The sequence below is a fragment of the Drosophila teissieri genome, chromosome 3L (assembly GCF_016746235.2).
Source record: "Drosophila teissieri strain GT53w chromosome 3L, Prin_Dtei_1.1, whole genome shotgun sequence".
Taxonomy (NCBI): Eukaryota; Metazoa; Arthropoda; class Insecta; order Diptera; family Drosophilidae; genus Drosophila; species Drosophila teissieri.
In genome coordinates, this window is record NC_053031.1 from 684,442 (window position 1) to 752,138 (window position 67,697).

At 45.9% G+C, this 67,697-nt stretch overlaps 11 protein-coding genes across 12 annotated transcripts; 1 reads left to right on the top strand and 10 right to left on the bottom strand.

Moving 5' to 3' along the window:
• Positions 1–12,609: 12,609 nt before the first annotated feature.
• On the bottom strand, positions 12,610–15,658 carry LOC122616646 (pollen-specific leucine-rich repeat extensin-like protein 1). Of its 2 annotated transcripts, none has more exons than XM_043792181.1 (3): positions 15,540–15,658; positions 15,154–15,460; positions 12,610–15,099 (listed from the first exon to the last, which is right to left on the bottom strand). In XM_043792181.1, exons 2-3 carry the CDS (start codon positions 15,189–15,191, stop codon positions 12,831–12,833), a joined length of 2,307 nt encoding a protein of 768 aa, XP_043648116.1. In that variant the 5' UTR covers positions 15,192–15,460; positions 15,540–15,658; the 3' UTR covers positions 12,610–12,830. The 2 variants fall into 2 exon arrangements, with proteins under 2 accessions (XP_043648116.1, XP_043648115.1); XM_043792180.1 differs by having other exon boundaries at positions 15,517–15,651.
• A 304-nt stretch (positions 15,659–15,962) lies between these two features.
• LOC122617163 lies at positions 15,963–17,697 on the bottom strand. Its single transcript, XM_043792890.1, has 3 exons — positions 17,231–17,697; positions 16,760–17,173; positions 15,963–16,696 (listed from the first exon to the last, which is right to left on the bottom strand). Exons 2-3 carry the CDS (start codon positions 17,171–17,173, stop codon positions 16,244–16,246), a joined length of 867 nt encoding a protein of 288 aa, XP_043648825.1. The 5' UTR covers positions 17,231–17,697; the 3' UTR covers positions 15,963–16,243.
• Positions 17,698–18,380: 683 nt separating this feature from the next.
• LOC122616483 lies at positions 18,381–21,234 on the bottom strand. The gene is made up of 2 exons (XM_043791945.1): positions 20,586–21,234; positions 18,381–20,213 (listed from the first exon to the last, which is right to left on the bottom strand). Exons 1-2 carry the CDS (start codon positions 20,703–20,705, stop codon positions 18,567–18,569), a joined length of 1,767 nt encoding a protein of 588 aa, XP_043647880.1. The 5' UTR covers positions 20,706–21,234; the 3' UTR covers positions 18,381–18,566.
• A 315-nt stretch (positions 21,235–21,549) lies between these two features.
• Positions 21,550–23,672, bottom strand: LOC122616962 (retinoid-inducible serine carboxypeptidase). Its single transcript, XM_043792561.1, has 4 exons — positions 23,520–23,672; positions 22,197–22,988; positions 21,947–22,132; positions 21,550–21,891 (listed from the first exon to the last, which is right to left on the bottom strand). Exons 1-4 carry the CDS (start codon positions 23,584–23,586, stop codon positions 21,596–21,598), a joined length of 1,341 nt encoding a protein of 446 aa, XP_043648496.1. The 5' UTR covers positions 23,587–23,672; the 3' UTR covers positions 21,550–21,595.
• A 637-nt stretch (positions 23,673–24,309) lies between these two features.
• Positions 24,310–25,943, bottom strand: LOC122617197 (retinoid-inducible serine carboxypeptidase). Its single transcript, XM_043792935.1, has 4 exons — positions 25,822–25,943; positions 24,961–25,746; positions 24,717–24,902; positions 24,310–24,661 (listed from the first exon to the last, which is right to left on the bottom strand). The coding sequence occupies exons 1-4, from the start codon at positions 25,871–25,873 to the stop codon at positions 24,366–24,368; spliced, it is 1,320 nt and encodes a 439-aa protein (XP_043648870.1). The 5' UTR covers positions 25,874–25,943; the 3' UTR covers positions 24,310–24,365.
• Positions 25,944–26,326: 383 nt separating this feature from the next.
• Positions 26,327–27,817, top strand: LOC122616571 (ras-related protein Rab-14). The gene is made up of 2 exons (XM_043792068.1): positions 26,327–26,609; positions 26,784–27,817. The coding sequence occupies exons 1-2, from the start codon at positions 26,430–26,432 to the stop codon at positions 27,243–27,245; spliced, it is 642 nt and encodes a 213-aa protein (XP_043648003.1). The 5' UTR covers positions 26,327–26,429; the 3' UTR covers positions 27,246–27,817.
• On the bottom strand, positions 27,312–28,758 carry LOC122616570 (vesicle transport through interaction with t-SNAREs homolog 1A). Its single transcript, XM_043792067.1, has 2 exons — positions 28,549–28,758; positions 27,312–28,484 (listed from the first exon to the last, which is right to left on the bottom strand). Exons 1-2 carry the CDS (start codon positions 28,640–28,642, stop codon positions 27,886–27,888), a joined length of 693 nt encoding a protein of 230 aa, XP_043648002.1. The 5' UTR covers positions 28,643–28,758; the 3' UTR covers positions 27,312–27,885.
• A 300-nt stretch (positions 28,759–29,058) lies between these two features.
• On the bottom strand, positions 29,059–35,130 carry LOC122617664 (DNA N6-methyl adenine demethylase). The gene is made up of 2 exons (XM_043793592.1): positions 35,000–35,130; positions 29,059–30,875 (listed from the first exon to the last, which is right to left on the bottom strand). Exon 2 carries the CDS (start codon positions 30,750–30,752, stop codon positions 29,181–29,183), a length of 1,572 nt encoding a protein of 523 aa, XP_043649527.1. The 5' UTR covers positions 30,753–30,875; positions 35,000–35,130; the 3' UTR covers positions 29,059–29,180.
• Positions 35,131–42,256: 7,126 nt separating this feature from the next.
• On the bottom strand, positions 42,257–44,843 carry LOC122616790. The gene is made up of 3 exons (XM_043792352.1): positions 44,523–44,843; positions 44,343–44,442; positions 42,257–43,993 (listed from the first exon to the last, which is right to left on the bottom strand). The coding sequence occupies exons 1-3, from the start codon at positions 44,585–44,587 to the stop codon at positions 42,509–42,511; spliced, it is 1,650 nt and encodes a 549-aa protein (XP_043648287.1). The 5' UTR covers positions 44,588–44,843; the 3' UTR covers positions 42,257–42,508.
• Positions 44,844–44,947: 104 nt separating this feature from the next.
• LOC122617198 lies at positions 44,948–46,880 on the bottom strand. Its single transcript, XM_043792936.1, has 7 exons — positions 46,252–46,880; positions 46,023–46,079; positions 45,804–45,965; positions 45,661–45,756; positions 45,528–45,602; positions 45,412–45,471; positions 44,948–45,349 (listed from the first exon to the last, which is right to left on the bottom strand). Exons 1-7 carry the CDS (start codon positions 46,828–46,830, stop codon positions 45,131–45,133), a joined length of 1,248 nt encoding a protein of 415 aa, XP_043648871.1. The 5' UTR covers positions 46,831–46,880; the 3' UTR covers positions 44,948–45,130.
• A 533-nt stretch (positions 46,881–47,413) lies between these two features.
• Positions 47,414–48,431, bottom strand: LOC122617461. Its single transcript, XM_043793324.1, has 2 exons — positions 48,302–48,431; positions 47,414–48,244 (listed from the first exon to the last, which is right to left on the bottom strand). The coding sequence occupies exons 1-2, from the start codon at positions 48,312–48,314 to the stop codon at positions 47,499–47,501; spliced, it is 759 nt and encodes a 252-aa protein (XP_043649259.1). The 5' UTR covers positions 48,315–48,431; the 3' UTR covers positions 47,414–47,498.
• Between the last annotated feature and the right edge of the window lie 19,266 nt (positions 48,432–67,697).

Sequence of the window (67,697 nt, forward strand, 5' to 3'; positions counted from 1 at the left end):
CGCGTCTTCTACTAGAGATGGTTGCAAGTGACTAAAGCGGTGACTGAAAAGGTTACTTTTGTAGAATACTTTAGCTATTGAGATACAATTGTTTCCCTGTTTATCAATTAAATTCATGGACACTCATCTATATGGATGATTGGTTCGTTGCAACAAATGACTCTCTATTCCTAAGTATTAAGATATATATGAAACATAGTAAGATTAACGATTTTTGCTGAACTTCTTCTAAGACACCCAACATCGCAGCGAAGAAAATGTAGCTACATCAACTCCGAAAGTGGAGGAGTGCAGCTGGACCGCCACATGGATGCATGGAGCCCGCGCAGACAAGGGGAAGTGGGTGGGGACTGTCGGCGCGTTTGCCTTAAAAAGGCGAGTCTGCCGAGGATCACAGATGTCGCCAGTGGGACCTGGAGGATCGACTTGGGAATGGGGATCCAGACTGGCGACCCTTTTGGAGGCAGCTGCGTCTGCGGTCGCGACTGAGGCTGAGACTGAGGCTGGAGTGAATATGGAGCCTGGCCCACGCACTTGTCTAGCAGGCTGGCAAACAAAGGCGCCCAGTGCAAACTCAATTTGGCGAGAGGAGTGGAAGTGGAGTTGGCGGCGGGACGTGGGAGGCCAAGTCACGACTTGGTCAATCACCGGGCGGCGGCTCGCAACCCGATCCCCAGCACATATTTGCAAGAGTTGGTCTTTTAAGGAGTTGCTCGCATAATTCGAACGGCTTTTGAGCGATAAGTGCAAGCCGGAGTTTCTGTATGATGTAAACAGGAAAAAAAGGCTATTTACTCTCGATATTTACCTTTTAAAAAGTGAAGCATAAATCATAAATCATTAATAGTGAATCAGAAAAATCTACAGAATATATATTTTTTTGGCCACATAAACGCATTTGAAGGTGATTTGATATCCTGGCCAATCATCTTGATTTTTGCTGAGTGGAATCTGAGTGGAATGCTGGAGGATCCTCCATGCTGAGCACCCCAGAACAGAGCCTGCTGGCTCATTAAAACATACACCGATTTTGGGTCGATGGTCTGGGGTGCTATCTTATCATAAAAAACGCAGTTGCCTCAACACCTGCAAGCCGCATCAAACACGCATTAGCACTCTGATGGAATTTCGCCTTATTTCGCGTTTTTTGTGGCTTTTCGGCGGTGCCGCATAAATTTCAATCGTTAAATTTCCAGCCTTAATAAACTGTAAATATTTTATCCGTTTTTGCGCGGGGCGCATATAAAATGCTGAACATGAAATTAAAATGAGAAGAGCGAGCGAAAGAACGAACGATCGGCCAAGAATTGAGATGCAATCGATTTTAGCAGAATTTTAAAATATAATTTTAATCACGAGCAGGCAGAAAGTTCTTGCGCTTTTCCATTTATTTTTATGTGCACTGTTCACTGCTGCCTGGGCCACATAAAACCCACTTTAAGTGACCATAAAAATCATCCAATAATTTTGTTCGAATTTCGCTCTGCGCTGAAATTTATGTGCCTGCCAGTCAGTGGGACTTCAGGAGTCCTCGCAAGTCATTGTGATTTCAATTTGAGACCCCGGGGCCTCCATTCCTGTGGCCAAGCGCAGACGAAGGACCGTCTGAGTGCGTTTGCGTGTTCCTCATCATTTGTTTGCAATGAAAATAACACCAGCATAAACAACCAGTCCCAGACAGACCAATCCGAGCTCCAATCCCTGACTTCCCCCCCCGGAATCGATAGCGATATCGATGCCACCGTCGTCGGCGGCATTAAAATGCACAAGCAAGCTGCGCTTGCCTCCTCCGATCTGCCATCCGATGGCCATGTTCCGAGTCCATGTCCTTTATAGGCGCCACACCCTGCTGGGGTCCCATGCCAGGTCCCGATCCCCATCCCGATCCCCATCCCGATCCCGATCCCAATCCCGATCCCGAATTTCGAGTGGGAGCCAGCCGCATCTAAGTTATGTCAAAGCCCCCAGAACGACAGATCCTTAATTGAATTTCTTACCTTGCGTGTCCCGCTTTAATTTCTGATTTCTGGATGCTAAACTCGGGGCCTCGGAAATACTTGCACTCATCATTTGTCTGCTCGCCTCTGCCACATGAAGATGTAACTCCGTTGGCAGAAATTGATGAGCTGAAATTGGGGAAATAAATAACGTTATTTTGGGTTTGGCCCAAAAGAAAGATGAGTTTTTGGGCAAGGATTTCGGTGAGTGATTAGTTGCGGTTGGGTAAAGACGAACAAAATTAAGATAAAATGGCTTGGCTTCGAAGAAAAGTATCAAGATGGAACTTGAAAAACATGCTGAAAGCAACCCAAATTCGGTCGCTAAATTAAAATACGATCTGGGACTCCTAGTAAATCAGCTAAAAGTAACTCTTGAAATCAAGTTAAGAGCGTGCCACTTGTAATTCGAGTGGCCTCGATTTTCGGCTACCGTTTCCGATGGCAGCTTCTGTTCTTTGTGTATTTTGCCATGAATTTACGGCCAGGAATGGAGACATTAATGATGCAGCTGACACGAATCGGTTGCCAAGTGCGAATTGGAGCTTAGATGGAGGCGTCTCGGATTACGGGCACATGACGGTCAACTGATGGCTCAATTCCGACTCGAATTACCAGTTATCCCCGTAGTCTATTCCCGAATGGACATTTGCCCGAGCCTCCGATCGAAGCGGCCAATTAAAAAGTCATTAGGCAGGGGGCTCCCAAGGGGATACCCACTCCCCGGTCGAGATGGAAGGTGAGGCGAAAGGAGCCTTAATTGCCGGTTCGCCATGACCAAAATGTCCGGCGGGCAAGCAGAGGAAATCACTTTCAGCACGTGGAAAGGCCCGAAATGATGGGCACTTGCATTAAACGAAATCGTTTAGCCGCTCAGCGGCTCAAGGGGCCAACTTCTGCAGAGAGCTCCGGGTTCGATGGCAATTAAAGCACCCATCGGCAGGCAGACCAACCCAAACCCAATCCCAATCCCAATCCCAGTTCCACTTCCATTTCAAGTCCCAGTGCAAGATGCGAGTTCCAAGTCCATGTCCTAAATGTGTTCAATTTAAATTAACGATCGCAAACGGAGAGTTGAGAGTTGCAGCCCAGTTGCAGGCAGCCACATGCGATGCAATTAAGCAAAAGTTTTATTTAAATTGCTGGCGCTGTCGGCTCGAAATTTTGGCGTGTTTATGGCCTGTAACTTCTGACCAAGAAGTACCACTTGGTGGCTCTCCATCTGCGAGGTGCCTTCCCAGCTTTTCCTTCGCCGAATGGCACATGTGTTTGCTAATTTCTGCGTGCAGCCCAAACATTAATTAAATCGAACATTTTCGCTATAAATTGTTTGCTTAATTGCCATTTAGGGGGACACTCGACACTGGACACTGCTTGCTGGTAGAAGCTGCTGGAAACTGGTGAATCTTGGATGCTGGATGCCCAGTTACATCCCATCCAGATTGGCCAGTTGCCATTGGCAGTTGAATGCGGCAAAGGCTAAACCATAAATAAATTAAAAGTCCCAGCGAAATGACAGCAACAAGATCAGGCAACATCAGAACAAGAACAAGAGCAACAGTATCTGGTATTGGTAGCATCAGTGCTCCAGTACCTCAGTACCTCACAGTATATCAGCATATGGCCATTGGGATTATTAATGATGGCGGAAGCAAAGGCGGCACCGTTTGATGCCCGATGTCCCTGCTGCAGTTGCCGCTGTCCAAAAAGTCTGACAGCCATGTTGCAAGTTGCAAGTGGCCGTTGTCGCAGCGATGACAAACGCAGCAACATCTGCCCATCAGCCACATGAAGCAAACACAGCAGCATCTGCGATTTGCGGCCCAAATTAAAGTTAATCGAATGCTGCTGACATTGTGTTCCGAGCCAAAAGTTCAATAGACGGAAATTCGAGCGCCGAGTGCAGCTGGGCGCCTATTTTATGCCCATTTTACTATTTATTTCTTTTCTCGCAGCCATGGGCGACGCATAACTTGGCACCAAGCTGGCAAATCGTTTCCACTACCAAATAAAGCATTCAATGCCCCCGTTTGCGCCTGTTGCCTGTTGTCTGTTGTCTGTTGGCAAACAAAACCCCACAAATTTCTGGGCTGAATCTCGAATCGAGCCTGTATCCGAATCCGAATCTGAAGCTGCAGCTGAATCTGAAGCTGAGCTTGAGGTTGAGGTGCGTGGTCTGCTGCGCAGCTCCAGTTCGAATTCTCCTTGTTCAGTGGGGGCTTTCCTTGGTTTTTTTTTTTTGATTTTTTTGCACCCGCCTTGCTTTGCATGTTGTTCAATTTCAATGGCGCCAAATCTTGGCCGTGGGTTGCCAAGAAAGACGCCAAGAAAGTTGCAGACGCAACCAAATCCTTGGCTTTGCTTGTCGAGTTCAATGTTGCCGGCCATTTAGGCCGCGGGCAGGCAGCCAAATGGCCAAATGGCCGAATGGCCAGATAGCGAGCGATATGTTGATATAGACAAGCAGATAAGCAGGAATAGTTTACCGAAAGACACCAATTTGGAGCCATGGTCAAGGGCGAAGGAGGTGGCATGTTGTGCAGTTTACTTGTTCACTGGAACTAGTATTAAATAAATAACAGTTTACCATTGTTTACCTTTTTTTTGCACAAAACCTTGCTTCTTTTGGCTTAAAGAAACCGTAATTTTTAATCCTTTTTCCTGCTTAACCTCTGTTTCAGCTTCTTGATCCCTAATTCAAAGGCAATTTCAAATCAATTCAAAGTCCCGCCAACGCCAATAGGCGACTTTAGGCTGCCGACAAGACAAATTTGGCTCAGTTTGTCTCAATTAGGGGTTTGAACAATCCGTAAGCTTTGGTATTGGTTTCCCGTTTCGTCCATTTGCCAGGTAATCACGAGTCCCATGGATTCCCACACGAGAATCCAAAGCTCCTTGAGCGCGTTTCCTGTTTCACTGGAAAAACTCTGAACAGAACTCAGAACGAGATCCCCACTCCAATTAGCCCAACAAATGCGAACGTGAGAACTTCAATTGAACTTGATGAGTGTTAGACAAGGGTTTGCAGGACAATAGATGGGACTCGGGACTAGACCACATCCACATTACCAGTACCACCGATGGCAGCCACTTCGCCGCATCTGCTCTCAAAAGCTTGCCACCTTTTTACAGCCCATTGTCTACCTATTGGTATACGGCAGCTGATCAGGGGTTTCAATAAAAACTTAAGTAGCGCATTAAGCTCATAAGAAAATAGTAAAATAAAATAATAAAATCAAATTACATTCGCGTTCAATTTGCAGCTGCGGGCATTAAAAAACAATATAATTTTATTTGCGTTTGATTGTGGGCCCGCAATTAAATATCAATTAAAAATGGCTGCAGCAGCCAAATGCAAATGCGAACGCACTGTTCCAAAAAAAACGAAAGACTCCAGACACAAACTTGGCAAAAAGAAAAACAAAAGACTTAAGACACAAACTTGACTCTGGGCTGCTGTTTTTCAGAGCTTGCTTTTCAGAGTTTCTGCGTGTGCTGTTCACCTTCGCGACTTCTCAGCATGTCGCACATACGTATGTAAATGGTAAACGCTTAACGCAATTTATGGCGGCCGACAAACTTTATTAAATTTTGCGAATTTCATTTTCGTTCGTTTTTATTATGATTCTGTGTCTTTTGCCCACCAGCCAACAGCCAACAGCCGCCAGCCGCCAGCCGCAAGTTCAAGTCGTTTGTCATGCGCACACCCGACATTGCAGCTGGGCGTTATTTTTGTTGTGGCATTTGCATAAACGAATGCCCCTCTAAATGCCTTCTGACACATTTCCCCACTGCGACGGGGGGCGGCGGTAATTAGAATCCGGCCTTTTAATTATGTGGAAACGCCAGACGACAGCGAATCAAATCGAAACGAAATAAAACGAAATGAAAAGAAACGAAACGAAGCGAGTCAAGTGTTCGCATTACAGCCACTAAATGTCTTGTGTAATTGCCCAGTCCGGTGTTCAATTAAACGGAATTGAGTCATTAAGCTGATATTGTTTGGCATTGCCCACCGGCGATCGCGATCGCCAAGTGGCCCTCAGCACTTTGGCAAAACATTCCCGGGAACAACGGAGCTCCAATTGGGTCAAGTTTGTCGGGCAGCACTAGGCGCTAAGTGGCCAGGTGTGAAACCCTCTTGAGTTAACAAATTAAATTGCCCCAAAGAATGTTTTGAAATGTCCAACATATTACATAACGGTTTCAGTTTTATGTCATATGTACTCACTATATAAATTCTTAAATAATAGCTGCAGCATCTCTTCTTTTTCCTGGTTCCCCATTTCAGTTGGACTAATGTATTATTCCCATTGTACTGAATGGGCTTCTTCCCATGACCTCGAAATTGAGTACAATTAGACACAAACGCAAAAAAGCATAGCTATGAATTCAAATCAGACTGCGATGACCAGAACGACGAGCACGTTGACGGCCAACTGTGACGACGTGACGTTGAAATTAAGTTAACTAGACTAGAGAAGACCCGGCCTGGTCACTCAACCGGCCTTCCACGACCAGAGACCAGAGACAGTGAGCCAGACGTTCCAACCAACCACTTGACTGTATCGTCGGCCAAAACCGGGTTGTTTTTCAGCCAGACAGTGCTTTTTGGCCATCTCCCTGGTCCGCTGGCTCGCTGGCTCCCTGACTCGCTGACTAATGCAGCGGAGCCCGAGTGCAAATTGTTTAACATTTAGGCGGCTTTAATTTGCTGCCACGGCCATAATGCGGCGCATTAATGCTGGCCAAGGCCCCCGGGCGACAATTTTGATTAAAATGCCATTTAGCCAAAGCTGAAGTGCAACATGGTCGTGGAAGGCCTTTAATAAAGTAGTTCGCCCGATCTCCGTGACTGCGAGATTAAAGAGCCCTCTCGATGGAAGTGACTAATTGTAGTCATAACGGCTGACCAGATGACCAGATGAATACATAAAAGATGCAGATTATGCCAAGATAAATACTATTCAAAGAGGAGTTGCCAAGGAGATTATGTGCTGCGAAATAAAATCATTATAAAATATTTAAATTACTTGGAATTTGCAGTAAGCATGCAAAGGATTTCCCTTACTTCACCAAATGCCCCGCATCGAAATGATGGCCAATATTTGACTTCTACCCCGACTGCTGGCCACTGATTATTTCACAGTTATTGAACCTAAATTGGAGTCCAAGTCAGCACTCCGAGATGGAGATTGAACCTGGCCCCGGCACGTAATCGTGGCTCCACGGGTATTCAGGTTGCCGGGTTCCTTCCTTCTCGGTCGTCACTCGACAGTTCAAACTGATTGCAACTACAAATCTCGGACACGTAGACGCAAATTGCGCGCCATGGGCTGCAACTGAGGTTCAGGTTCACGTTTACGTTCAGCTTCAACTACAGGTTGGGGTTAAGATTCAGGTTTCGGCTCAGCCAAAGATCGGGATGCGCGGAGCAGGTTCAGGTTCACCTTGGAGCGCCCTAATAAACGCAAGCCTGCGAAAGCCGGCGCAAATCAATAATAATTGTATTGACTGAGTGCAACAAAGCAGATCAAAAGGTCGGCGATGATTTTTACTCCTGCCGCTGAGATTATCGACATGAAATGTGGTTGCATGGGGAGGAAATCCTGGAGAGTTCGCGGTCTATCCTAACTGGTTAATTAATATTTTGCAGAATAATATATTATATTTTTAAATTTCCCTGATCGCTAGTGCCCTTATCATCCGAAACCGCAAAATGCAGATGGATCCATCGGGCAAATGCAGAATGCAACCAGCATTGATTTGCAGAAAGGTCAGTGTGATCATTTCCGCATGATTACAAACCCAATTCGCTGGCTGCTCCAACATTGCCAAAGAGCCGATCTCAGAGAGAGAGAGACACCTCTGAGATGGGAGCAATTCTCCAATGGATCGCCGAGTTGGGGAACCTCAGCCAGCTGGGGAAGTTTCTTCGGCTGGGGAAACGGTCGCGCATGCTCAGTGAGGAGAAACTCAGGGGAAGTTCAGGGGAAACTCAGGGGAAGCTCTGTGTGGAAGTTGTTTCCATGGAGGGGTTAAGGGGTTCGATATCAGTTAAAAGGTGGTGGGTTTTGGTTTCAGGGGTTTTTGAAGCGGTGGTGCCTGGGGTAAAAAGTCTCCGTGGGAACGTAAACGTAGTTCCCCTGAAAACCGAAGAGTACTTACACCTTAGGAGGTGGACTTATTGAGGGCAGGGGTTCCATAGTACCCTCTTCTTAGGATGTCAGTCTTTTTGTAGGAGAAACAAGAGGGGAACCACTGATCCGCAGAAGGGGTAACTTTTTGGGGCCAAGAATATCACGAGAAGTTATTTCATATTTTGGCGAGAGAACTATCTCTTCGTTTATGTTTCTATGCTGACGTCTATTTTATTTTGCATACAAATCTTTTTAATTTATACTTTAATCTGCTTAAAAATTGTAAAAAATGTTTCAAAAATGTTATGCTGGTTCATTTTTCGTTCTCATTCAGAGATTGCGCCCTTCCACTTAACTGATATTCCGCGTAAATGATGATCGATGATCCGTGATGGGCTGGGATGACTACCAGAAGAGCTTCTTTAAATAAAGATCCCCGCTTGGGAGCTGATAACAATGAGTAATTGCGAGGCGGTAAATGATCATCGTAAACGGGAGATTTCGCAAATGAAGCCGTGGCAGATGGGGCTCCCAGATCCCAGCTACCAAACTCCATTCACCAACCTCCTCCATCTGCGCATTTATTCACGTATAGTGACTCGCACCTCGACGATAAGCAAAAGTCAAAATTTTGCAACTACCTGTTGGCTGTTGTCAACATATCATTTGTCACTGCGCCATCGATAGAGGCTCTCCGCCCAAACAAAACAACCTCCTAGCTGCGACTGCAGATTCCGCATGCACGCAGAGAAAATCTTAGTTCGAATAGATGCCATGGAGTTTCAACAAGTAGTGGTTGTTGAAGTAAAAGGCTCTGTCTTCTCTCTCTGTACATTTATCTATGACAAACGGCAGTTGGCCAAAGACAATCTGGCTATCTCAGTTATTAATGAAGTTGCAAAATCGAGGGGCTGGGGATGCTGGCGAATGGAGACGCACTTGGTGGATGGGTATGGTGATGATGGTGATGGGGATGGGGATGTGGATGGCTCATGGCCAATTAACCTGCTAATTAAACGGCTGCCACGGTAGCCAGTGGCTGCTGTACAGGAAGCTCTCCTCCCAGTTGGCGAATGTGTTTTATGCCCCGTTATCGGCCGAAAAAGTGAGATGCCTCATGAATTGCAGCGTCGCTGGAGTTGAAAATGCACAGCGACATTTTCTGGACCGGCTGCCACTTCATTAACTCCGAATTGATGGGTTCAATTAGGCAACAAGGCCCCTGCTTTGGGTTCCCAGTTCCAGTCCCAGTTGCGTTCCCAATCCGGACTCCGATTCCCAGGCAGCTGCATGTCCCCGATTCCCAAAGTCCAGTCGTCAGTAATTAGCGCAGAGATTTTCAAATTGCCAAAACTTGTTGGCAAAAAATGATGATGGCGATCACCTGCTGCGGTTTCACTTTCGCAGGACGGCGAAATGGCATCAAACGAATATGAATTCCGTTTGCCCAATTCTCCGTTTGCAGCTGCCTGGGGTATTCGTAGAATTTTGGGTTGTCCTTTTATACATATATTGTTATTTATATTTTTTATTTCGGGAGTCGTTAATTAGCTCGTTTTGGAAATGGTATTCTCGTGTTAAAACACTGATTCGATTGGCGCGCTTAAAAGGTGTCGCCGAAAGCTCCACTTTTCGGCTTACTCATTAGCTCATAAAAGTTTCGGTAAAAAAATTAAAAGATCAACAAAAAAAATGAACAATCGAAGCCGTGCTGAGCTGAAAATATGCCAAGAATCAAAAGGCGCCGTATCCTTTTTTCGGTTGTCCCATCATTAACGCTCAGTGGGATCGAAAGCGAAATTCTGGCGGTGGATTTTTGAATTTCCAGCTGCTCTTGTCAACTTTTATGTGGCTTATGGCATTATGGCATGGGCTTAATAGGTAATGCCCGTTTAGCAGCGCGGCACCAAATGGCCGGCAATTCATTAAGATGCAGGCAGGATAGCAAATCCATATGTGCCTATACCCATCTGAATCAGTTCTCAGTCCCACACTTCGGTCATGCGAACAGCACCTGAGATATTTCCGAATTGAAAATGCGGCAAAAAGTGCGAGGAGAATTTTTGATCGTGTAATTGCTGGCCAGAGCAGCCCGAGAGGAGCCCGAAAATCGGAGGAATTCTTCTCATACCCACATACCGACTTGCATTCCCGCTCTGTTTCCCACATTAAGTCAGACACACCTCCTGAGAATATGTGCTCCAACTTAATTTGAATTCGGTTCCTATGCTCTGGAGTATCTTCCGCTGGTTAGTTGGCAAATAATTCCTCGCCAAAGTTCACACGACACAAGAATCCCACCCTCGCTCTGGAAGCGATTTCCCTCGGATTGGGAACTTCCATTCCCATTCCCATTCCCACTTCCATTCCCACTTCATTTCCATTCCCAACATGAGCAACTGTTTCGGTTCTCGTGTGACTCTCCGGATTCCCGATTCTCGCGTCGCGACGCGCTGAGAAGCAACCGACTGTCCAGAGCCCGGATCGAATGGAGTTCCCACCCCTATGTGACCACCACCTCGCTGGCACTGAATCCGCACCTGCGATCCGCTGGATGCGCCTCTGATTTCGGGGTGGTTTTCGTGTCCGACGCGTGCCGCAGTGTGTGGGAACTGCAATTGGTTATTGTTCAACTGTTTACCCACATGCGAGCCCGACAAATACAGATTAAATGGGCACGACTAATTTGGAAATACTAGGCATATATCCAAGTGTTTTTCGGCCTGAGCTGACCAACTGATGGCTATCCATGGCATGATGAAGTTTATATATGCACCGATTATCTTGATCCAAACGAATTCATAATCGCATCATTTCCAGAGGGCTGGGCTCTGCTTTTTGGCCAAATTGCCATCATTTGAGCCGCTGTTAAGGCCCAAATGCGGCTCCTTTCGCCCAGATAGGCACTTCAAAAAGCGTTTACTTTAATGCAACTGCATTGGCTGGCGAATAAACCAACAAACGGGCAACAAACAAACAAACAAGCGATATCATCATCAACCGAAGGGGAAAAGCAGAGAAGCATCGAGCGATAAAATGATTTTTGTTGCTTGATTTCGTTGCACCAAAAAAGGCAACGGCAACTCCCATTAAATGTCCCAAAAAGGCAAAGGCGCCGTGTTGCAGATTGTTTGTGTTGCTTTTGCTGTTTCTTTTGCTGCTGCTGCTGCAGATTGTTGCCGTTGATGTTTTTGCTGCAGATCGCTGCTGTTGCAGATTGCTGGCGCCCACCAAGTGGAGGAAAACGGCGACCACCGCGGGTATTTCACTCCGTTTCTGCACTGCCACGCCCACCGCACGCCCACCGCACGCCCACTGGAGCAGCGTTTGTGGCATATTCACGGATTTGGCCATGCTTTTTTCCTCCTCCCCACCGCCCATGCATATGCTATGCATTCAGAGATGACTCAAATGCAAAAACCATTTACTAAATAATTACGAGTTTGAGTTTACTTAATATATATGTAAATAATCAATAAGTTATACTATATAACTATAACTATACTTAAAGCAAATCTAAAATGCTCTGTCAACAATAATTGCCTTTTATTCGCTGAAAACGCATTCCTCTTCCTTACATTATTAAATATATAAAAATTTACACAAAAAGTCAGTAAAGTTGCATAGTTTATTCACATTAAATCATAGATAAATCTGGAAATGGCCAGGTAGTCATCTCTATATAGATGATGAAGCAAAGCCAAGCTGCTGCATCAATAAAGCAGCTGCATTTAATTTCAATGCCCATTTAGGACTCGGCCCCTCGAAGGGCGCTTTTCCCTCCTGATTCTGCCGATTGTGGGGTCCCAGGCACCGTGGCCCATGAGCCCCCCCGCTTTTTAGCGGCAGCTGCCTTGCATTTCTTACAGCATTTTTGCCGCGACTAGTTTGCGGGCAACACGTGCAACTGCAACTGCAACTGCTGCCCAGAGTCCCAGAATCGCAGAATGCCAGCAACATCACCCCATCACCGCATCTCACCCAGAACTGGGTTTCCACTGCGGTTGTTGTATCAATTAAAGCTGCGCTTGATTTTTCACTTGCGTTGGGCGGACGACAGGTGCAAAGTGCTACAACAGCTCAGCAGAACCATCGCAACCAGCCCCAATCGGCATCTCCCTCCCAGTGATTTGAATTTTTCCCTGTCCTTGTCTAGCTTAATTGCGGGCCTACAGCAGCGGTCAGCGATATAGTGGCTAATTCTTATCAGAAAGTTAAATTCTGATGCTAAATTAAGTTAATCAAAGTTGCATAATGAATCCTGTTACTTGTAGTTAAGTAGCTCTTATGAGAACTACATTCCATTATACAATATGTATTCCATTGTGTTTTAGTCAGTTGGGATCATACTGAACACAAGGTGGAAGTTACTACCATGAAGGTCTACAGATGCAGCAATACTGGGCACAGATACTTGACCCATTTACAAGTCACTTCTCTCAGATTAAAAAGTAAGCCGAAAACAATTCATCAAGTCAAAAACCTATATAAGTTTTTATATAATTAATAACATAACATAATACAGTAAACTGTAAATACAATTCAATTCTGCCCGCAACTGTACAGTTGCCAAAATTCCTAGTATTGTATTACAATAATTTTATTTGATATAACCTATCAAAACATAATTGCGTATTTAACAAATCCTAACAGCTAGAGAAGAAATCAATCCTCGAGAGTAAGCCTTCTAGTTTCACGAGAAGTGGTCGTTTGCAATGCGGGTACTTGTCGCTTTCTTCTGGAGACTTAGGCGTAGCTGATGGACGAGATCGAAAGCCTCTTGATTCTTTTGGCCGTAGGCGAAGAACTCCACCTGAGCCAGCATGCCCATGATGTTGGTCAAGTCGGGGGAACGATTGCATCCTGTGGGATGCGCATTATTGGATGCAGCTGGGGCCGGAGCAGGAGCAGGAGCCGCAGGAATATGTGGTTGATAGCAGGTGGATGTCGCGGGCGCAGGGGCCATAGAGTTTTGTGTGGGATATCTGGGTGTATTCCCTGGTCTTGGCAATATTAGTCTATAACTTGAAGCACTAGCCCGTACAGCAGGAACAGGGTTTGCTCTTTGGTAACTGGAGCTGGTGCACGGAGCAGGTGGTGGAGGTGGCTGGTAACTGGAGCTGGTGCACGGAGCTGCTGGTGGAGGTGGCTGGTAATTGGGCGTGGTACTGGGCCGAGTAACCACCGGAGCAGCTGGACGATGATTTGGTGGAGGGTACCAAATCGAGTTGGCTCGTCCCGGATCCACTGGATAGCTGGAGTTGATTACAGTGGGAGCAACCACAGAGAGAGGCCGTGGATATGCCGCGTTGAATACTGGTGTTGGGGCCACAGCAGAGGATTGAGTGGATATGGCTAGTGGGGATGGGGGAACTACTGGTTGGCGACTGAGCGTGGAAACTGGAGAAGCAGGAAGGAGAACAGGCGCCGGATAAGTGGACGTTGTGGCTGGAGCGGTTGGTGGAGGCCCATTTACTTGGTAGCTGGCGGTAAATGCTGGAACATTCGATGAATATGTGGAGGTGGCCACTGATGTGGGATTATAGCTATCCACGGCTGACCTCTTCGGCTGGCCGTGTAAGCTACTGTCAGTCGATTTGCACTGATTTCCTGCCGGTTCCGGTGTCAGTCTTCGCTTTTCAGCTGCTCCCTGTGCTTTGGAAGTTTCGGACGGGTCAACAGGTGCACGTGATGGTGGCGGATCCGATGGCTGCTGCAACAGATCTGTGCGAACCCGAATCGTATCCACTGGGGAGGAAACCAGGTCACTACGAATTCGAATCGTATTTATAGGGAATTGGGGGGGAACTTCTGGGGTTACATTCGAATTAGGGGTATCTTCTATATGAGCCTCTGAGTCGGTGGAAACTAAGTCCTTCACCAGCGGTATGCCTTTTGCTTCTACTTGCTTTGGTGGCTCGTTCAATCTGGTATCAGGCTTTTCACTCTCACTTTTACTTTTTGCGTTGGGTTCATTATTTTCTTTCGCTTCTCCATTCATTTCCGAATGCACTTCAGGTTCCGACTTAATCGCGACACTTCGCAGGACATCGGACTTCGATTTAATATCCTGGCTTGCTGAGGTTTCTTTCTCGATCAAGTCGTTGGAATTTGGCACTTCTATCTTGATATCACTTGGGTTGGGCTCCTTATCCGTTGGGGTTTTTGGTTCTGTTTTTTCATGGCATTCTTCTATGCTCGCAGCGACTTCTTGACTTAGATCATCAATAACCAAGAGGTCGGATGACTTATCTTCCTTGAAGGAGGTGTTGGATGTGGTACCATCTTTGACGTTCAGTTCTCGCAGTACCTGGCCGCCTGCTTCGCCACTTGCAGGTAGCTTTGGTCGTCTGACATACGTTTTCAAGGCGCGACGGAAGACAGGCGATGGAGTTTTATCTTTCGGTGTTTTGTTGGGAGTCAAGAACTCCTTTATCGAGGTCTGCTTATTGGCGTTAAACGATGTGTTATCCTCCTCGCGGCGATTTCGCTTCCTTAAAGAGGCTTCATCCAGTTTTCCATCGACGTGATCAGCATAGTCCTTCAGGTTGACCTCGCCCAGCTCATCGTCAAGGACCATAAGCGAGGACGTGGAGATAACTGATTCGGCGTCCAGGGTTTCCTTATCAGGAAAGCGAACAACTGACTCCTCATCTTCCTCATCGCTGCAAAGGTCCACAACTGATGGGTTGGCCAATACTTCCACTTTCACTTCTTCCTCAGCAAATAACTTGGATTCCTTGTCGCTGTCCTGCTGGGATCTCACTGCAGGGCTCACCATGCCGTTCAAGTCGTCCAGCCGTTTTAGCCACTTAGCCACCCAGGTCATCAGTTCCTCGAACGACTTGGCAGGTAGCGACTTGCGCAGCTCATCCCGACAACTGCTCTCCAAGTAGTGACCGTTTGGGCCCTTCTTCACCTTCAGGTTGTTGCGATCGAAGCGCACTAGGAGCTGCCAGGTCCTGCAATTGCAGTGAGTTGATGATTTGTTTTTCATAGAAGGTGCACATACTCACGCGGAATTCTTGCCCAGTTCACTGCACCTTTGCATCATTAATAGTTTTGGACGGCTTAGGAAAGGCGGCAAATGCGCAATGTAATCTCTACTGCCGATTGCTGCATCACAGACGTTGGAATTATTGCAGTTTCGCCAATAATTGACAAATCAAACTATACAGGAATGCAGTAGATGCGGGTGTATTGGGATCCTAAGAAGGCTCAGTGACCGGCGTTAAGGAGTCAATTGGCTGGAATAATTGACGCGAAGTTGACGACTCCTTTTGCAGAATGCCTGGAATGTAGCCTCCGAAACGATTGCTGTACCTGCGAAAGTCATCTGTTGAAGGCTAATTCAAATGAAATATAGACATGCCACTTACCACGGATCGCATAAGCGTCTTACCAATGTTGTTTACTCCTGCGAAATCGATTCGCAAATGGTTTTAAAGGACCGGCGCTTGCGCAGCACTTTAACAATTTCAGGTAACGCCGAAACACTTTCGTTTATTTTATCCTGTTCAGTCAGATACGATAGCAAAACAATATCAAAAGAGGGATGTGTGCGTGACTGCGTGACACTGCGCCGCAGATACAACAGGTAAAAAACAACCGACGTATTTGAAACTCAAACAACACCTCTATAATGACATAAGAATTATCTGCAAGGACATTTTATGGCCGAAACCCTGGAATCCGCCCATTAAATTTTTACCCTCTTCGTTCGCTGAACTGAAGTCGCATCTCTAAATTATATGGCTTCGTTCGGCTGCAAGCCGTTTACCAACACTGTAGTGTTCAGGCGCGAAATTTAAATGCATGGATGATATCTTTTGTACAGAAACATTTTAATTCTGTTTGGTTGATATATTTAAACTGCATTCACTTTTAAATCTTAATTGTATTTGTTGTACCTATATTACCCTCTAGTTTGCAATGCCTCGTTCATCGTCATTATGGCCTGAGTGGTTTCGAACTTTCTTTAGAGCCTTTAGTGCTTAGTTTCGAGTTTTCGAAAACTTCAATTGTGATAGTTCTATGAAATGCTTCAAAAGTCGTAGAGTAACAAATGCAGGAATATCCAGTGTTGCAATAGTGTTAATATAGGATTCAGAAGTGATTTCCCACGGTGCTCTGCTGTTCGCCACGGTTTATTCGCAGGTTGCCCATGCAGCCCTCGAACAGGATGTCCGCGATGGCCTTTCGGGCCAGAATCCGCTGCGTGGGCGACATTTCCTCGTACTGGATAGCCCAGGATCTGGCCAGTGCTTCGGAGGACTCGCTGAGTTTCATGGGTGCAGTTCCTCGCTCATTCTCGGGCTCCGTTTGGATGGAGGATGTGGGTTCCTTCGGGTCCAATGAATTTTCCAAACACGTTTCCTGTTTGACTTCACAGTGCCCTTCTTCCGGCTCTATGATTTCCACTTTTGGACTGAGCAGGGAACCCTCTTCGGATTGTGGGACCGCGGGTTCGGACTGGTAGTTGAAAGCGTTGTCATCCCTCGTCGGCCAATCACAAACGCTGTCCGTATTGAGATCTGTATTCTTCGAGTTGAATTTGTCCTAAGCGATTTACATATTTCATTTGTTAAAATATCTTTCAATCATTAATAACCGCTGTCTTACGTTCTTTTCCCTGCAAAACTCGGGCTTTTGTCTGCCGCCACGACCTTTTCTGGTCCTGTGCTGGAAGGTCTCCTGGGTCAGGAGGAAACCCATGTAGTCGTAGAACCAGAGAGTCGGTTTGCAGAGGTCGGAGTGCAGCCCCAGCTCCTTCTGCTTGAGGATTCGCATCTGCTCGCGCCTGTAATTGGTGCGGAATATGTTGATGCGCCTCCCCACTTCGGTGCGCGTGGCATTCGGCTGGATCTCCCGGAGTTTCCTCTCCAGCAACTCGTAAGCCCGGTTCCGCAGCTCCTTGTTCCGGTAATTGACATGGTGGACGTCCCACAGCTCCGGCATGCCCTGATATAGGGCCAGAAACTCGCGCCAGAACTGCCGTTTGCCCGCACTAAAGCGATCTGGAAGAGCAGTTGCCATCTGCCAACACATATTCATATTCATAAGCTTAACTGCATTATAAACATAAATATTTACCTTTTTTGTTGTTCAAGGCGAGCAGCTGTTGTTGTTTACAGTTGGCCAGAGTTGCCACTTGGAGCGTCCAGTGTTGGCGAACACCTCACATGCTCCCACCGATTGTTGTAGTTGCTCTGGATCTGGACGTGCATATATATGTACTAACTTATTTCCACCACCTGGCGAGACAGACGACCGGCGTTATGCTCTCCTCAAGCGACAATCACAAACTGAATTGATGTAGAACCGAATTGGGCGGGTGTGTGTGTGTGTGCGTGTGTCTCGATTGAGTGATTGATTAGTCGACTGACGTGAGGGGCGCGTACATGTGTGCGTGTGGAAATGCGCAATAAATCATGTAATTCCCGTATATTTGTGGCAAACGAGAACGTAGCCTAATCCGAATTTTGTTCGTTACTTATTTGTAATATTAATGTTAATTTTGTATTTATATAAGACATCCTGCAGTGGCGTATTTACAAACAAAGAGCCACAGCTCCCCCGCAATTTCAGTTTCGATGCACGTGTGTGCGAAAGAGGGAGCGCAGAGAGCGGAAAACAACAGATAATCAGACTTCAACTAAGGGCAGACCTGCGCACTTGCCCAATTTAGCGCCAATCAAGATTGTCGGCATGAGGAAATCGGCTAAATCTGAATTTATTTTTAACTCGTTCTTCGGCATTACACACAGATCGGGGAAATGTTTAGAGTACACTCTGAGCATGGGAAATTCGCTCTTTAGTAAGATTGAATTCAATGATTGACCTCTTTGTTCCGTTATTTTCATTTTCGTGCGCTCTTTCTCTCTCTCCCCTTTGGCTTGAGTTTGTGTGTGTGTGTGTAAGGGCGGTAGTGGGCGACCTCCCGCCCGGCGAGAAATAAAGAAGAAGAAGCTCAACTAAGGGCAGACATGCGCACTTCGCAAAATCAGGAAATCTAGCGCGTATATTTAGCCGACTTTTTGTTCTGGCGTAAGTGTGTGGAAATAGGTAGTTGTAATAGCATACAGCGTAGGTCAAGATAATAGGGCTACAGTCGGACACACTCACACCAGAGGTAAAGACAATAGCTCCCAGGCAGAAGTATGATATATAGAGAAAATAGTCAGCTCGAAATGAATATCATTAAAAACGCACCCCCTTTGGAAATGTACTAAGAACTAAGAACTTGGTTTGATAGCGTTTATTTGGTTCAAATACAAATTGTGTCCGCCTTAGATCTAATGATTGATTGCATCCGACCGATACCGATGTGCATCTTCTAGATGCATCAGTTTGCGTAGCGTATGCTCTTTGGCTGCAGCTCGTCCTCCTCCTCTCCCTACTCCATGTAGCACTCATAGTTTGGAGCATTCTACGGCACATTGTCATCCATTTCCCGCATCACCTCGTCGGCTCGTGTGATCAGGCCAATCAGCCGGTAGTTCTCCTTGTACAGGGCAAACTCCTCGAGGAGCTTTAGGTACTTGCGTGCATCGGCGCAGCTGATGACACTTGACCCACTTCCTTGGCCGGAGCCCCCGCCATTGTTGTTATCATCCTGGGCGGACTCATGGCGTCGCTTGGTGCCCTGGCGAGGATTCAGTGACTTTTCGACTGCCCCAGGTGAACTCATCTTGCGCTGCCGCATCTGCTCGATGTACTCCATCTCGTCCTCCACATTGGCAGCCAGAACCTCGGCCAGCGAGGTGACACTGGAGCGACCATTGTTCGCGTCTTCATCGAGATCCGCTGGGTCCTGGTCCTGGTCCATTTCCGATTCCAGCTCCGCCTCTGGCTCCACTTTGATTTGCACGGTGGGTGGAAGCTCAAGCTCCTTTTCCGTTGGTGCTCGGACTTCGTTCTCTTGCAGTTCCGCCTCCGGCTGATCCGCCGGAAACTCTTCCGGGTCCTTGGGCTCCACCTTGATGTCCTTTTCCTGCTTGATCTCTAGCTTGGGCGGCGGCACTACAGGTCCCTTGTCCTGCGGCTGTGAGGCAGGCATCTTGGTGATGCTCTGAGCCAGGGTGGCCAGTGGTATGATGGTCATGGTCATGGGCTGTCCGCCCGCTTGCGTCGGAACAATGGGTGTGGCCAGGAGGACTTTTTGGGAGGTGCCCGGCGGTGTGCTGGCTTGCAAGGGCAGTCTAACCAGCGGCGGCAAGGGCTTCAGGGCCCTGGCCAGATTAAGTTCACTTATCGAGGGCTTGACATCAGGCTCCTCCTCCAGATCATCCTCGCCACTGACACCGCCGCCGTCCACATCCACCTCGTCGTCCTCGTCTTCAGCACAGCTGCGATGATGGCTGCTCAGCGGGCTTCCCAAGCTGACCTCTTCGTCGTCCTCCTCGCCGTTCCGCGGCCCACTTTCTGGCATGGTTTCGGACATGACATCCTTGACGATGTCCTTGATCTGCACCGAGTAGCCCTGCGTGTAGCCGATCTTCAGCAGTCTGGTGTCGCTGTGTTGGATGCTGTAGGTGCGCCGGAACTTGTCGCACCACTCCTGGTGCGGAAAGAAGTGGGCCAGGCCCATGGAGCTCTTAAACTGCAGCGCCATCTTCTGAATGAGTCCGTCGGAGATGCTGAAGTCCTTGTAGTACATCATGCGGCGTATCCAATCGTACACGGCCTTGCCCAGCATCGAGACCCTCACGGTCTTCGTCTCCATGGTCTTGGCGTCCTGGCTCCTCCTCGTTCGCTGATCCCACGCGTTCAGAATCTCCGGGCGCTGCTGCACGATCCGCTTGATCTGATCCGGACTGCAGTTGAACAGCCGGCCCACGTGCTTGTAAACCGGCAGCCGATCGTATTCCCGCAGAGCAGCCACCTTCTCGTTGAGGGCCAGGACATTCTTGCGCTTGATGCGATTGTCGAAGGCCACCTTCTCGGCGGCCGGCAGGCTGGGGGTGTGCGTGCCAGTGGGTGTGGGTGTGGATGTGGGCGATGCAGTCGAGGTGGGTGCTGCTGGTGGAGCAGGCGCAGGCGCAGGAGCTGGTGTGGGAACCTCCGTGTCAGTGGCCTAACGACGAAGGAAAAAAGAGTGCGGTCATTACCGGGCATTATTGTGGTAACAGTTGAAATCGTGCATAGTAATGCCACAATGAATGTAGGCGTACAGTGCTCCCTCTGAACATGAATAATGTGGTTGAAGGCAACGAATTTTTGTATTTCTACTCAAGATAAGAGAAAAACTTTGAAAAAGAATAAATTTCAAGGGATCAACGTTGCATTTTCTACTTTAATAAGTTCTTAGTAACGAACTCGAAAACAAAATAGTTCTTCAATCTTATAGGAAATAAAAATCCTAGATCAAGTCATTTGCACTTTTGCGTTCTTAGAGGAGTGAATATGGGGTGGAAACACTTTGCGAGGCTTGACTGTGGCCACTCACCTTCGCCTTGTTGTTGTTGTCCTGCGTCTTGGCGGACTCCTTGTGCTCCTTCTTCTCCCGCTCCCCGCGCTTCTCCTCCCTCATCTCCCTCTGCAACTTGCGTTTCTCGCGTATCCGCATTGTTTGTGTTCTCCGTGCAATTTACACGGCAATTGCCGTTTGTTTTCGTCTTGTTTTCTTTTGTTGTTGCTGCTGCTGCGCCCACTCAATTTCGCCCGCCCCCTTGCACCCTTTCGCGCTCTCTCACTCACACTCCCGCCCGCCGTGTACCGTGTGTGTGTGTGTGTGTGTGTGTGTCCGTGCGGCTGTGTGTGTGCGATGGCTACGATTATGCGCGTTGACTGCCAAGCGAATTCAAATCATTTCGTCATTGCTTTTCTCGCTTTTCCGTGGCCTTTCCGTGTACTTTGGCTTTATTCGCGTTTGTTGTGACTTTCTGGGCACCCGATTTGTCCGCTGATAGTGATTTTCCAACTGGCCGTGCACTGCACCTTGCGTATTTTCCGATGTCCGTGCGAACTAGACGACGACCCATACAAAAATAGCTGCCGCGTTATCTCGCGCAGTTTTTCTTGTTCTGCTCGCCCCTCTACCGCTCTCTCGCTCTCCTCTCAGTAGCATGCGCAACGTGGCCGACTGGTGTGTGTGCGTGTGAGCTGCTGAGAGGGTGCAACTGCGCATGCGACAACTTTACTGTTACTCCCGCCGTGTGGCAACGCTGCAGGCGATCGCTTTTTGAGTGGCGTCAGATTAAAGGGAACATTTCTGGTTTTCAGTTTCATAATGCATTGATTTCACGAACATATTATATAAAACACCCAAGCTAAATCAACTGTACAATGTAGTTATACAGTTTTTGCAAATTATAACAACTATTTGATTAAAATTTATCAAAAATATTTCCACTCCCAATTTGAAACTCAATCGAAGACAATACAATCCCACCCATTTACAATGCCAATACTTTTCGAAAATAATCTTTATTTTAGGCTTGTCCCCTAGCAATTCGGTTAACCGAATTTGGTAAAGTGTTGCAGGATGTGCGACATGGCCGCAGGATTATCGGCTGGAACCATGTGACCAGCCCGGTTCACCCAGAACATGCTGAAGTTGCCATAGGTCTTCTCGTAACCCTCCAGAACTCGGTCTACGGTGATTCCCACGCGGGGAGAGGCCTGGTAAGAGGACTTGTGGGTCCACTCCATGGCCTCGATCCAATTGACGGCTCCCGGAGTGGCGCAGATCAGGTCAAGTCCCCCGGAGAACACGCCCACCTTTACGGTGGTGTTGCTCAGCAGTTCACCCACTAAAAATGTCACAGGGCTATAATTTGAGGTAGCAACCAGACCGTTGGCACATACCAATATCCACAGCTGGTTTCATGAAATCGCCCATCAGCTTGGTGAAGGTGGATCCGCTCTGGGCGCCCCACTTGACTCCGGTGTCGATTCCGAGGGCCTCGGTGACGGGTCCAAGCATTAGATCCTCCAGCAACTTGTCGCGGTCCTCATCCACATCGAATTTCACGAGGGTGCGGTACATGACCTCTGGATAAATGGTTGATAAGTGGTTGATGAGAATCAGCTCAGTAAGTTACTCGACGCATCTTACCCTCCGGAGTCATAGCAGCTCGGGACATCAACCTGTACTGATCACCCAGGGTTGGGGTCTCCACATTATAGAAGTCCACTCCCTTTGACTCGCGCAGCACCACCGACTGGGTGGAGCTCCACTGCAGAGTGGCCTGAGTCCACTTCTCGCGGTCTACATAGTCCTTGGTCTTCAGGGCCGAAGCTTCAATCTTATCGTGTCCATCCTGATCCACGATTCCCAGCTGCAACAGGAAGGGAGCCCACGAGAGCACAGAGTCGATGGGGGAGGTCCAGGGATCTCCCAAGGCCACCGAAACAAAGTTGCTCTCGATCTCTCCTCGCTGGATGGCGTACTCCAGCTCCAAGGCGAACTCTGGCGCCATTTTGCCGCCGTAACTCTCGCAGAAGATGTGCAGGGGCACGGTCTTAAATTCCGGGTGCTTTGTGTAGAAGCCCTTCATTAGCTCCACGAGATCCAGGGCGATCTGCTTGTTGGTGGTCGTGTAGTAAGAAGATCCGTCCACGTAGCTGAAGCCACTGCCCACGGGGTTGTCGATGAACATCACGTTCATGTCCTTGACCCAAGTCCAGTCGCGGTAGCTGCCGTCGAGCTTCAGGGGACCCAACTCCTCAAAGTTTCCGTATCCCGTGGAGGAGGCACCTGGACCTCCTTGGAGCCAAATGGCCAGAGGACGCTCCGTGTAACTGGTGACATTGGCTGTGGTGTAGTACAGCCAGTAGAACATGTGGGCGCCAGTCCTGACATCCACAAATCCCCAATCCTGCTCACCGGATCCATAGCCCTTGCGAGCTGGGAATAAATTGAAGTATAGTTCATATACATTTTCGATTCTTTCACTCTCGGCTTTCAGCTGTTTTCACTAAGCAGCACTTTTTATTTACCAATTAAAATTTAATAGTTATTAATAATTAACTTTGACTTTGTAATTTATGAACGCATAAACGGACTTTGATGATAGCCCCAGATTTCTATGGAACACTTGAGTAATCTAGCCTTTAAGTAAATTAAACGGCTGCACGAGTAGCCACTTAGATAAGATTAATTGATGAAGATATTGTAGATAGTTGATTGCATTGTCTTATAAAAGCACTTGCCATCTCATGGCAATCAAATCGAATGGCGGTTTGTCACTAATTCGTTTAACAAAGGTAATGTGGTTTGCCCCAAATCGAAACATAAGTTTTTACGGATATAAAATTAAGCAAACTATGCAACTGATAGTTCTGTTGACCTGTTCTACAAGTCGTAAAGAACCGTTGGTTGTGGAACACTTTCTCGCTGATTAGCACCCCTAATTGGAATACAAATCACGCTTCTCACCGTCAACAGAACCTAAGCCGGCAATTCCCAGTAGGGCGAAAAGAGCGATAATAGCGCGTCCACTCATGGTGCACCAGTTTCAGTTCCAATTCCAATTCCCAGAGACTCCGATCGAGACACAACCGCACACTTGGCAGTTCCACCGCCAATTGATCGCTGGTTGCTCCCAGACATCGAAGGTAAAATAGCCACAGCACCTGACACACCTGGAATGCGTAATCTGCGGGCGGGGGAGTTCTGTTTGCAGAGTATTTATGGCCCTTCACCGGACGGTGACGCGGCTTTTTTGGTCAATCTGTGCTTGACACTCGTCATATATTTAGATGGAGCCTATGAAGCCCCGAAATCATCGCATAGATTGCACTGCGCTATCTTGAGTGGGTTTTCCGAGGGCTTTTCTCTTTATTTTTCGCTTTAAGTTGCAGTTTATCCCACGTGACACGCGTGGAAGATACTAAAGTGTTTCCTAAAAGCTCTTCTTAAATCATCAACATACTTTGATATTGAGTAACAATAACTTCAATATTGAGTGCTCAAAGAATCGTGTATTCATTAATTCATACTTCTATATTGAGTAACAATAACTTCAATATTAGGTGCTCAAAGAATCATACATTCATTAATTCTGGGCATTCCTATTTAAAAAACCTGGCTAATGCTTTTCTGAGACTAGACAACGACACCCATAAGTTTCACACATTTCTCGAACTAACTAATAAGATAAGTTCCAAAGTTTCCATAAGCAAAAACCCATTACCATTTGCATTCTTCCTAAAGTAAAACACGCCTCTATTTTTAGACCAACTGGCTTGCATACTGAGTTTATTATAATTCCATTAAGAGAATTTACCCAAATGAAGTAAACTCTCGAAGTACGTGACTCATAGCCGCTGGGTTGTCCGCCGGAGCCATGTGACCACTTCGGTTGATCCAGAACATGGTGAAGTTGCCGCCCGTCTTCTGATAGCCCTCCAAGATGCGGTCCACGGTGATGGCGTTGCGTGGAGCAGCCAGGTACTCGTCCTTTCGGCTCCAGTCCAGCTTGGCGATCCAGTTCACGGTGCCCGGTGTGGCGCAAATCAAGTCCAGGCCACCCGAGAATACGCCGACCTTCAGAGGAGTCTTCTCCAGCAATTCGTTCACTATCATTCAATAGATATTAGACCTTTTTTGAGATATAAGAAACAATATCCCTACCAATGTGGATAACTGGCTTCATGAAGTCGGTTCTGTGGATGTCAAAGGTGGTCCCACTCTGCGATCCCCAGACGACATTCGAGGGTATTCCCAGGGTTTCCGCCACCGGGCCCCGCATGAGATCCTCCAGTAACTGGGTTCGGTCCTCGTCAATATCGTATTTCACCATGGTGCGATAGAGACGTTCTGCAGGAAAGTATCAGGGCTTAAAAAAGGTCGTTTAATATCGAAGTGTCAGGTTCACCTTCCGAGGTCAAGGCCTTTGCCCTCTGGTAGAGCCCACCCTTCGTCTCCTTCAGCACGTTGTAGAAGTCCACGCCCTTGGAGGCCTTCATCACCTCCCACTGGGTGTTGCCCCACTGGTAGGTGGACTGAATCCATCGCTCCTCCTCCACCAGCTGAGCCGTGAGGTTCGCCGCCTCCTGAATGGCATTGTATCCCGCGTGGTCCACGATTCCCATTTCGCGAAGGAAAGGACCCCATGCGAGCACGGAGTCGATGGGCGAGGTCCATGGATCTCCCAAAGCCACCGAGGTCAGGTTGCTCTTGACCTCACCGCGCTCCTTGGCGTAGTACAGTTCGAGGGCAAACTCTGGAGCCATCTTTCCGCCGTAACTCTCGCAGAAGATATGCAACGGCACCTCCTCGAACTCCGGGTGCAGGGCATAAAATCCCTTCATCAGCTCAACCAAGTCCAGAGCGATTTCCTTGTTGGTGGCCGTGTAGAAGGCCGTGTTGTCCACGTAGCTAAAACCACTGCCTACGGGGTTGTCAATGAACAGGACATTCATGTCCTTCACCCAGGTCCAGCTGCGCCAATCGCCGTACAAATCGACGGGCCCGAGTTCTTCGAAGTTTCCATATCCCGTCGAGGAGGCACCTGGACCTCCTTGCAGCCAAATGGCCAGAGGTCTCTCGGTATAGCTCGACACATTGGCGGTGGTGTAGTACAGCCAGTAGAACATGTGAGCACCGGGACGCACGTCTACGTAGCCCCAGTCCTGCTCTCCGGGCCCGTATCCGGGTTTGCCTAGGATTTGCCATTTTTTCGTTTAAAGATTACAATTTTTCCTTTCAGAGATAGCGCCTGATTTACGATTCTTACCGTGCGCCAAGGCGGCGAACAACGCCAGGAATGCTACCAGCCAGATCGACATTTTCAACTGGGAGTGATACTGAAGCTTACGGTCTTATTTAACGGGTACAGCTCTATCAGCAGAAGTTGACACCAGATAATAGTTTTTCAAAAATGATAACTTCTATCGATCTGGTTCGCTTTTTTTATTTATTTTCCTTTATTATTTATAAACGGGTATGCAGTTCCAGGTTTCTAAAGTAGCTACTACTATTGTTAAAATCATAACAGAAGTTTAACATAAGACTACTTGCAGTATCCCCAGAAAACTGACGAAACTAAGAGATATTTGTATTAAACCCTCATTTGGGACTGATATGCCATATATTATTAACGGCAAGAATTGTTTCACCTACACAAAATCCGAACACAGATCACAACTGATAAGACAATTTAAATTCGATGAGAGAATTCGAGTTATCGGTCATCGACAACCTCCAAAAGGCTGGCAACGCTGCGAAGCTGATTGTTTTTGGCAGAAACAGCTGGTGTCGCACTGTTGTTGTCGCCTTTGTGTCTGCAGGTGCAAAGTAATATAATAATTGGATTAATTCGGGTTTAATCGAGCAATCACAGCCATGGCCACGATGCGCATACCCAAGCAAAAGGTGATCCTGTGCGGCGACTACGGAGTGGGCAAGAGCTCCCTGTTCCGGCGCTTTGCCACCAACACCTTTGTCACGGATACGGACAGGAAATCCACGTTGGGATTGGACCACATCGATAGGGAGTACAGTGTGAATGAAAAGCAGATCAAGGTGGGTTCCGGAACCTTTACTAGGCTTCAGTTGCATGGTCAAATTGATTACCATAATCATTCAACTTTTTTGATAAATGTAAACAATTGCCTTGTCTAGACAAAAGCAAAATTGTTTAGCAATACAACATATTGTGTGGTCAGACACTTATGTATACACCGTCTTCTTTGGCAGCTTCAACTCTGGGACACCGGTGGCATGGAGCGCGTGGCCTCGGTCACATCCTCATACTACAAGTTCGCCGAGGGCGCCATTCTGGTCTTCGCCTTGGACAATGCCGCTTCGTTCCACTCGCTGTCGCAGCACTTGCTGGACATTGTGACCTACGCAGAGAATGCGAAGATCTTTATCTGCGGCAATAAGAGCGATCTGGAGGGCAGGGAGCCGGAGGTCAGCGACGAGGAAGTGGAGGCCTTCTGCGAGCAGTGCCACTCACTGATTAGCGCCACGTACAAGACCTCCTGTCGCAGTGGCGCCGGAGTGGAGGAGATGTTCCGTGACATCTCAAGGCAACTGGTCCACGCCAATCGCTCCAAGATGGAACTGCAGGCCTTGGAGCACAAGAGCTTCCAGGTGGACACGGCGAGCAGCGGTGCGGCGACCAACGAGGAGGACGCCTCCTCCTGCGGCTGCTAGCAGTTGGGGAACATTGAGTTCGGCTAGGAACCCTCAACGCCACCGGGCTCAATGGTCATGCAGAGATGCATTTTTACTGTTTCCTTTATTTATTGACAGCTCTCGGCTATGTTATGATTTTTAGATACATGTTCATTTCGAATTTTTACGAAAAATACGTCCCGAATGCGAACACGAGTCATAGAGTAGGTTTAGTTTCTATTAACCAGGCGCCAAACATTAACCATTTAAACTTTGTACACGTAAACTAGGATGGGGTTCACTCGTAGGATAGGTTAGTAATCTGTGGAAAGATCTCGGGTATAACAACAAAGAACTAGGAAGTAATAAGAATTCTATCGCTTAACAAAGAAGTCAAAATAATCTTAAAGGTAAAAGGACAGCAACATATACATATAGACATTGATAACTCATTACTCAAACGCAGATAACTACTCTGAGCCTCGACTCTTATTGCAATTACCCCATCCTATCGTATATAGATTAGTGCGTAGTCTGCAGCTTTCTTCCACAGAATATCTCGTAAAAGTAACATATGCTAAACAATAAATAATCAACTCACGAAATTGGAATGGACAGGCTTCTACGCCATTTGAATTTGGGCTAAGATCAGTGGTTTTTGGTTTGCTAGCTAAAATAACTACGAGGAGACGGAGCTGCTGGAACTGGGTGCGAAGGTCAAGTAGAGACTGACGCCCACGGCTACCACAAAGCAGACACCCACTCCATACAGCACCACCTTCTCCCGCAGCGCTCTAAGCATCATGGTGTTCAGGGTGCGGGAAGCTCTGCCCAGCTCGGCGTTGGTTTCTCGAAGTCGTGCCCTGGCGCCCTGTAGAGTTTCCCTTTGGTGATGTAGATCGTTTAGGACCTGGGCGCCCAGTTGCTCCGTTTCCACAGCCACTCTGTATCCTTCGGTTAACCGGTTGCCCGTCCGTTCAATCCTTTCCGAGTTGTCCAGAAGGCGTTGGCGTTGATCTGTGCTTATGGACACATCCTCGTAGCTGTCACCCAAATCCAAGGTGGTGAATGCGTTGGCTTGGGAGCGCTGCTTGTCCTTGGTCATCCTGTACTCCGTCTGCAGGCGTTTCAGTTCCGCCTGGGCCACCTGCAGTTTTCCATTGAAGCTGCTACGCTGCCCAGGATTCAGCTCCCTTACCTCCAGACCCATCTGCTCCAACAATTCCTGGGCCTCGGGCAAACTGGAGTCGATCTTGCTGCACAAATCATGACGCTCGCCTGCAGTAAATTTGCAAATCGTAATCACCATTATGGACAATCCTTGGACAATCATCCCACTCACTATTGTTGTTTTGCTGCTGCAGTCGTCCAATATGGGCCGTTATTTCTGCTATCAACGAGGCGTACTGCTGTTCGTATTGCTCCAGAAGCGACATTTGTGCGGTTTGTATTTCTTCTTATCCAGTTGCTTGTGGTATTTGCTTCGTTTTAGTTCGCGAATTTTCCCAGATTTTTCGTAGAAAAGAAGTAAACATTGATCAAGTGTGACCGAGTCATGAGGTGAATAGCAATCCATAAATAATTTCAGGATGTGGTCACTCTGATTTCGAGGCAGCGTTGCCATACTCATGTATTAGTAACTGCCGGTTTCAAGGATAACGATTTTTGATCTGATTAGATATTTTTAAGTCCGATTTAAAAATTGGGGAATTTTGAATCAATAACCATTGTCTGAATTAATGAAGTAAAGAAAACAACGTAGAAAAACATGTTATTTTAAAAATTTCATTTTATTGTACTTAGAGTAATTAATAAATTAATTAATTAGGTTCAGCTTTATGCGAGTGGAGATTCTTTGTTAGCCTAAGCAACGGTTTTGGCTGTAGTACGATTCAATAATACTACTTGATACATATGTACACTGTTCATCACATTTGTGTTTTGTGCATTTCTGATCCGGGATGTAGGAAACTCTTAGCCCTCGACCAGTGTGGCCTTGTCCCCTTTTCGGAGCACCAGTTCCAACTGGGAGAGCAAGCCAATAGCTCGAAAGTTCTCCTTGAAGAGCACAAAGTCCTCCAGCGGCTTGAGGTACTCCAAAGCCTGGTGGTAGCTCTCCAACTCCTTCAGCATGGACAAAGACTTCTTGTCCTCGTGGTCTGGGGATGTGTGTCCATTGGTTTGGCTACCAGAGGAGCTGGATCCATTGGGACTCTTCTTCGGCGAGGCGGGAGCGGAGGCGGGTTTGGTGGACGCAGCTCGCGCTGGTGCAGGTGAGTCTTTTCCCTTGGAGGAGAGGGCGGGCGTGGATTTGCCACTAGCTCCGCCTCCCTTGGGGGCGTTCTCCTTGCTGCTGGCACTGTCCCTTCCCCCGCTGTTGTTGTTGTTCTGCTCGTTGGGACTGGAACTTCGACTGTGCTTGCTGGTTAAAGTGGATTCTGCCAGCGGATGTGGTGGTGAAGTCATCGAAGAGTTGATCTCCTGCACTTCGTCGTCATCGGGTGACTCCATTTTGGGTCTCTTGGCCAACTGAACGGGCTGGAAGGGGCTGGCCCGCTGCGGAGGAACATTTGGCGGCAATTGGGGCTGAAAGGGCTCCCTTTGAGGTGGCATAGTGGGTGGAAACTGTTGCATCTGCTGCTGCTGGAGTTGCTGTTGCATTTGCTGCTGATGCCGCTCGAAGTAAAAGTCGTTGAAGCTGGCGAACCCGGGATGCGGAGTAGGATGTCCGGGATGTCCAGGAAACGGTGGCCATGGGTGGGCCATTTGATGCTGCTGCTGTTGCATATGTTGCTGCTGGAGGGCAAAGTGCTGCTGTTGCTCCTGATAGCTCTGCTCCTTCACATCCATACTGTCGTCATCCTCTTCGTATTCCCCGTACTGCTGCATGTAGCTCATGTACTGCTCCGGCATCTCCTCCAGTTTGGCCACTCTTTCGGCGCTTGCGGGCGGAAAGAGATGGGCCAGGTCCTGTACGATGTCCGGGATCCAGAGGGAGGACCCTAGAGGCTTCAACTGATTGCTGGCTAGTTTTTGGGCGAATCCTTGGAGATGAGTCTCCCGGAATCGGTTCAACCAGCGATTGTCCGCTATAAAGGATGTGCTCCCAATGACTTGGCGGGCATTCTCCGCCTTGTCCTTGATCATTCCGTGGGTTATGCTGCCTCGCAGCTGGGGATTGATGTTGGCTCTCACTAGCCATTCATATACCACTGCATTGATGTAGGCGCACTTTCGGCTCCTCTCGATCTCCTCCACCATGGCCTGCTGCTCCACGGCCTCCAGGTTGGAAGGCACCTCCAGGCGCAGGGTGGGCAGCGCATTCGACTGCAGCCTTCTGCCCCCCAGGACACTGGGGTCAAAGTGCAGGGCACACACCACCGGCTTCTTGAAGGGCACTATCCGTCTCAGGGAGGCGTGGCATGCCTCTTTCCACAGCTTGTGGAAGGGGTTCTCCGGGCGGGGAAACGCAAAGAACTGCATACTCGGGTGCTGGCGCGAATTGGACAGACATCCGATGATGCAGCACCGCCGGATGGTCGGCATCTCGACCTGCGGATGCGGATGGAATTGCTGTTGGCCCCGAATCTTAAATGCTGGTGTGCTGGCGTTGCTCACGCTTCGCCAGGCCACGAAATGGAAATAAAATTAAAACAAATCCACTGGAATCTGCAAGAGAGTGTTTGCACACATTATTAAGCTGGTAATTTAACTTCAATTTAAGTATCTGCGATTTTTTTATATGCTTCGTTTTGCCCGCGTTCAAAATGTACCGTCAGATTTTAGGCGGTCTGGCAAGGCCTGGGCTAGGATTCAGGTCTGGCATCCTTTAACCCTTTTTTGCTTGGCGCACTTTGCAACAAGTGTTTGCTTTTGAATTATCCTAATGCAACTGAGCTAAATATTTCCATAAAGCAAAACAATTTGAGTTTTATATATATATTTCAGTTTTAAACAAATACAAATTAATGCGGTGATCTGCTTGATCAGCGATGGTGAATTCCCCGATTGATCGTGTTTTCCAAGAACACAGATATTTACAACAAGCCAATGAATCAGCAACTCTAGAAGGACAACCATTTGTATAATGAATTCGACGAACAAGCTAGTGTCTATCTCTCGGGACTTACAGCTCGAGCTCTTGCATGAGTCATCGAAATAATGGCAGCCTAAATACATAATCATAAAAATGTGTATCACTTTATATCTATCTATATAAGAACACAAGCTCGAAACCTCGAAATAGCATCTGCCAATAGCGCGACCACTCTAGAGAATTCAAAGATACAGAGACAGCACCAAAAGATAAAATACATATGTATACACACATTAACGAAAGTTATAAAAATGCTCATAGTTGGAAGCGCTGCGTACGCCTTCGGAAATCAATACAGCCCCCGAAAAACCAGAACCAAAGCCATACCCCCAGAAAACCATATCTGAGCAAACACCCACTTGTGACTTGTATTTTGTATCGCTCAGATACACACCGCTGGAGATTCACAGAGATGCCTGGCTATTACGAACGACTTTGGCCGCGCCCCCTTTTCGTATGCCCTCAGAGTACAGAAGTAGAGATAGACCTGTATAGCTCGACTGAGTCACGAAACGGAACCCACCTGCCTGACTCAGATTATAACAGGGCCCGACAGATTTGAGATGACTTAATCCCAACAGCATGTCCGTTTCATTTCTCGTGACTCAAAAACCGGGTCAAAATAGACAGATTAGTGTTCTTTTCAGAGAAATCTGTGTAAATATCTAGATAGTTATTTCAATTAAAAGCTATATAAAATATGATAATATGAGAGAGCAGTACCTTTTGTGAAGCAGTATTAGTAATTTTACAAAAATATGTTAATTTAGTTGTTACTAACTTGCTAATTGAATTGATGCTTGATAGTTCCAAGTCGTAAATTCGACTTAAATATTTTGTATATTACTTAGAAAAATTCCCAGGGAACTAAAATATGAGGGTAAAGTAGGTTTATGTGACATTGATATGGGGGTTGAATCAAATTGAATATCTTAATACTGATGGCACAGTTTGGGCTGATTAAGCTAAGGATCAATATGGATTTGCTAATAATATAAAACGTTCAATTGTTGCTCTCATTAGTCCCAAGGGATGGACTCGGGGTTACGTGTGGTGGTTATCCAGCATCCAAGCATTGGCCTAGTTGTTGACATGGATTTACGGAATCGAGCCGTATCTCTCGGCCAGCTTAGGGGTTGCTCACTGTCCCATAGCTCTATCTGACAGATTCCAACTCGATTCCCGTCCCTTTTTCGTGCCTCGGGCAGCTGCTCGCTCTGCTGGAGCAAAGTTTTTGTGCCGGAAACTTCTTGGCAGCAGCGCTGCCTGCGTCAAAGTTTCGCTGCCCGAGAAACCCAAACTGAGTCGAACCGGAGGAACCCAAACCCAAGAACCCTTCCACTGCTCCATCTTGAAGATATATCTTGTACTCGCACCTTGACACACACACAACGCGACTGCGCTTCGTCTATGTCTTGGGCTTGTGTGTGTGTGCGTATCTGTGTGTACATCCGCACGCACACCACGACGTAGTCGAGTGCACTACACCATCAATTCCAATTCAAATCTCCCCTGACTGACTCGCTTTATAAATGGTTTTATATTTCCTTTTATGTCGCTCTCTATGGCCCAAGCTATGGCTATGGCTATTGCTATGGGTATGGCTATGGCTCAGACTCTGAGTATGGCTATATATCCACAGCAGCGGCCAAGGCAATAGCAGTGGGTTTTGAAAAGTAATAAATCTAGATTACATTGTGGTAGTTTTATGCTTGTCAAGAGATTAGGTAAAAGTCTCTTTCTTTACAAAAATAATAAAATATTCTCTTTATATATAATTATTTTGATAAAATACATATTGAAAATAGTTTCTAAAGTATCGGCAATCTTTTACCGCCACTATTTGTGTGGCGTAGCCTGTAAATATATACAGAGCATCGAATGCGAACGTTGGACGTGGATGTAGCTCCAAGTACGAGTATCTCGACATCTCAGCTCGCTCAGTTCAGTTCGCCCGTTCAGTTCTTGCCTTTCTTTCCCTTATATCGATTGGCACTTTATCTTAATCGCCTCGAGAGTTGTCCCTCGCCAGTCCCCGGGGGGATTCCCCGTGCAGGTCCTCCTGCATCTTCCCCCCATTCTGCAGATTCCGATTCGGACGCCCCTCACCTCCCACAGATTCACCCTAATGGCTGCCTATGTCGACTGTGCTGCCTTAGCTCCTGGGTTCTTCGTGAAATTTCGTGCAGCGTCATTATCATCGGAGCCATCAAGATGATGCTCCATTCCGGGTCTGGGTTTTGGGTCTGTGTCTGAGTCTGAGTCTGCGTCAGAGTCCCAATCCCAATTGCAGTTCCAGTTCCCAAACCGAACCCAGGTTCCCTTTGTTGGCCACATATCTTTTGTATCTCGGTATCGCAGTATCTCCAGCCATTGTTCGCCTAGGAAGTTGGCTGGTTTTCGGTTCGGTTTTTTGGCTCGGTTGGTTCGTTTAGACGTTCTACCTACATGCCTTCCTTCTGCCTCGCGCCCTTTCGGCCATGCTCTATAGCAAAGTATACTCTATATATAAAAGTAAGTATTTCCCCGTCCCGAATTCCGCCGCACTGGGGATTAAGCTGGTAGTTTTGGGTTTCACTCGGTTCGGTTCACGATGTCAGGTAATTTTGCGATTGGTTTTCGTCTTTCTTGGGCTTCGGCCTGGCATGAGTTTACTTATTTATCTTATATCTCAAGGTGGTTTGGTTTGGTCGGACCTTTTTGGGCCGCTTTAGGTTAGCAGCAGCGCATAAATGGATGGGATGTTATATGGCATGGCATGGCATGCCATGATTCGAATTTCGGATTTCTGTGTGTCTGTGTTTGTGAGTTCCTACAGATTTGAGGGGGAAGATATACTCATGGGAATAAAGAAACAGACTATGTCTATGCTGTGTGTTTGTATCTCGATTTCATGTCTATGAGGTCATTAATGTGAGATATGGATGGCAAATGCCTGGCAGTATAATACAATAGATTGTAGTTCAATTTACGTTGCCAAGTGAAAGAGATTGGGTTTGCTGTTATTTTACAATTTATATTTGTATAATGTGTATGTTTATTTGAAGCATCGTTATCAAATTCAGAAAATATAGCTTTTATTAGGTAGTTTACTTTAGCTGATAGCTATTGGTAATATCCACTTCATCCCAAGCACATTGTTTATCCGAATAAGCATAATTTATTAACAGGACTACTGCTAATTCAATAAAATAGCATTCAATGAACAGCTTTACCTATTAGTCATGCCCCATTTACACCAAGAGCACCCACTTCCGACCACCAGCACACGCCCACTCCGATTTCCAATTGTCCTTGGCCGATTCAAGGACTCTCTCCCCGAGGAGCACGTTCATTCAATTGGCGCCAAATCAGCGGGCAACGTACTCTTATCACACCCACACAAAAGGCTGCGAAAACAAATAGGCAAATGCAAATGCAAAACCAAAACCAAAACAAACCCCACTGACGCCGCGCGGTCTAAGGAACTCAAATAAAAACAAAAGCGGGTTTTTCAAAGGCACGCACACAACAACAAACACAAACGCGCATGCAAATGCGGCTTTTTTAATTGCAAACACACCAAAACAATAACAAAGAGCCGTTGGCAGCGACGCGGCCGAATCTCAAGACCCCGTTTGTTTACATCAGCGAAACACACATCGCAGTTACTTAAATCATAAATATATCACTCATCCGCACAGTGGACTCTACTCACATCCAGTGTCTCCGAGTAACGCAAATGCGTTCAGATATATCCACAAATCAGAGTCTAAAAATCCAGCCAGGTCTCTATGGACTATGGTATTTCGAACCACTCGGGAACTCGGCGAAAAACCTGCGGACGCGATGCGTGAACCGCCGCCAACGAACGTTCAACACAGAGTGTACGAAACTGAAACTAGCGACATCATCATCGCTACAGCTACAGCTACAGCCAACAGCCACGACTCGACGAACGACCCCGACCGAATCGTTTTTCCCATCTATAGGAAATATTTAATCCCAAACAAGCCATGCCAAACCAAAAACCTAAGGCGCTGGCAGCGAAGCGGCCGAGGCAGAGGCAGCGCAGCGACAGCGGCCGAAGAAGCAAAGAAACGGCGGCAAGGACGGCTCGATGCCAAGAACCCCTCGAGCTGAGATGCCAACTATGCTGTGCAGCTAGCTGAATCCTCTGAGGTAGATAAAATGCTGGTCATTTCGTCTCAATAGGGATGCTCTAATTGCTCCCCAGTGTTAAGAACCAACATGCGTTCCGAGGTAAGCCTAATAGCGTTAAAAACGCAATTCATGTTGTCCGCGAATATCCGTGTCCGCTTAATAGAGAGATCTTCATTAAAGTGTTATATACGTAAAATCCGTCAAATAAGAATACCATTATTCAATTTATACTTTAATTGCCACAATGTAATCTCATAGTAATCATAAAATATATTATCCATATAATCGTTAAACAGAAGAAATACAAGGTTTTTTTTACTTTAGCATACTTTCTGGAGACCAAATTCTGTAAAGTATTATATAAGTAAGTCAAGTAGTATTGTTCATGGAGCTAGACTACTAGCTATTTAATTTGATATTCGTTGGCATTACAGAATAACTGTCATTTTCCTTAGAACAGATACGTCTATCCTTCAGGAATTTTCCAGAAAAAAGCCAGACTGTCAGCTCTGCTCCGCAAGGGGCGTCGCAGTCGACGCTGGCGTTGGCGCAAGACGTGAAAAACAAACAGGCAGAGCGACAACAACAAAAGTGGCAAATACCAGGCGACTGAACGTGGAATCGCCAGACTGAACGGGGGTGGTGTCAGTTGTTGGGCGTCTAGTCCGTCCGCCGTCGGCGATATATGCCCGAAGACCCGAACTCGAAATCCAACCCGAACCCAACAGCCGAACCCGCATTCGAATCGGAATCCCAATCCGAAGCCCAACCTGTCATCTCGTCCTACCTTTGGGGTGCGTTTACGGCTTCAGACTGGGGCGCCTGTACTGTATATAGCTCTCTGATGGGTTTTTCGGGTTTCGGGCTTACGTAGAGCTCGCCATGGAAACTGCCTCCCTGTTACTCAAACTCGTCCATCCCGCCGTGTTCGTGTGTATCTGTATCTCTTTTGAGGTGAGTGAGTGGTTTTGGTTTTGGGGTCTGACGAAACTCGCTTAGAATTCCGGTATCTATATGCCTGAGGCAGATATATCTATCGTGGGGATGGATGGCCGCACACAAACGATGGTAATTATACCTATATTTGGGTACTATTATCGACTTTTTCGATTCTATATTCGGGGTGAGCCCAAAAAAGTGGGGTGGACCCAAACAGTTTTGTGATCGATCCTTTTGATCTCTTCTTAAAAATGTTCTTTAGTAACTTGAGCTTAAGATTATGAATAGCTATATTAACATTTCCAAAATTAACATTCCTAACTATGGGATCCCGGGATCTCGGGTTATGGAACTGTCAACCAACCAACTATGTTGGTCCACTCAAATTGCGGGTCTTGTAAGATTTAGTTTTCGCTTGGCATCGGGCCATTTGAAACAAGTTTTCCTATGGATACTCCATATACGCGAGTCGAGATGCTGAGGTGCTTGGTTCGAAGTCGGAATCGGGTTCTTGGGACATTTACTATAGGCATTGGAGACTCACATCCGCTAGCAGGGGGCCATGGCAACTGTAATATATATAAAAGTTTAGGCGAACGTACAGAAAATCCATTCCAGGCCAAAACACACACATATCTTTGAGATGCTGGGAAGCCGAGATGCCGTGGCCATGTGTATCTGTATCTGTATCTTGTACATATAGCTGTAACTTGAAGTATCGCTGCCCGGTTTGGCAGGTGATTGGGTTTGGTTTTGGGATTGGGACTAAATAGCTTGGGCGTCGGCAGCGACGTCGGCAGAGCTGAAACCATTTGGACGAAAGCATTTGATGGATTAGACTTAATACAATTCGAAGATATAAATGGATAACGCTCAGTTTGGGTTCGTATTTTTCGGTCGGTTCCCTTCCATCTCGATGCGATTTTGTTTCGGTGGTGGGAAATCGCACACATAGCATATATCTGGTTGCTGGTATATATTAGGTGTGTGTACAATGTACGTATATAAGGAAAAGTATTGGAAAAGGTATAAAACCACAGCATCAACCTCTGCGGCGGGTGGTGCTAATGGGTGGGTTCTGGGTGGCCTGTCGCTTGGGGACTCCGGGTTTTCGCTTCCTCGGATGCTCGGATGCTTGACGATGACTCGACTCTATTATAGTATATTCCAGCAGCTATCCGCTGCTGACCAGCCAAGGAAACTTTTCTACAAACGCTTTTTGCGGTGGAGATAAAGGGCGGTGGTGCGGTTGGCTGTCGTAGGGGGTAAAAGCCCTTGGCAACCTTTACAAAACGAGCTGGAGCATCGAAGAAAATGACCTTTCCTTTTGCCATTTCATGACTCCGAATTCGAGTCCGAAGTGATTGCGATGAGCCAGGAACCCTACAAGCACACACCCTCGAGCTCACACGCTTTGAATTGCACACCGATATATGTACATATAAACGATATATGTATGTACATATAAGCAGTCGAACATCCATAAATCGCTAGTGGAATGTTCTTTAACTTGAGAAAAATTGGGGGTCATTAGTGTTTAATATTTAGGATCAGTTTGGCGCCTCAAAGTATATGTATATATATGCAAAATGACAGAACTATTTTCCACCTTTAATACAGAAATAAAACCTAAATAAACAATACTAAAAAATTGTTCTATTACGTGGGCTTAAAATTAGAAAAACATTTTTAAAAAAGTGGTATTCATTATTAACATCTTAGATTTTCAATCTGCTCTAATACTCGTGTTGGAATGTGAACTTTCGAAATAGAAAACTTTTCTAAAACAATTTTTTTTATTGTACGTTTCAAGTAGTTTGGTTCCACTGTAGGTGGGAGGACCGCCCGCCCGCCCAGAGCTCCACTAAGCTCATCTATTACGACCTTTTTCTGGAGAGATGCGGGGATTTAGCCATGGAATTTATTATGGTTATGTATTATATTGAACCTAGCTCCTCACCCCTCGGGACAGAGCGAGCATTGTGAAATCGCTGCCACGACCCGAGATACTATTTTCCATTACCTTTTTTGATTAGGTCCCGGGCCTTGGCCCCTGTTCCTCGCTGGATTCCGATGCCATGCCAGTTTGAGGTTCAGTTCAGTTGGGTCTCAGTGCTCCGTTGTGGTCCCTCGACCGAAGGTATGTGCATATCTCCACTGGTATCGCCTCATCTTCCGCTCATTCCCCATTGTGCGCACTATAATCTATATGTGATGTCGGCCTGCAGCGTCCGTCGGTCGTTCAGAGGGCTTCCCTGATTATCTTTTGCCATATAGCCCTGTGAGTATGTTTGCGAGTATCTATGCGACGACTGTCGCACCCAAAAGCACCATAGGGACCTGAATTTTTCCTAGTAATTTCCTTTGTGCCTTCTGCCACTCCAGTTGGCAGTTGCCAGTTGCTAGTTCCCTTGCCCGCTTCCCTCGCCCGATTCTCGATTCCGTGCCACTGCCCCCTTGTTAGCGAAGTCGACTCTGCTGTTGGTAATCCCAATCCCGATTCCGAATCCGATCCCCCTCGCCGTCCATATGATGTGAGCTCATTGCCGTCGCTACTACGAGTTTATTGCCATTTCCATATCGTGGTTTAACATCTCGTGTTATGCCCTGAACTACATGGTGGTGTAATATCGCTCAATTTGCACTGTGGTGGTGGGAACTGGATATTGGAAAAATCAGTTTGGAAAAGTTAAAGGCTATAAAATTAATTAATTTGTGTCCACGTTTTAGTTGGGGGGTATACGGTAGATATTACCAGTAGTTACTAGAACATTCGCATAAACCGTTTGGTAGAGACGTATATGAAGTTGTAGTTAATCCCTGGGGCTCGTCATCTCTTGCAAGGCAAACATGCGCAAAAACTGAACAAATCACTTAAAAAAAAATATAACAAAATGGCAAATCGATTTGTTCAACCCAAAAGCTAACCCAAATGAAATCCTATACATGTCGCAGGATGTTTTCGGATGCTCGCAGGGAAAGGGCGTCAGAAAAGATACCCTCTTTGGTACCCTAGTTCGAATCCGCTCGTCATCTCTGGCACAATACAGATAGATAGCCATCTATCGAAGGCTGTGTGGCAAGGAAGCGAGGAAAGGCGTTGTGCGAGTACAAGAAACGAACTCGCAATGCTGGAGCGGCGCATGACAGAAAGCTGAGGGCCCATCGTCATTATCGTCAGAACCTCCAGAGTCTCGGCTCAAGGGCCATCATCATCATCATCATTATTATCATCCTCATCCTCATCGTCGTCATCGTCTGCAGCAGCCTCCGAAAACCCAAGAGGCTTATGCCGCAACGACAACCCAAATAAGAAGTACGGGGTATAAAGCTGAGTAGCAGAACCAGAGACTAGAGCACCAGACTTGTTTCGCCGTCACCGCCATCTACACAGCTACAGTCGGTTCTCACGTTTTCCGCTCGGAACGAATATATATAGCTACATACGAGTATATCTGCACTCTAGATGAACGGGTATTCGTAGAGTCGCTCTTGAGCCGGGGTCTACAGTTTTGGCGAGCCATTCGTATTTGGCATACAATGGAAACGATTATGGCATCCATCGTATGTATGTTTAGCGATTAAAGGGGTCGATTGGCTGAGTCTGGGTATGGTATGATGAAAGAATCAATACTATATACGCAACTAACCGCCAGCCAAAGTAAATAAATGAAATGGCATACATTTACAGGATGCTAATGGATGCGGGGCGATGATGATGAACCAGGTAATTGCCTTTGGTTCTTCCCATGAAAATATCTCCTGTATATCGAATGATCTTTAAATAACTAGATTACTCATCGAGTTAAGAGACAAATAAAAATCCAGTCCATGTAAATCACCGATTTCATTTCATCAAAATTCTAATGAAACATTAAAATTCTAATAAAGATTCCCGTATGTGGAAATAAAGGGTATTATGCACAGTTTTTATTATGCACAGTTTTTAAAATCTGCAAAAAATCTGCATCCCCTAGCTTTCCTGGTTTTAACAATGAAAAAGTTTTCTATATACATATATAGAAGATAAAATTACCTTCATAAAGTTGGGGGAGCACTGCATGGCAGTTAGACACGCCAGGTCCAATGAGCCACCCTTGTGGGTGAGAAAAGCGCGTGGAACCAGTGGGACTCGATGATTCCGACACAATAAAAAAGTTACACCCAGACGCGCTATATAAATGCCATAAATAGAATAGGCCCCAGAGCTCTAACATTTATAATCCCAATAAAATGCTACGTACCACGATTTTTTTCTAAGGACAAAGGAATAAAAGCGCACTCAAATTTAATACAACATCCAATTAAAATGATGGCTAGCAACGAAGTTTCATATAAAGAAATATATACCCGGCATATCTAAGATGAAGTATTTTTTTGACTAATATTGTATGTATTTATAGTACCCTGGGTATGTCTATAATTTAGATCGTGATTTACTTGGTGGTTAGCGTGATTCACACTTCCCTTCCCTTATATTCATCCGTTATGCTTCCACCGATCACAAACAGTTGCTGACCGGCAAAACCCACGTCAACAGTACCCAATTGGACATTTTTACATGCCCTTCGGCTTCACATCCTCTCAGTCCTGCGATTGGCATATGTACTAGACCGTCTATATATGCCGAACCCCGGCTACACTCGAGGGAAAAGAAGAAGCGGCACAAGAGTACGAGCACGAGGATGAGGATGAGGATGAGGTTGAGCGAGCTGAAGAGCTGAAGGTAGTATATATAGTCTGTCCTCATGCTCGTCGTATATCCCTCAACGGCAATTCCGCTTTCAGGGTTTTATGTCAGAGCTCTTAACGCGCTGGGGTTTCAATTTTGCTTTGGGGCGCAGCCGTGTGGCAGTAACCTGAGCCAAAGTTGTTGTGTTTGCATTGATGTTGCCTCTTCTTCGCGTTCTACCTTTATCGGGGAGCCCCCGAGCACCTAACCCTACACTAGTAGGTTTTCCGCCCGTAAGAGTGCTATATTCAAGCCGTCGCCGTCGTCGTTGCCGTCAGTCGAGTCTGACGACGTCGGTCGGAAATCCTTGAAACGAAAGTCCTGAAGCTCCTGCTTCAGCTTCTGCTGCCAACCCAGGAGGGTTGCCATCGTATGGCGAAACTTTGCCGCAACCGGAACGGATGGCGATGTAGCAATGGCGATGTGGCGTATCCAACGCTCCATAGACCCGGTTGTGTAATCGTAGCGCCCTCAATCGACACTGCGACATTGGCAACTAAATACATATTCTTTATATTTCCTGCATGTCTTGACTAAGCAACTTTATAACTTATAATGTAGTTAATAGGTATTTACCTTTAACTAAATTTCTATATAAGAAAACCAATAGGTGACTATGTTTCTTTCAGTGCACTTATATGCTCTGCAATCTGTAGGTGCGAGTGTGATTGTGAGTGTCCACCTTCTGGCACCGCAAGGTCCCTCACCGGGATGCTGCTCTGCTGGCATCCGCTTCCCCCATTTCGTCCTGAATCCTTCGGACTTCGCCCTTCGCCGCCCCACCCCCTGCTGTACTCCCATCTAGAATTGATGTAGCACCTACGGTGCTCCCTCTCCATCTGCCCACTTCCGGAGCTTCTGTGCCACGCACGTTCAACTTCAACTTCGCTGCAGGTCATTCGGACTCGTTCAGTCACATTCCACATCGCATAAAGTTTTCGAGGACGAACGTAAAGTTTTAGCGTTGATTGTTCGTCTCGCTGGGGCGAGTGGAAAGTTGTCTTATAGCTTGGTAACCTGGTCAAAGAACCAGATAGCCATCCCGAAAATGTCTTGAGAACAACTATAAAGGTGCATCACCTTGACAATGTCAATTCTGATTACCATTTGATCACTTGCAAAAGAAATTATGGCTAATAATTGGTTTTTAGACATGTTATTGATGAACAATTACCTAATTATTATATTCAGTTTATATTTATGTTTGAAACATGCATATGATATACAAATGGTTGGTATATGCTTGCTTGTTTGCTTATAGTTAAATCAACATTTTCAGTAAATTAGAGTGGAAATAACGCTGTTTTCATTAAGGCTTTCTTATACCCTGTAGAGGGTACTCAAAGATCTACATATACTTATAACCTAAGGCACACGTTTTTGGTTGGGTTCCTAGTCTAAGGATTTGTCCTTTTCCTCATTCTTTTTCGCAGCGGTCTCAAAGATCTTCTCCAGCTGCGTAAGCAGGCCAATGGCCCGATAGTTCTCCTCCATTAGGGCGAATTCCTCCAGGGGCTTCAGTAGACGCAGTGCGTCCTTGTAGCTTTCCACGCAACGCGGCAGATTCGCCTCATCGCTGGTCTCTGAATAATGACCGGGACTATTGACTGGCAGTAATTCCGTATTTTCAGGCAATTGCTCACTGAGCGATTGAATCTTCTGAATCTTTAAACCACAGGCCATTGGACCGCCGTTCTCTTCTGATTTTCGTTTAGTTGCCCTGGCTGGCAAGTCCTCGTTATGCTCATCCTCATTATCCTCATCATCCTTGATTTCTATGAGTTCAGGTGGCACCTCAATGGCCACGCAATCATCGTCGTCTTCCGGCTCCAATTCTTCGGGTTTTGGATCCACCTGTGGAAAAGGGACCAAGCCATCTTCCAGTTCCTCCTGCGACTTTTTGTGGGCCAGGGTGATCTTGTGTTCATTCCGGCCGCAATAACTTACTATATCCCGGAGGTCCAGGGAAAGCGGCACGCGGCGGTTGGTCACCTGAACTCCCACCGAAAAAGTAAAGTTGTAGCGACTTTTGAAGTGCTTGAACCACACTTTGTCGGGAAAGAAGGAGTCGATCTTCAGGATGTCCCTCAAACTAATGGCCACGGAGCGCAAATTGTCCAGGTCAAGACGACCCTGGCGAACCAATTGAGATCGCTGGATGTACTCGTAAACGCACTTCTCCAGGAACGCTATCTTCCGCTTGCGGCGCAGGTGCACTTCATCCGAGGTGGCTTGATTTTGGCAGGAGGTGGTGACCAATGTTTTAGTGCGATACAGCGGTCGATCGATGGCCCTTTGGTCACTGCTCGTGAGAGTAGGTTCCGGCGATCTGGGCGCTAGGCTGCAAGCCATCGAGGTGTGTCGTCCACAGTACGACATTATGTCCCTCAGGTCCATGGATCGTGGTGGCCGGCGGGTTATCGTGATCTGACGATTCGACAGGGTTATGTTGTAGGCGGCCTTGAAGTGATTGATCCACGGTTTGTTCGGCACGAAACCCTCGAGTCGCATGAGGTCCCGGAACTCGATCGCACGGTTGCGGATCATCTCCTCGTTGACATCGCTGTGGAGGTAGAACTGGGCCCTCTGGATGTACTCGTACAGGCAGTGGCCCAGAAAGTTCAGCTTGCGCCGGCGCAGCTCGGCATCCTTGTTGGCCGGCTGGCTCAGCCGATTGGTGGCTTCGTGGAACTCCAGGATGGCCTCCCGATTGGACACTATGCTCTTGATTTGTTCCCAGCTGCAGTTGAAGTTCCGCGCGATCTTACTGTACATGGGCACAATGTCGTACTGTCGGATGGCGGCCACCCGCTCCTCCAGAGTCAGCACGTTGCGGATGCGCTGCGATCCATTCGAATTTTCGTGGGCGTCGTCATTCTGTAATGAGATCATGGTTTACTTCCTTTTAAAGTCAGATTTATAGGCTAAGTTATGAAGCTAAGAGTGCATTAAATGCGAAACTAAAAACTTGACGTTAAGCTAATATTGTAGACTGTCATTTTTGTTTTTAATTCAAATTGTTGTGTTGGCATATGCTAGTGACTGTAGCTGTGTCCGGATATGAACGCGTTATATTTATGTGCATATATGTATATATAATAACGCACATGTCCTCATCTGATTCTCAAAAGGCTCTCCGCACATTTCAGCTCAGAGATAACAATTTCAAAAGATTCAACTTAATCGAAGCATTGTTCTCTCACTTACTCACTACGAAAGTACTTACGTCAGAGTACATTTCCACTCCCACTCTCACGCGTTCACGTTCAGGTTCTCCACTCTCTCTTAGCGTGCTCTCTGCTCTCCCTCTCGTGACCGATAAAATTCTGCTCCGTTCACAATGAAGGCAATGGGTAATACGAAATAGTTATTATAGAGACAAGTGATGGGAATCTTGTATACATACGAGTCGCACAGCTTAGAGCATAGAACACACTTTGCCACAAATGTGCAGCAGTTGAAACAGCACATGAAACACACTAAATGTGCGGGCGCACGTTTTCACAGTTTCCAGAGCGAGTGCAAATCGAAGACTGAACATGCGGACCGAACAGTGCAGAGATCCGGACTCTCTTCCGTTTTACGGAGCGCGAAAAACCGGATCTTTGCGAGAGACATTCCGCTCTTTCTCTCGCGATCTAAACCGACTTCCCACGATCCGGTCGCAGCTACAAGTCGGCGATATTCGTTTGTGGTCTGGGATTTATTTTCGGAACGAGAGTAAATAATCTCTTGCTAAAGCAGCTATAACTGGTTTAACATGCCGAAATACACAAATCGCATTACCACCTAATCGGAGCGAAAACTGGTTTGATTTGTATATAAACGATATTTCTGCTCAAATTATATCTAGTGCTTTATTTAACGTTTATTTACCTGGTGAACACCCAAACACTTAAGTGGGAGCCTAACGATCCCCATACAATCTATTTGATTTTTTAATTATATAAAAAATTTGGGTCTTAACTCTCATTCTAAATGTAGATTACAGGTAAAAACTAAGCGCAGATCGGATCAAAGATCGAAATCCTCGTTCTGTGGCGGATTTGCGACTGATTTTTCAACTTCAATTAGCAGTCCAATGGCCCGAAAGTTGTCACTCAACATGGCGTACTCTTGTAAAAGCTTCACGTAGGCCAAGGCCATATTTTTACTGTCGATGGGTTTCAGCGAGTTTTGTAAGGAAGCGACTACTGCGGGGTCCACCTCATCTTTACTAGGCTCATCTTCCTCCTGTTATTCAGGAATTCATATTTAGGTTAGTACTATAATAGTCAAAGTACCTGTTTACTCACCTTAACTACTGTCGTTGCTTGAGACCTAACAGCAACGATAATGGGAAACAACTGGGAGGACTTGAAAAAAGCTTTCGAAATTAAAACAGAATTGGCATTTCAACGAAAGAACTAACCTGATCAAGGTTATCTTTTGAGCTAGTTTCCCTTTCCAAGGACGTTATTTCCTCTTCCTCGTTAATTTCAATAGGCTAAGGAGTTCATAATAAGTACTAATAAGTTTCTGATGATTTACTAGAAAGAACCCACCTCTATCTCTATCTTGATTGTGGATTCTTCTGATACTTCTGATACTTCTTCCGATTCTTCCGTACGCACTCGTACTTCTAATTCCTTTGACTTCGCCTGCAATAATAGTATTAATTGATGTTGTGACTGTTGTTGAATCGTACCAATTGAGGCGATTTGTTGGTTTCCTTGTTTACTGCCTCTTTAGCCTTTTTATCATCAGCCCATTTTTTACAGACTTTGCAAAGCTTGGCTGGACCATGTCTAGTCACCTTTCTTAGGTATGCACACCTCTTGCAGCCACTTTTCTTTAATCCGATTTGTTTCTAAGATATGTATGTAGTAGCATTTAACTTAGCCTTTAATTGCTTCACTATACTCACCAAGTTAATGGCTTCCTTTAACTTTTTGGTTTCAGCATTTAACATTATTTTATGTTTCTAAAAATTTAAATCCAATTCAGTTCAAAATCGACCAGAATTCAAAAACATTGATAGATAAGGGAATACGATTAAGCAACAGATAACGCAATAGCCGACTATCAGATATCCCTTACTCCGATAATGGAAGTGCAAGGAAGAAATATAAAAATTCTTTTGTATTGGTCCTTACATTGATCAGCATCGGCTTCTCAGTAAGCTGCTCAGTCTTGTCCATCCTGGCCTTCGTCAGCTGGTCCAGGCGATCCCGCCACCGCTCGCAGAGTCCCTTGGTCTTGTGCTGTTCCTGCACCAGGTAGAAGGAGCTGCCCACGTGGATCTCGCGCTTTGAGGGATCGGTCTCCGCCTGGATTTTGGTCCTCAGGGAGACCAGGCGGGTGTTAACCTCGGAGAGCAGCTCCTCCATCTGCTCTATGTGGCGCTTGACCTTGAAGATTTCGGCATCCTGCAGGTCGATCAGCATGCCCCTGTACTTGCCAATAAGTTCCTTGGAGCGAATCACTTGCTTGGCTAGCACCATGGATTGATCCCTGTAGTCCGTAATCTTCGCGTAATTCTTCTCCTTCTGGAGGACGGTGCGCAGCTGATCGAGCTTGACATAGGTGTTCTTGAGGTAGCGGGTGGCCTTACGAAGATTCGACTCCGCGGAGGCAAACTCGGCAGCATTTGGGGCACGAAATCCTGGCGGGGCAGGACCCAGGGCAAATACCCGGTACTGCAGGTTGTCCGGTAAAATGGATTTCCTTTCCATAACTTTAGCAAAAATAGAAGACTTTCACAGAGTTTGTGGCTGCGGAATGGTATTGCCCAACTGATTCATTGGGTGTTGCCAGTGCGCATTTATCGATAAAGTTTTTCTCCATTTGATCGAGATTGCATAATATTAAAAACTATTATTGATTTTAGATATTTTCGAGATTCCTATTTATTTCTTTTTAAATATGTTTTCATTTTCTATTATGTGCAAATGAACTTTATTTCTTATACCCAGATTGTGATTATGGTGTTGCCAGGCTGTCTGGTTTTAGCTAATTCCTAAACCCAAATTGCTCCCAGGTTACCGTTTGCTTGGGCAGGATGCTCTTTATTCTTCTTTAAAATATAAATAGATTTTAGAACTGTTGAATTTTCATTAGAAATTCCTCAAGATAGTCCTATCTTTATGTATAAAACAACGGTATGGCCAGAACGCAAGATTTTAGCCAATACCTAAACACATTTGTTCAGAACCATACTCGCTGTTCAGTGATGTTAGCAAATACATAGACCATATTAAAATAAAGTAAAGCAAATGAATTTATTTATAAATTTAAAGGAAAACCTAAAATCAGAGGTATCAATTAGTAATGTGCTTTTAAAATAAATCGTTTAAAAGTATTGTTACTTTTTCAGTAATTTGAGTGCTTTTTTGTGAGGACACTACGTTTGATCAACCTCGAAGTCTTTGCTCTTGGCTGGATATTGAATGGCGTTCTCAGCCTGTAAGAGCAGTCCGATGGCCCGGAAATTATCCTGGATCATGGCGTACTCCTGTAGCGCTCTTAGGTGTCTCATTGCCTCCTCCGCGTTGCTGATGGAGATCTCGTCGGCGGGTTCTGACGAATCATTAGCATTGGGACCGGCGGCATTTAAGACTGTGATGTGGTCCTGTTCCTGCGGCCATTCCGTGTGCACCTCGTACTCATTCTGGATCTCGGTATCGGCATCCTCCAATGGCAACTTTCGTTTGCGATACGGACGAACCTGCCGGGAAATAACTGTGCTGACAGTGGTGCCCATGGACAACATCCTGCCCTTCTGGATACCGGTGTCCGCAGTGACGACCGCTTCATCATAATCATTGATGGTAAGTGCCCGCGGCTGTGGGAGAGGGTCATCTTTCAGAATCTCGGACATCTCGTCGTAGTACAGCCAGTTTGGATGGTAGTGCGGCCCCTTCGCCAGATGCTTGCTCCTTATGCAGTAGTAGGTCTTCTTCAGGTTCCTAAATTTCCGATCCAGCTGAACGGCATCGATGTCTGTCATTCCCTGGCTTTCAAGGACCACGACCATTTCCCCCCAAATGTCCTTGATTTTTCTTCTCGGATCCCGAAAATCAGCTTGGCGTTCATTGTAAAGGGACAGTAAAAGTCGGGTGTTGGACGCACACCACTTCTTTTCGTCATCTGGTTTATTGTAATTTTTCTATTAGTTTTCCCCTTACATTTGCGTACTTTACTTACACTTGAAATCCATTGCTATAAATGGCAACGCAGTTGGATGACGAAAAAATTGTGTTTCCTAGGCCGCGTTTTTTTTCTGACGGCGTACGGGAAAGGTATCATGATCCAAGCAGCTGTGTTTTGTTTTTTCTCTATCGATAACTATCGAAAAGGTTGCACGAAACAAAGATGGGAATTGAATTTTTGTTTTTTGAACAAGCATTGAGTTTCTTTAAGAATATTGCACTGTTTTAGCTTTTTTTTTGTTAATACACACTTTCGGAGATCACTTATATTTTATATTTACTTGATAAATAATCATCACACCTTTTCAAGCGGGTTTCTGGCGAGCTCTATTCGAAAACAATTGTTTCTTAAATGAAATCAAATAAAAATCTCGCAGTAAGGATTCACTGGGAACATAGTTGCAGCTTTAGACCTTCTACTACCTTATTATAGAAGATATATATTGTTATGGACCTAGAATACCCTACAAATGAACACATGAACTATAACAGTGCTGCCATCTAACGGAATCGTCACTTTCCTTTGCAGACGCTAGGTGTCGCCCAAAAACAGCTCGCCGATAGAGGCGCAGTTGTAAACATGTAAAGTATCACTTCAGGATACACAGATAAAAAAGTATCTTGAAGTATAGTATCTTGATCTTCATTTTAGTCAATTTCTAAAGCCATATTTCCTAGCTATTTTGAAACGTTTCAACTATATGTCATTGCAGCACCCTTTAAACGAATCTTTAAGTCTTTGCTGACCAAATATCGTGGAATTTATACCCAATTTCCCACATCAACCCAATGAAGCGTGTCCCAAATTTAATTTCCGCTACATATAAAATGGAAATTTACGTATGCACAATAGGTCCGAATGTTTTGGCACATTTTCCTAGAAACACCTGCGCACCGAGGTGAATGTGTGAAAAACTTGGTTAGAATATCTCAAGAAGCGCACTTCCGCTTGGGCCTAGATAATAACCGTGAAGGGCTAGCTAACTCAGTAGTACGTAAAGCAGTCAGTCGGTAGTTGCAACTCCAGAATGTGACTTTCAATAATATTTTGGTAGGGGGTTCAGCGAAGCGCAACCTTGTAAAAGGTGTGCGGACCCTACTGGCCCTCACAAATAAAGGGCCCGAAACCAGAGCCAAATAATTGTTGCGCAACTAGGCGAAGCCAAGTCACTGATTTTCCCATGAGGAGTTGGACCAAAACGCGATCAGTGGAGCAAACTATGTGGGAAAATAGACTCTCGAATATGATTGACAATAGTTCGGGGCCTCTTTGGACTCTATATATATATTTTTGACGGTCTGCCCATGGCAATGGCTTCATTATGTTCAACAGCTCCCACAGTAATAAGGCCTACAGTTTCGGGCTGACTGCTTGAAAATTGCACTTCGTGCAGGCGGACTTCAAATTTATTTCGCTTAAATGTGTGGCGCTGCCTTTGGGCCCCAAGTCGCCAAGTACCGCAGTTAGTTGCACCGTGGAAGCCAAGGTGAGATCGTTAAACAATTGACTAGTGAGCTGTTCTTTTATGGCTTACCCACGCACTGAAAATTGTTCCTGCAATAATCGGAATAGAGGGAAAAGTGCCGATATTGCTGTGGAATATGAACTACTTTCAGGGTATTAATTTTTCTCTGTGGAAGACCTGGGCGAATTCCAAATTATCTGAGGTCCACAGTAGACCAGATCGGTTCACTGGGAGTTCAATGCTCGCGGGTCACGACTTTGCCTCCATCGAGCAGACATAAATCGGAGCAGCCAACAACTTGATGCGGGGCCTTTGACAGACTGTTCGAGATCTGCGATTTCCTTGGGACTTGGATTGGGATCCGGATCGAGATCAGGAGTGTATGCATCTGGACTCAGGCATTTCAATCAATTGACGGAAGTGCCTTTTTCGCCAGCGAAACGATCATGATGTATGTTATTGGCCCCGAATCCCGGCCTACCCATTTGCTATTTGTCAAATTTTCATTAGATCGCCATAAATTGAAATCACGCGGCATTTGTTTTTGGTCAGCACACAAATAAATTTCGCGCTGCCGCACCGATTCTCACGATCTCAGGAGCAAATGATTGGATTATAGATAGATGAGGGGTAAGGCACTAAAACTTTCTAGCTGTTCACACCAGCTGGTCTCTCGATCTACGTTTTGGTCTTGGCCAATCGCCACCTGCACTTGGGAGTTTGGCAGATCTGCCAGAGGTCTTACACTCAAAGAATCAAAAAGTACCCATGTGGCTTCACTTGCTTTTCACTGTTGTATTATTTGTATTAAGAATGTCATATTTTCTGTGAGTGCATTAGTTGGTGCCGGAGCAGGATCTGAGATGCTGGACCTGGTCCCCACACGTTGTAGTATGTTGCTTGGCTAAAAGCGAATTCCAGTTGCAAACCCATTTTTGGCACGATCGCTGAGCTCAAACCTTTTTGGGAAGAAGCCGCCGCCACAAGGAGCATTGATTTGGAGTTGCATTTGGTTTTGGTATTGGTTATTGGGTATTCGGTATTGGGTATTGGTACTGCCAATTGCCAGAAGGTGACCAGAACGCACACGTGGATACGGAATGGGTATGGGTATGTACCATACTCTATGGAGCATGGGATGGTGCTGGAGCTGTGGCATGTGTTGGGGGGTGTGGCAAGGGGAACGCGGGCAGTGAGAGTTCGCAGGTGTGTGCTGCTGTATCTGTGGCTTGGCTTGGATCGTGATTGCTGGCAGTTCGGCTCTGACTTGGACTTGGATTTGGATTTGGACTTGGACGTTGGGTATCCAGCTGCGAGAACGCACCCACTTGGCTAGCACACACACTCGCACACTCACCCGCACACACACACCCACAATCAGCGGGTCCAGACGAGGCCAACGGCAAAGATCGTGTTCATGCGGTGGCATTATGACCACACCGAGAAAATAGGGGGTATACAAATGCTGAGTTTGCTATGACCCGTTTCAAATTCATTGATTAATGGACTTTTCACCAATAGGCAAGGAAACCTATTTAAATAATAAAAGCTTTGTATAAGAGTAATATTCAAGGGTATCCAATAAATGTTTGACAAAAGTGTATAGCCAGCATACAGCATACATTGGAATGGGATGTTTGAGATTGATATTCGTGTGCTGTATCGCAAAAAAGCACTGTGCCCGTGCTGATTGATTAATCATTGCCGGTAATTTGATTTTGTGCCTTTTGTGCGCAGTTCCACCGTTAGACGGTTGGCCAGGCCCATTGCTATAGCTCTCATGGATCTCGTGGCTCCGGCTCCCATACTCCCATATACTCCGTGCTCCGATCTGCTCGACAAGCCTCTTTCAGCGCTTTGATTGATTGTTTCATTGCATTTTGAGCACTGGGCTTGAGCTTGCCATATTCACCTGGTTGCCAGTCAGTCATACAAAATACTCGAGAAACTCGTGGAACTGCGAGACACCCGACATGTGTTCCCTGCATCTCCATCTGCAACTCCATCTACGGCTGACTTATGGATTTGTTTCTTGCTGGCCCCTCGCTTTTCTGCATGTCAGCTTAGCTGTCAAAATCCTTGAGCCGACTACAATGTCTAAATGGCTGGCACACTTTTGATTCGGCTGATTAACAACTCGGCAATGGAGCTGCCGTTTGACAGTTTTTTTCGCGGAGAAAATCGGAGAAAGATCGATGACAGTTTTGGCTGATCTTCGGCCTGACGGATGGCCATAAATTAATCTATTTACCAAAGCCATTGCAGCCATTGAATAATGCAGATGATATGTGAAATTAAAATTGCATTAGAAATTTAACGCTGATTGATGACAGTAAGAAAGCTACAAGGGGTTTGCTTTAAAGTTTGAACTTAAACTGAATTATTTAGACAATACATTTAATAACCTTTTAAACATCATTTGAAATCTAAAGTACGTTATATAATATATCTGACTGCCCTTTTATAGAAGCTCACTATTCAGAAGCGGATTCCCATGGATCTTAATAAGCTTAATCGTTTCATATATTATTTTATTTTTTGGCGATCCCCGCCAGCAGTCAATAATAACAATAAGCCCACATAATCGAGGTCTAAGCCATGGCTTTTACCCACAGGGTAAAATAGCACACCCATTTCGGGGCGTTTCCCGTCGATGAGCAGGGATCCTTCATGGGAAGTCAAGCGGAGGACAAAGGCGTTCGCTGACTGGAAGGCGTCGAGTCCTGCCTCTAAACACCTGGGCCTCGGGTGAATGCAAATATCTGGGAATAACAATGCGGTGAATCACATTGTGACGTCACAATGTCGCAGTATGTCAGCGGCTGCTTTATCGAGTTCCGGCCAGATGACAACCCCTAATTGAGGTCGCCGCTCTTGCCACAGTCCCTGTCGACGGCTCTCCAACTTCTTCTACCCCAAGGACGCTAGCCAGGACTCGACGGGCGGCGCAAAAAACAATCGCGAAAAAAAAGAAATCAAATGGCGTACACTGGTAAAAATGTGAACCATTTAATGTATAAACAACACTTATAAATCAAAGTGTTTCAAGAGCAAACGGGAATTTACTTTGATAGCAATTGTACAGGTATATAAGTATGCAACCAAATATGTTTAATTTTCCGGCTTAATAAGTTTTGAGGCAAAGATTACAAGTTATTCCAAAGGAATATTCATTTCTCAATTCCCTTAAATTTTTATTTTTGGTTAAACATATTTTTAAGAAATATTTCCCTCACTGTAGTCGATAAAAACAGCGCGCAAAAGTGCAGCTGATGCTGACGCAATCGTGGGAAAAGTTCGCAGCGCAACCCTGACAACCCAGATCGCAGACGACAACCCTTGGCCTCCTGGTCGCGACGCAAGGAGCCACACAGCTGGTCAAGATGACTTCGATCCTGATCCTGGGCTCCGCGATCCCAGCTGCCGCCAGTCGTAGCCGTACAGTCGCGTCTTGTTTGGCGAACGTCGATGGGTGATGGCCTAGGATGATTGGATGGGAGCTGGATGGACTGCGGAGTGGATGCCATATGTCAACGCTGCGCACGCGCAGATACAAATGTATCTGTAGCGGGAAATCAGTCCAATTAAAAATAATAAAGGTGCAACTGCGGACCGTTCGGCAGCTTGTTAGTGTGGACCAACTGCCAAGATGGCAGATTGCACACAAAACAATAGGACCTCCGATATTCCTCCTCATTGGCAAAAATCGCCTCTAGGCGCGTGGGAAAGCCAAAATAAAAATCTGCACCTGCCGCGCCCCTTTTGCAGAAGAAATCTGCGTTTCACCATGTTTGGTTTTCGGCAAAAATATGTATTTACTTTATGGGTTCGTGATCGAATCAAAAGCGCGGCCATAAAACCGCTAAATTGCGGAATTCTAACAGCAATTCGAGTGCAACACGAACATGCACAAGGAAAAAAAGTGCTACTTTAAATAGAGGAGTTTTTGAGGCAAGGAGTAGGGACACAAGACATATTTAATTGCCTGAGAGGATGTACATACATGATGTAACTTGAATACCATTTCTAAACAAAGTTTTATTTATGAACAGTTTTATTGGCATACTGATAGCAATATTTTTCTCTCTGCTTGGAGTTAGCCCGCTGACAATTCTATTTGGCACGAGCTCATTAAGCTCCATTTATATGCAACCTGAGCCATGACTGGTCCAAAATCGCGAATGCAGCCGCCTCTCGAACTCCCGATCGCCACTCGATCCACTCGAGACCCCACTCCAAATCCGAATCTGAATCCGAATCCGAATCGTAGTCCCAGTACCATACTCCCCGTATTCCGTACTCCATAAGCCGATGACAAGTTGTTGTCCGTTGTGGCCGGCGAATGATTTACGGGCTCTCTAGAGAGCCAGCTTCTCGGCATCAGGTCGCATGCCAAAAGGCAGCCAGCAAAGTGCGGAAAATACATACATATGTGTAGGAAAACAAAACGCTTAAATGGAAAACACACAGGTGGGGTGTTGTTGGCTCGCAACTCTGGCCAACATGCGGGCAACATTCTTGTCTTCGGTCATAGGGCGACACAGATAAACAAATGGAAAACAATGTTGAAATATTTTAATTGCCTGCCGGTGACATTCAAGCCGCATGAATGATGTCGTTGCCAAACAGTTTACACGGCAACGTTTAGACAACTTTTTCTAAATGCCCAAGACAGTTGATGTTTTTATTTAGAAAGTTTATAGGATCTTATAATATGAAATAAAGAATGAATACATTTCCTACTAAATAAAACCAGAATGGTGTCTTGTTGCTGTTATGTGATACTTCTTGATCGATCGTAGTTCGTGTGCCAAACTAGTCTAGTCACTCCCATCACTTTTAAGACATATGGCTTCTGCACCTATTTCACCGAATCGACACCTTGTCACACCCGAGAATTTATTTTACAACGGGGGTCATTAGGTCATCTGACAGTCAATCAGCAGCAGCGTCTGGCTTTTGCAGCCATACAACTGGTTTTTCCTTCGCCAAGAATGCTAAATCTTTTTTTCCAGCTTTGTCAGCTGCTGGCTGCGGCAGTTGTCGCAATTAGTTGCCGCCTCTGTTCACGGCGGCTGCGAATTTTCGCCAGAGCTGCGATTTTGAGTAATCATCGGCTGGCGGAAATCCACAATGCAGCGCCCCGGCAGCAAAGTAGCAACTCTTGACCCACAAACTTGACAAATCCATCAGCGGCCGTACGCCCCGAAACTCTTGAAGCCGCGGAGCCTCTCCCTCGATCGTAAATCAAACGCTCGTAACTTTTTCTGTAAATCATCGAAGGGGCTGGCGAAAAAAGAGCGAAGATTCCACTGAAAAATCATAAGTCACTGCATGTCTGGGTAGTCATCTTCATCTGCAGTCCGCTCCACAGGTGGTTGGTTGAGGGGCGTGGGAGAGTGTGTAGGGGTGGTGCGAGGGGTAACTTTACCGCCTCATATGCAAAGTGTCAGTCATAAGTGACTTTTTTGATTTTGTCTGCCAGCAGCAATAACAGCAATACACCAACACAGCCAGCTCAGCAAATTAATTATAGCCAAGCCATTTTCAGACGTATTTCTTTCGCGGCGATTTTTATAGCCCCGCAGAGGGTATGGAAGTTTTGCAGAAGGGTTCAAACTTCTAAGATGAAAGCACTTCTGCATAAGATACTCTTATTGGTCAACTCTGTAAAGCAGATTTGTGATTATACCAAATTGAAATTTCATTAAGCCAGATGGCTTTATGGTAATGGCATTGCTTTTCTCTAGGATTCTGGTTAATGTATAACGAAGACAAAACGTGTAAATTAACTTGCAAGAGTATTTCCACCTTCGATGTGGAAAATTAACCTTTATCCTCTGCACTTTTTTTGGTAACCTGGCAGAGTTGCATGTTGCATGTCCGCGGAGCACCTTTCACCTTAAACTGTTTGCTTTATGACCTCTTTCAGATGGATATTGTTGACGGCTGCGGCTTGGCTGTCAGGTGCTATTTTCCTTCTCCTTTTTCCTCATTTCAGTTCGCTTGATGGGTGTCTGTCCGGCTTGACATGGCCGAGGGCCAAAAAGGCCGAAGCTGACGGTTGAGCTTCTAGGCACCTTTCACTCGAGTCCAGAGAATCCGAAGGTTCGCACCTGTGTACGTTTTTGGATGCCAGTTGGATGCACCTCCGTACCTCGTGAGCCGCTAATTAATCGACTTTGCAGGGGCCTTGATTAAGCCGAGCTCTCTGTCTTCCTCTTTCTCTCCAGCTCGTTGGCAGCATTTGAACTTTCGACCCGGGCCCATAAATATCGGCAAAAGATGTGAGATACGCGACGTCGTCGTCTTGGTACGCAACAGCAGCAGCAACATCGCAGCAACATTGCAGCAGCAGCACCAACAGAGTCATCATTAGCTACATCCATAAGCTCCAGCGGAGGCCGATGTCGATGTCGTTTAGCATGTCGGCTTTATGTCAATTAGATGTTCGTCTTCGATTAAGTCCAAGCCACTGGGCGAGTACACATAATTTGGCGCTTGTGACAGCAATTTGCCTGCCCCGCGGCCACGCCCCCAATGTATATTCGTGGCATACCGCCCCTTTGTAGGTGACATTCGAGGCACTTGCGAGTGACAAGTGAACCCGCCTCTAGTGCGTCGTATGATGACCCATTGACCAATCGATTTGACTTGATTGATGTTTTGGGCCCGCAAACGAAGAAAACTTATTACGAATATCGATTGGAAGCACTGAAAAAGCAGAGGGCTAAGACTAACAATGGAAAAAATACACACAAATTTGAAGGAAATATACATATGCCTAAAGATCAAGTAATAATTTTTGCGAATAAAAAAACTTTAGATTGATTTTGGCCTTGTAATTATCCCAAAACTGTTTTATTTGATGATCCCTTTTGTCCAGTGTAGTCGCGGTTTTTTGTGTTAAACACTTGTGATTGCCCCTAATCATCGCAGGTGCTCCTTATTGTGTCCTGGTTCAATGGTTCATTGCGTGAGTCCACCGAAATGGAAAAGCGAGAATCGAATCGCTATTGATTTTCTTTCGATTGCGGGTTAATTCGATAGTAATGCCATGTTCAAATTGATTGATAGGTGTAATTTGGTAGCAGAAAGCAAAGGTCTAACGAGAAATCTAACGAGCACTTGAGGCAATTTTATGGGCTTTAGGTATTTTAGTTACTTTTTCTGTTATACAGCCAGTGTTAAAGTAATGGGGAAACAAAGATTCAACAAAATTGTAAAATTTTATATCCCACATGCTCTTCAAACGTCCAATAATTTACGAAGCAATTTGATTTGGTGATTACCTAATTTAATTGATATTATAATGATTACTTTAATTTCTAAAACACTTTAAACTATTTTTGTTGGCGAATCTGGTTGGATTTCCTGCTTTTGCGGCTCAACGGCGATTTGCCTAATTTTTTTGGCCAGCGGCTTAATTCGATATTAATTGTGCGGCCTGACTGACTGACTACCCCTGACTGATGGCCGCAATTTGTTTGGCGCAACTTGGCCAAAAGCCCACGAATGTTGGCCCGACTTATCGGGAATAAGCGATACCGCGGCACTCCCCTCCTAACCCGTTCTTTTCCAACCAAAAAACTCCCGCTGGCAACGAGCGCCAGTTTTCAGTTTGCAGATCTCGGGCACGCTCCCCAAGTTCCAGATACCAGATACACTAGCAGCTCAACTCGCAACTCCCAACTCCCGGCTCATTAATAAGCGCCGTCTTTAGGCTAACGTTGGCAGGCACTTGAACCACTTGTAAAATGCAACATTTGTTTGGGCGATAAAATCGAGTCCAATAAATTCACAATGAACATACCAAAAGGTGCATAAAATGCAGCCACCAGCCAGCCAACCGGCAGACGATCTCCGATCCAGATACAGATACAATACGCCGCCTGCCATCTGTATCTGCAAGTATGCGATGCATTCTATGCACGATGTCGATGCAAAGCCGAGACGCCGGTGCCTCGGCTCGGAGTTAGGAGGTCCAGGTCTTGGACGCCTGGTAGCCACTGGCCAGCCAGCCAGCCAGCCAGTAAGCCAGAGAGCCAGCCTAATAAACGAGCGACCACCGCTGCAAAGCGACTTCGGCGAGCGCGACAAAATAAAAAATAGAGTTGTACGACGACCACCTGCAGACCGGGTCGCCCCACCAAGAGACCCCCAACTGGAGATTCAGCGTTAGAGCCCGGGGATCGGGATTACACCAAGAATAAAGTGTTTGAAATACAATTTAAATAACTCGTAAATGATGAGAAATATGCCCAAATATCGATAATATAGATACTAGTATCACCGATGTTACTTACAGTAGTATGATAGTTTCCCTTGTGTAGATTAAAGTTAACTTATTCCCCTTTATCCCAGTTCCATTTGTTTCGCCAGGTGTAGCATCTTGGTTCTCTGCCATTTGTCGTCATGCGGCTGCGTGGCACTTGTTGTCCATTGAAATGTCGCCGTGTGCCTCCTAAAATATTCAAATCTCCTTTTGAATGCCTTGTAAAACGAGGCAGTGACCCCCAGCTCGAGCTCTGTGCATGTCGGTGTCAGGCGGAAAAGCTGATGGGCTGCTGCAGTTGCTCCAGTTGCCGGTCTCAAAGAGGTCGTCTTGTGACTTGTGTCGTGTGTGTGGGCTGCAGATTCGGCCTGCGGTATTGTAATTTAGGCTCCTCCATTGTTTGGCACTGGGTTCCGGAGAAGAAAAGGGGACTGACTTCTTCTTATGTTGGATTGTAAGTCACTCAAAAGAAGAAAGCGGGACTTGAACTTTGTTGAGATCACTCTTTGCTGTGGCAAGTTCACGACTATCTCATGGCTATGTTAGAATAATATTTATAATGGACTATTTATTTCTTGTATATAGCCTTACTTTACTTTGCGACACTAAGCATTTCCTAGTAATCAAGCGGCCTGACCCTAACTGGTCACACCTTGCTCTGTACATGCGGCGATATTAATTGTCCGACATTACGAGTTGTCATTTGACCCAAGCCGAGCTGTCCAGAGTTCGAATAAGACAATTTTCAATTGCCCAACTGCAATGGAGTAAATTGAATCAGCAGCACCCGGAGCAGCGATCGATCTATCTATTACGATCCCAGCTCAGCCACAGCCAGGGCACACTGAGCAATAAAGTTGAAAGAAAACGAAATCTATATGGAATTCGTACTTCATTTTTTCTTATAGCATGTTATTTGGCCAACATTAAGTATTATTTTTATGCCAAAGCCATACAAGCACTTTAAGTATATTGCTGACAGAGTTTTAAATTGATATCAGCCCATTTTTTTCTGTGCTTTTCATATCGAAACCGAAACCGAGGCGAGCAATTGAAGGAGAATGCTGCGTGTCGATTGCATGTTCCGCAAACTAATCGAACGAATCGATCAAATTCTCAGCGCCGCCGCAACACGCAACCGGCGAAGATCAATATATATATGAGTGTATATATATATATATAGATGCATATTTATACATATATATCGTAAAGAGGGCTGGGCGATCGACTAGCGGTAACTGGCTGGAGTAACGCCCGCCGCTGGAATTCAATTATGACGATTGCTTTTAGGCGCGATCGCCGCAGCGAGCCAATAAACAAATGTACGGACAGCAAACGTACGTAATATTTAATAATAATAAAGCACGCGGTCGACTTGGTCCAGCAACTAAGCTCCACACCAACTCCAAACAGGGGTAAAAAAGGGGCTAATTGTTGGGTTTAGGCCATAATTTTGGACTTTTTTGCAGGGCATAAGGAATTCTGAAAGAAACTCCAGCTTAGAAATCTAGTAGAACTGTGAAGTACCCCCTTTAAAGTAGTGAAACACTACTCCCCTGCTATTTTGTTGGCGCCCGTTGGCCATGTGTTTTGGCCACCTCCCGCACCCAACTGGCTAACAAATAAAAAAAAGCAGTGAAAAATGAAGAAAAAGACAAAATGACTTCGGTGGCCGAGTGGCAACAATAAAACTTATTTATGTCTCTGGTCAAATTTGCGTTGCTATTTTGGGACTTATTTGACAGAGCCGGCGTTTGGTTATTGTTATGGCCATGGTGAGCTTGGCTCAGATTTCGGGACTCGGATTGGGTATCGTGGCTCTGGGATTTCGGATCCCCGAGGAGTGGGAGTACGAAGTGGTGCCAAGTGGTTTCAGCGCCTGTCTTTTGTTTGGTCGTGCCAAAAGGTTTACGACCTGTTAATGTCCAACTAGGCAAACTGCATTGGCCGTTTTGCCATTTTGGCCACCGTTAAGGTGGGATATTGGCATTACTACTGCACACGGACAACACACAAGACACCCACCGCAACAACACGGCTGCTTGGCTACGCAATTTGGCGCACATTTTGTTTATATTATTTAATAAATTTCGTGTCGGACATATTTTCCTGGCATTTCGCCTGTGGGGAAGGTGTGCTGTGCTGTGCTGACCCGATCTGTTTTACATGTGGGTTGGTAATAATATTTTGAAAGACCGAATGCGAATGCGAAACATGAGGCATACATGGCATACATTAGCATGGATTTGAAATTGGTTGAATATTGATATATTGCCTTTGTACTTTCAATCTGAAGTTGAATGCAGTTTGATCTTGAGTTTAAATTGATTTATGTTTAAATTAGATTCAGTTTTCCTGGTAAGACAGCTATAGTTAAAGTATACATATCTATGAGCAAACAATTATGTTTGCATACCTTTATTTTCTGCATTATTTTGCTATCGTACCTTGCAGTTTATTTGTTGTAAGGTAATTTATTTATTTTCTCAGGCGCCTGCAGTGTTATCTATTGAATTTGACTCATCGTTTACGAGTCTTTCTATGAATTTCAGAGCTCTTTGTTGAGGGAGGAATAGAGGAATAGAGGAATAGACTTGATTAGATTAACATTTGCACTGACATAGGGGCATGGATAACTATTCATTTCCGTTTCTACCAGCCTCCCTGTCCCTCAAGCAGAGGCAATTGTCATCTTATCATCGCCGGGTCTTGCGAATGGCCAATTGATCGAGTGTAGAGAACAGCTGGACTTTTACAGACGGCCCACATAGGCGCACGTGCACTTAATTTATTTCAATAAAAACATAATTTCCAGTCTATTATCCGCACTCTCTCACACTCAACATAATACCAGCAAAGCCGATCCAATTAAGCTCTGAATTTCTTGGATGGACGAATGAAGGGGCGGAGTTCGGGGGTTTTGGAGCGTTAATCGCACCGAAAATTGGACACACCGAACCGTTGGCATTTATGTGGGCTCAGCAGCATTTAAATTCGGAGTGCGGTGTTCTGTTCTCAATACTCGTACAATAAATCTCGAATTACATTATGCATATGAATGTGGCTTGTATTGAATTTCGTAAAGTGTTAAAATGGAGCCCGATGGAATCGGAATCGGAATCCCAATCGAAATGCACCATAAAACTGTCACAGACATCGGGTTCAGGTTCATAAAACATAATGCTACCCGACTGGGGGTCACGACGTGACTTCTCCGGGTCCACCACAATCTATCTTTCGTTTCTTTCACTCGAAAGTTCTGCGGCCTGGGAAAAAGAAACAAGCCGAGGCGATTCCAAAACCTTAAAGACCCAAAGACAGTGCACGGTCTTGTGGACGTAATACGATACCTCATATTGCCATGGACATGGATTCGGTCTTGACAAACATGACACTTCATAATTCGCCCGACCGAAGGCAAACAGACTAGTGTACAAACAGCAGTTTCAATTTATATATACCATATACCAGTATGTACCTTTGTCCAACTTAAACTCTGTGCGTGGATCCACTTGTTGATGTTGAATCAGTGTGGAGTGCGCAGGCACACTGCGTTCACTCTATGAAAAATAAGATGATTCTTTTGAATTATTATTATTTTTATTATATCCACTTCTTCAGGGAAACGTAGTCAGAAGGTTGGGATGCTGAAGAATTCGCGTTTATATACAGCTTCGCAGCTTTAAAGGAATTTTAATTAAGCCGAAAAGCAGATTCCTTTGTTCCTCTTTAAAAGCAAACTTCTGATCCCACTGTGCCACTCCTTGGAATATTTGCTGCCACAGCTATTACCATGAATTACTTTTCTTATCAGTGACTTTCGCTGTACTAAAATACGACGACCCCCGACTTATGGCATGAATGCATTCCCATTTCCTGTGGCAACCGAAACGTCTTGGTCTTTGAAAGAACTGACTTGAGGTTCGACTTTCGTTCGGCTTGAGTGCATGTTTGCTCAACTCACGCGTTGCACTTGAGTCAAAAGTTGGGAACCCAATATTTGTGCTTCATGTTTTTTATCAGCCCACGGTGACCTAATGCAGGCCAAATATTTGCCCCGATTTTAAATGGTTAGGTGATGAGTGCATCGCGATTACATCAACGTGAACTGCCCTGAACTCCGAGGCGAACCCAAAGCCCCAGCTCCTGATAATAAGTAATGGGAAAGGCGATTTCCCTGGAACGGGCATGCGATCAGCGTTTTTTAATCAGGTTACATAAGAACATAAAGATATGAAAGGAAAGAAAAGGGCTGCAAGGAACCACAACCAGAACCAGATCCAGAACCACAGCAACAAAGAAACATGTAAATGGAATTCGAGGAAAATATCGGAATGGAGGTGGAGAAATACCAAACAATCGACAAGTGCCTGCCACGCCAAATTGGAATAATTAAATGCCTCATCGGTGGCGAGATAATCTGCCCCCTCCGGTGCGTCGATAAACCTGAAACCCACCACCAATCCAGCAATCCACCAAGCAGACGACGACCCCAGACCCCAGCGATCCCCGATTTCAAATTCCCGATTCCCGATGCCCGATTCCCGGGGAAATACCACATGCCGGGATCTCCTCTTTTCAGTTTCCAGTTCCATATCTCAGGCGCAGTCCGCACTTGTCCGCGACCTCTAGCCCCGGTTTTGGGATCCCCCTCCCTGGATGCTATATGCGTGGCATTCCTCAATCTAAACTCAAAACTCATTAATATGCTCGCAGGCAAAGGCTTGTCCATTTGCCCCTCCTGGCTGATGTGTGGCTGAGGATGAGCAATGGAGCCGGGATGCGATGGCATTATGCGGTTTGTTTGCCCTGCCCGGCGATTAATGTGATGCGTGCATGGCACGCCCATAGCCGTGGATGCACTCAGAGAAATTATACTTGCTGGATGGTTCTGCAATCACTTGAAACCCACTGCCCACCAAAAGTCAATAGAACAACTGAAAGAGGTAATTCTTTCGCTTAGTTTGCACTTTGAGCAAACATATGCTGTGTGTGATAAAACAGAAGTTAGAAAATAATGGAACAATACAATAATACAATAATCACCTAATTACATATATCGATAATTGTAGAAATACTCCACTTTCTTTCAGTGCTCGTGCGTGCATTCCACCGCTTTCCGAAATGAGCCACGAAAATTAACAAATCTTTGGCTCATTAATTTGAACACTTGTTGCAACCGATCGAGAGCCTCGGGGCGGGATCAAGACACCACCATTATGTATGCAGTAAAATCGGGAGCCAAGGATCAGGAGCCGCATCCTTTGTCTGTCTGTGTGGGAAAGGGAAAATTGAGTCGCCTTGTGCATACAATTTGTCCTTAATCAGTTTTGTGTGATCCCGGCAACTTAACGCTTATTAAAGCCAAACAAAAATACATCCCTCAAGAAGGGAAACGAACCGACGTGATTTTGGTTCTGCCCACGAATATATATATACATATATGTATGTGGGTAATGCGAAACCGAATCCCGGTTGGTTGTGTCGGCAGAATATCAAAAGGTCACGGGGTTCCTGGAATGTCAACAGAGATTTCCACACGATGCACACGTGCAAAGGCATGGTCTCAAGTGGATTTTGGGATTCATGAACCTCACGGATGCATTTGTGCTCACATGGAGGTTCACTGAGGAGAGAGTGGGGGGGCACCAGAATCTTCGGTGACTCAGTACCTGCGATAATGCTTCACACCAGCAGCAAACAGGACAACGCAAAGTGGAAATTATGAGGCACACATACTGAAATGCACTGGCAAATGTGAGACATGTGCAGCACGGATAGTGGAACAAATGCGGGGGTGGATTCAATAGTTTTGGTCGCCTAGGCTGACGTATATTAGAAATGCAATATATATTCATCTTGAAAGGGGATTTATCGAACAAGACATTGTTATTGGAGTCAGGAAATTACAAATATAATATAATACGTATCTTTATAAATAACATGAAGTCCTGCGCTGTTTACATTTAGTACAATTAGATCTCCCCTCGTGGAGATAACTAGACAATTAGCTAACAGTCATTCCTCTTCCATTATCTCGGGCCTCCTCACTGTTTGTAGACCCTGGGAACAAGTGTCCCATGAGCAATCGTTCAAGTCATCATCGGCGAAGGGGCATTGCCATTGGGAATGCAACCGATAAGATAAAGCCGCTGCGGCGGTGGTCCTTGGGCTTGGGACCTTCTCTTCTCCTGGCTTCCACTCGGATCTCTGCTGCTGACCAGGCAGAGACAAATGTTTGTTTGCCGGGACTTTGATAGCGAGTTGAAATTATCTTTGGACAGGGCCCGCTTTCGGCTCGGTTTTGGTTTGCTTTTTTGGAGTTTGGGTTGGCTGGGTTTGCCTTTCGGCCTGTCTTTTGGTCTCCTGATAAGCGAGTGCAGACAAATTACACGGACCGTCGACGAGTGACAGTGCAGTTAGCAATCTACCCAATTGCCAGCGGAGAAAGATACAGATGGACTCCTATAACTCGAAGCGGAGATTAAGAGAGGAAAAATGGGAACCTGAGATAGTTTTGGTATTTCTAGTAATAGAAAATTACATTCATTAGATTTGTAATCAGCATTTGTAAGTTACATATCAAATTTGATGTACGAAAGCAGCACATTGTATGACCTACGGAGGCTGCACTGTATGTTACTTCCATTTCTTGCACTTTATAAAATGCATCAGCATCTGCGGCATGCGTTTCACCTGTGACAATTTAGCGCGCCGGCGAGTGGTAAAAATATGTAAATTATGTGCACCCTGATGATGCCCTCGGGCATCCATTGGGCACTTCAAAGATCCGAGGATCCAACGGATCGTGGACCGAAAGGAAGTTTCCATTTTTGGGTGAAATTGCCAATGTCTGACCAAATAAATTACGCGCATGATTAATAAAAATGCAGTAGGAGCCGTGCCGCCAAACGGAAAGTTCAATTTGGGCCAAAATATTTTTATCGCCTCCTGCTGTCCAACTTCTCGGTCCTCCACCACTGGCACCTCCTCCAGGAGCTGCTTCAGTTCCTTTGGCTACCGCGCATTCCCATAAATTAAACGCCAAGTTATTTGAATTCCCTTCACTGCTCAGGAGACAGGCGGAGATTGGGTTTTGCTCCTGCCTGGATCTTTGCATCTCCCCCAACTCTTTTCTCTTCACTGAAGAAAATTTGGCCGCAAAACTTGAAGTTTAAGTTTTTTAATATAAATTTGAAACTGCAGTATTTGATTATATCATTTCCATTGTCAAATACATAAAACAAACTCAACGTGCATAAAATCTCTGTTGGAATACAGTGTTCCCTTTCTTAAAGATTTCTGTGGTCTTAATACGATCTGCCTTTATTTAATTGCTTTGTAAAGCATGGCAATTTTTCTGCTAGTGTGCCAGCCCTTTTGTTTTGATTTCACTCGGTGCTTTTGTCAAATGAATTTTGCAGCTGCCGCAACATACTAAATTGCCGGGTCTCAGGGAAGAGGTTCCATGCTCCCCTCCTTCCATACAAAACACCCTCGCGGAGGAGAGGAACTGCAGTTGGGGCCTCGCGATTGAGGATGGGTCTGAGGTTTGGGGTTTGGGGTCTGAGGACTGAGGAGGAGCTGGGTGCCCAATGCCGCTGGGCAGGAAGACACTGATTTGGATACTGTAATTCGTATTTGTCCATTTCGCGTCTTTGGCAATTTTTCCACGCTGCTCAATTATCGTGTTTCATGTTTGCATTCTTCTTGGGCTTCTGTCGCGCCTCTTGTTCTTTTCGCTTCGAGGGGACGGGGCACGTTTCCTGTCCAGAACACTTTTTCGATTTCGCCATTGAACAGGAGCCCAGTCAGCCGGGCTCACAGTAGCTTTTGGCAGATTGTTTTCGGAAGGGCTACGAATTAGTTCAACTAATTTAGTTGGGCTTCAGGCTAAAGAATGTTCTATCTAAGGAAAATACTAAAAAATAATCAGGGGGGAGCGTAGTATGCATATTATATTATATTTTGTGATTATCAAATCAAGTTTATTGCCTTCAAATTCCAATAAGAGCCAGACTTATGATCAAGTCAGGTTGGTTTACTAGAAAATTGATAGGTGTTCTTGGAAATTAAAATATACTCATTTACGTATTATAGCTGATAACGTCTGATTATCTGAGGATTCTATAGAAACAAGAATCTCTGCCCTGCGGGTAGGGTATCTGTAGCCACAGCTACATGCACAGCCACATCCACATCCTCAACCGAATGACCAAATTGCTGAGCATGCAACGCGGTGTGGCATGCAACAACTGGCTGCAATTGTAAATTACCGTCTTGGCCACATTTTTGCGCATTTAGTCGCGCTTCGAGTGTTGCAGCTCCGTTCCGATCGGTTCCGTTTTCAATCCGCAGCTGTCTGTTCCAGCATCCCCAGCCCAAAAATAAACCCGAGCTCTGGCCCAATCGCAATTACAATTCACTTTGCGCCAGGACAAAAGCGCCTTTCGGGCATTTAATTTGTGGCTTGAATTCGGCTCCGTTGTTGCTGCTTGTTGTCGGTACTTAAGTGTAATTACGCGGCGAATCTCGATCGCAGGCACTGTGCGACCTCTTTTGCCACATCGTGAACTTTTTTCCAGGGGGACTTCGAGGGATTCAGGGGAGTTGCAGGCCGAGTTGACTGCTCATCGATGTCGCTGTTTTGTGGCCCGCGGCCCCTGATCAAGCACTTAACCGAAATCTTAAGCCACGGACACTCGAGCTTTCCCAGCAGGATCAGCAACACTGCGAAAAATGGAATATGGTCTGTGGCACAAAGTTGACGGCTTTGAATGAATTAAAACTGAGACCGCTCTGGGCTTCGGATGGGTTTATATAGTATTATATTATGTAGCAGTATATAAGAACTCCATGTAAAGAGTGATCTGCAACTTAGCTTTTCTTGCAGTGCATAAATGGGTGTTTCTGCTGATTTGGTGGGTTGCATGTTCTCTTTGTGTGTGCAACATTAACGGGAATCATGTGGTGAAACTTTTAATGGTCCGCGATACTGGGGCTGACTGTAACAAGAGCTTAATTTGATTTGTGTTTAACATTTTGGGCTGCTGTTGTCGTTTCGGTCTTTTGGTCTTTCGGCGTTTCGGCTTTCCGACTTTTGTGTTCTTTCAGTGGCCGAAAATGCTGATGAGGATTAAACACGAAGCCCACTAATAGCAGGGCAGCCAACAGTTAACCCATTCAGGCAGCTTAAGAGGTACGCCAACGATTATGTGAAGGATTAAAAGGTGCATCAATTACTATGTATAAGAAGAGCAGAAGGGAACAGATCTGAGTAACAAGTATTGGTAGACGAAGTTCAAATGCCTAAATCGATTTGAAATTAGATCTACACATTTAATTACCCCTCCACAGCTAGAACCCTTTGGGAATTAGAGCTACGTACAGGTAAATACGGCTTTGAATTTAAATGCGATTCAATATATACGTCTTCCCGTGGGTTAACGCCTTACCCTGACGATCAGGCACAGTCAAGGCCAAGCTTGAATTTTTTTGGGAGCTAGAAGCAGAAGCCACTTGGCCAGCCACTTGGCTCCTTGACCACTTTGGCTTCCTGGCTTCTTGGCTGCTTGGCTACCGTCTGCTGCCACCGAGTGCAATCTATGTCAGAGCTTGACTCGTAATTAGGCTACTTGGAGTGGCACTGG

Coding starts and splice junctions, on each gene's coding strand:
- LOC122616646 (XM_043792181.1), bottom strand. CDS start 15,191: ATGATGCAAAGGTGCAGTGAACTGGGCAAGAATTCCGC. Junction 15,100..15,153: donor GAACTGGGCAAGAATTCCGC/GTGAGTATGTGC, acceptor CTGCAATTGCAG/GACCTGGCAGCTCCTAGTGC.
- LOC122617163 (XM_043792890.1), bottom strand. CDS start 17,173: ATGGCAACTGCTCTTCCAGATCGCTTTAGTGCGGGCAAACGGCAGTTC. Junction 16,697..16,759: donor AGTTTTGCAGGGAAAAGAAC/GTAAGACAGCGG, acceptor TAAATCGCTTAG/GACAAATTCAACTCGAAGAA.
- LOC122616483 (XM_043791945.1), bottom strand. CDS start 20,705: ATGCGGATACGCGAGAAACGCAAGTTGCAGAGGGAGATGAGGGAGGAG. Junction 20,214..20,585: donor ACAACAACAACAAGGCGAAG/GTGAGTGGCCAC, acceptor CTTCGTCGTTAG/GCCACTGACACGGAGGTTCC.
- LOC122616962 (XM_043792561.1), bottom strand. CDS start 23,586: ATGAGTGGACGCGCTATTATCGCTCTTTTCGCCCTACTGGGAATTGCC. Junction 22,989..23,519: donor CGGCTTAGGTTCTGTTGACG/GTGAGAAGCGTG, acceptor ATTTATTCCCAG/CTCGCAAGGGCTATGGATCC. Junction 22,133..22,196: donor AGCTGCTATGACTCCGGAGG/GTAAGATGCGTC, acceptor CCATTTATCCAG/AGGTCATGTACCGCACCCTC.
- LOC122617197 (XM_043792935.1), bottom strand. CDS start 25,873: ATGTCGATCTGGCTGGTAGCATTCCTGGCGTTGTTCGCCGCCTTGGCG. Junction 25,747..25,821: donor GTTCGCCGCCTTGGCGCACG/GTAAGAATCGTA, acceptor GGCAAATCCTAG/GCAAACCCGGATACGGGCCC. Junction 24,903..24,960: donor AAAGGCCTTGACCTCGGAAG/GTGAACCTGACA, acceptor ACTTTCCTGCAG/AACGTCTCTATCGCACCATG.
- LOC122616571 (XM_043792068.1), top strand. CDS start 26,430: ATGGCCACGATGCGCATACCCAAGCAAAAGGTGATCCTGTGCGGCGAC. Junction 26,610..26,783: donor TGAATGAAAAGCAGATCAAG/GTGGGTTCCGGA, acceptor CTTCTTTGGCAG/CTTCAACTCTGGGACACCGG.
- LOC122616570 (XM_043792067.1), bottom strand. CDS start 28,642: ATGTCGCTTCTGGAGCAATACGAACAGCAGTACGCCTCGTTGATAGCA. Junction 28,485..28,548: donor GCAGCAGCAAAACAACAATA/GTGAGTGGGATG, acceptor AATTTACTGCAG/GCGAGCGTCATGATTTGTGC.
- LOC122617664 (XM_043793592.1), bottom strand. CDS start 30,752: ATGCCGACCATCCGGCGGTGCTGCATCATCGGATGTCTGTCCAATTCG.
- LOC122616790 (XM_043792352.1), bottom strand. CDS start 44,587: ATGTGCTGTTTCAACTGCTGCACATTTGTGGCAAAGTGTGTTCTATGC. Junction 44,443..44,522: donor TGCTCTAAGCTGTGCGACTC/GTATGTATACAA, acceptor TGAACGGAGCAG/AATTTTATCGGTCACGAGAG. Junction 43,994..44,342: donor GAGTGGAAATGTACTCTGAC/GTAAGTACTTTC, acceptor ATCTCATTACAG/AATGACGACGCCCACGAAAA.
- LOC122617198 (XM_043792936.1), bottom strand. CDS start 46,830: ATGGAAAGGAAATCCATTTTACCGGACAACCTGCAGTACCGGGTATTT. Junction 46,080..46,251: donor AGAAGCCGATGCTGATCAAT/GTAAGGACCAAT, acceptor TTAAATTTTTAG/AAACATAAAATAATGTTAAA. Junction 45,603..45,660: donor CAATCAAGATAGAGATAGAG/GTGGGTTCTTTC, acceptor TGAACTCCTTAG/CCTATTGAAATTAACGAGGA.